Here is a 72,089-nt window from a genome sequence, read left to right as displayed (position 1 = left end):
CACTTCACGTTGGTGATGAAGCGAATTGCCAGACCGCTTCAGAACACAAGAGGACATGAACAGTTTCTGCTTGTGGGTCTTGAATTACCACAAAGTATCGATCCATGATAGCTAAACGTGTTTGTTAAACCTTAATGTAGGACAGGGTGATGGACATGAAGGTGACATGAAGGTGTGCATGGTTTATTTTTGTCTAGGATTTGTCTTGGGGTTTCGTTTTCCTGAGGTTTTTCTGGATTGTTTGTTTGTCCGTTTGGTTGTTTGTTTTGATCATCTTCCCGTCAAGGGAACTGGGCAAACCCACACAAGGGGTTTTAAAACACCAAGCTAGCAACAGGTAATAAACTACAAACATTGGTTAACGTCTATGGATACGAATTGCAAACAAAAAATGATTCAAATACTAGACGACAATACTGCGCATGGCTTTGTAGGATACGAACCCACAACCTTGGGTTCGGATGTATCTATACGTAAAACTGTTCCGGGTTGAATGCAGAGCTGTCTCAGACCTTGCTGTTTGCCCAACGGGAGTTACACAAGTTCAATCCATTAAGTTTCGTTAATGCATAACTTTCTGTTCCCTTTTCGTTGGGTACGGCAACAAACCTCAGGTGTACAAAGTGGGAAAGTGAGTGAGACCACTACAGAAACACACTCGTTCTGACTTTTACGTGACATTGGACAGAAGTTAAAAGCATGTGATGAACTTGTTGAAATATCATAGTATCAACCTAAAGTTTTGTAAGCACATTGTTAATTATTCTCTTGAAGGAAAGTGTTAAGAAAATCGGGTTTCACTGAGAAAATCTTGTTTTATGTGGCGGCGCTTTGTGAAAGCTTACATAATTTTACAGAGATTGGTTTGACTGCTTGTAGACTATAGAGTTTTGGAATGAAACTCTTCCTTAAAGGCACTGACACTTTTGGCAATTACTCAAAAACAAGTTGTTAACATAAAAACTTACTTGGTAAAGAGCAATGGAGAGCCGTTTGATAGTATAAAACACTGTGAGAGACGTAGTAACGTAACGTAGTTTTGAGATAATTTCTCACTTAAAGACTTCAGCTGAACCCTTTTATTAGACATCTGAAAGCACACAAAGTTGTGTAGCAAGGGCGCTTTTTCTTTCATTATTCTCTTGCAACTTCGATGACCAAATGGGCGAGAAAATTTTCACAGATTTGTTACTTTATGCATATGTTGAGATACACCAAGTGAAAATACTGGTCTTTGACAATACCAAAGGTTTCCAGTGCCTTTAAAACTCAAACTGAACACCATCGACAACAAGTGAAATCTAAATGTAACACCCCCATCGAATCACTCAATGTAGAGCCACGCGGCCCTCAAAACCCGTCGACTTGTGCAGTTTCAAGAGATTTTAAAAATGAGCAGGGAAAAAGTTTGACGGCGATGGGGGATGATACCTGTTAATGTGTCACAGACGTGTTGTGAATCATACCCTCCTCGTTGACCATAACCATCATGGGTTGTCGGTGAATTGTTGGACATGATGAACCGGGCCCGTTGGTAATCAAGTGATCAATACGCTGGTTCCAAGCCAGTATCAGATTCTGACGCACAATGTGCAAGAACGTGCATGGTGTGCGATTTTGTAGATCCCGCCTCCACTTGTGGTGGAGCGTAGGCCCTATATTGCGTACATGGTTTGAGTTAACTAAAAACCCAGTAAAAAAGGTCAAATGGTCCGATTGCGTATCATGTCGTCCACCTTTGGGCAATTAGGAGAGATGTAATTGCTCTTTCTTTTTAGAATAGACGTTCTCCTCTTTACTGGCGCAGCTGTTTACGCCAATATTTTGGATTCATTCGTACACGGAAATTAGATTTTACCGCAAGAGGAGGCACTAATTGAAGGAAGGGTGTTTGTCCGTCCAAACAACGGGTCCATGTGGGTACAGGTCTTGACAAAGAGTTATACTTGAGTGTGTTTGGCTTCACACTCTAAACATGTATACCGACCTGGAATAGGCCCGGGTCCCATGGCGCTTGACCCATTTTTTAATCAATACGACCCGGAATCTGTGTCAAAATGACCTAAAAAGAAGGCAAAACTGACATAAGACCCCAGTAAAATTAAAATAATTTTAACAATTTCGGGTCATTCTGACCCAGAACTGGGTAAGGTCCCCTCGGAGCTTGAACCCTGACTCTGATGTTTTAGAGTGCATAGAAAAGAAACCCGAGTCACATGCCTGCTTTGGTCATGACGAGACAGTTGCGTTTAGTTCTTTCTCCCTCCCTCCCCTTAGTGAACTTCCACGCTATCACTGCCTCTGTTAATTAATACTGAACACTGAGTATCTCACGATTTTGGAAAGGCATTGCGAAGAGAGGGTAGCACTTTCACCTATTCCTCTTTTCATCGCCTTTGCAGCGTGCAACACATCACAGGCTTTGGTATTTTTTTGTAAATACTAGACTGATTAGCATTTTAGAATGTCAGACATTGTGCATGCAACCCTCCCCCCCACCACCACCACCATCCCCCCTCTATGCCCTTCCCTGCCCCTTACCTACACATCTGCTGCATCTCCCCTGCCTCTTCCCTGCTCCTCCCATGCCCTTCCCTGACCCTTACCTACACATCTGCTGCATCTCCCCTGCCTCTTCCCTGCTCCTCCCATGCCCTTCCCTGCCCCTTACCTACTCATCCGCTGCATCTCCCCTGCCTCTTCCTAGCTCCTCCCATGCCATTCCATGTCACTTGCACTTAATATATGCCATTAGCCCCTCCCCTGCCTCTCTCCTGTAACTCACCTGCCCACCCTTTCCATTTCCCCTACGCTATCAATCCATGCCCCTCTCCAGCCCGTTCAGCCCCTTAGCCCCTTCTATGCCCGCCCCTGCTTCTTCCAGGCCACCCCCTGAATCGTCCATGCCCCTCCCCTGCCTCTCTCCGGCACGCCCCTTTCCCTGCCCATGTCATGCCCCTATATGCCCCTCCCCTGCCTCTTCCATGCCCCTCCCCTGCCTCTCTCCGGCACGCCCCTTTCCCTGCCCATGTCATGCCCCTATATGCCCCTCCCCTGCCTATTCCATGCCCCTCCCCTGCCTCTCTCCGGCACGCCCCTTTCCCTGCCCATGTCATGACCCTATATGCCCCTCCCCTGCCTCTCCCATGCCCCTCCCCTGCCTCTCTCCGGCACGCCCCTTTCCCTGCCCATGTCATGCCCCTATATGCCCCTCCCCTGCCTATTCCATGCCCCACTCCTGCCTGCCTCTCTCCGGCACGCCCCTTTCCCTGCCCATGTCATGACCCTATATGCCCCTCCCCTGCCTCTCCCATGCCCCTCCCCTGCCTCTTCCATGCCCCGCCCCAAGTGAAGTCGACGACATTCACTCGCCTTCTATTACCCCCCCCCCCCCGATGTGTGATACTAGCTTTTGAGCTATAACAACCTTTGGGTAGCGAGTCTCAAGCATAGCGCCATAAGTAATAAGAAATTGTGTCTCATTTTAAACCAAAAGTAATCGATTTTCGTCATATTATATTAGAGGACTGAAAGATTTGAGATATACAACTTTGTAAGGCAGTCAGTGCCCTTAACTATTATTAGGAATTGTTAGATGGAATCGTAAAACCCGTGCTGTGGGAAATACAACCCTTCAGAGGACAATCAAAGAGTTATATGCATCCACAATAATTTTGTGATATTATTATTTCACTTGATCAATCTGGTAACATTAACATGTCTAACCACTTACGAACCATCAAATAAATTGCACGAAAGGGACAAATATTTAGACACAAGGTTAGTTTTTGTCTAATGAAGCAAAGACCATTTATTTTCGGTGCGAAATTGACCCAAAATTAATGCACAGTATCGTAGTTCGCAGTCAGAAGCTCGTTGCTAAACGAGCAGCGAATTACACTTAGTTGTATACAACTTGTAATTTTATTTTAGAGCACTTTATACAGGAGTTAAATAAATAAAAATTCATCATGGTCCTTTTATACTATTCGTCTCAAATCTTCAGAAATTACAGCTTTAACAGAAACATTTTGAACATTCAACAGTAGAGATCTATTGCTGTTAATAATCGTCTATAATTATTCAACAATAAATGTGTGTTTTGTTGTTTCCATCAAAAATTGTAGTATTTTATCCTGAGGATTATAAGTCAAAAGTCATCCTGATCTTTTTTTTCAAAATGCTGTATAAATCTCAACATCAACTAAAATCAACTAACCCATAACAGGCAGCAACACTCTATCACAGAAGCGAGTGGTGTATACCACCACATCAACAGGCCAGCTTTTAAGTCTAATAATGCATTGTAAACAACTGTTAAAATTGCACGTTTTTTCCTTGTACACTAAAATATCCACTCTTCTATAAGTTACACAATATAAGTTACTTCTATAATAACAGCACAACGTCTGAGAAAACCTTAAGCCTTTTATAATACAGCCGGGATCTTTATATTATTAAGTTATATTCATAAGTTAAAAACGCCCCCAGCGAGGGGGACATCACATCACATCAAAACCCATACACAACGAGAATACCTCTTAAGGCATCAAAGGCACGTGCAAATAAATAGGTTTTTCGTTATAGATTAACATTAAATCGTTCTTTTTTTACGCATAACATACTTTATTTTTCTTTCTTTCTTTTCGCCTGTCAGTCTTCCTCTCTGGTCGGTCATATCTAATAGTACGTGACGATGACCGGTTTTAGACGCTTTGACAATTTGAACTTACTGGTTTGTAACGACAAATGAATAATATATATTCAGTATTAATTGGATGCAATGTATGCGAGGTTATTGGGGGTGTCTCCTGTTTTGAAGGGCTCTCCTAACGTAAAGGTTTGTAACGGCATTAAGACGAAAAATATTAAACTAAACGCGCTTTTGTTAAGAAGTGCGGTGTGAATATTACACTGTTTCATGTTTTCCAACAGAATTGCATGAAACAGCAAAAACCTTACTCTGAGGGTTCGGTCTTTATAACTCTGTTTGTATAATGCAATGAACTGCTTTTAAAAACTTGAGTACCAGCCAATGTATTTGTATTACTGCACGGTCCTTACGAGTACTTCCACTGTACAAAACCCTGGGTCTGAATTGACCCAGGTCTTGGGGACTGACCCATTAGTGGGTCAGTCAGTATATGTCGGAATCTGTGTCAAAGTTACCCATAAAGGGGTCAAATTGAAGAAGATTCTAAGTTAAAATCCAAATTGTTAAACCAGTTTTGTTCAGCCTGACCCAGAAATGGGTTAGGTCCCCCGGGGCTCGTGGATCCGGGTCAATTCTGACCCGGGAGTGTGTTGTTGATTTTCTCGTTAAGAGCATCCATCTTCCAAACAACATAAAAGAGCTTTCCCACATGAACGCAGCATGTTTGTCAAAAACTTTACTTTCAATGAAAATGCACAGTTTAATATAAAAGTCGGCAATAAATTGACAAGCATCTTGTATTTTGTTGATAATATTATTAATTGTTTGTGAAGATATATGGATATTTTTAAGGTCAATCAAATCTGTGAGTTTCAACATACTGTCGCGTTCAATTTCAAGCTGGACATTGGACTTGGTTGGTTGGTCGTTTCATACATTAACAACTGTACAGTATATACACGAACTATCTAATATTGTAATTATTTATTAGGTATGTATTTATATTGACATTTCATATAAATTAAGCCCTTATATGGAGCAAAATGCTCAAGATGGTATGCGCATGTCAGACAAAGAAGAAAATTGCACATTATACTTGATTTAATAGGATATTGTTAACCCAGTTATAATTCTTTGTTTTGTTTTTCTGGATGCGGAGTTTGACTTTAAACAAGTCGGACAGCCTTGCCCTCATTTCGCAGTAAACAAAAATAATAACTGCAAACTAAAGCAACTCAACGTCATTATGATTCAGGATATCGCCTGTGGGTCGGTACTTAAGGTATATAACCTACTAAAAGAACAAGAGTGTCCAATGGTCACAAATGAGTTGGCATAACAGTGGACAACGTGAGCAAAATGAAGGGCCCGGGACATGGGTAGTTTCAGCTCAGGCCCTGCTACATCGAGAGCAACGCTCCTCACATGCGTCATGCTTACGTGTCTTGTTATTCCCCCCTTCCAAAACCGTCAAGAATACTTGTTTACGTAAAGAAATGCAATGCAAGGTCTCTTGTAAGAGCTGTCGACGGAGTTTTGCAAACTGAATACAGAGAAGTAGTCAGACTTGCCGTATCCCTTGCAAAAGTTGATAAGCCTAATGTCTTTTTAGGTTTGAGCGAGCTGAAAGGCAACACCTCCCCGTGGTCAATCCACAATGAACGTTATCGAAGGATCATTTTTCCTCCTGGAGGGACGGGCGCAGATTGTGTAGAGGAAATAAGCTAATGTAATGGGGGAGAGGGGGAAAAAAACTTCATCCCAGACCGACTTTTATTATAAGTATGTCTTGCTGGTCGTCAAAACAGCGTCGTGTGTGCAGTTGGAGTTGAGACAATGCCACCTCGTCTCGTCACGTTTAAACTATTCCCTGTTTGTGTGTAAATTTTGGTTTTCCGATTTTTTAGAATCCCTGACAGAATGTATTCCAAGGTTCACATTTTTTACAAGCACACGACAGGGCATCCTCGTATTGGAAAGTGGGGTCGACTCCTGGGTCACAGTCATCCAGGAGAATCACTCTGCTTTCGGTTTGTCCGTAGGAACACATGGCGTGGTTGGATTCTTTGTAGGGTGGTAACAACTTCGGTATCTGAGGTTGGACAAAATAAAAATGGGAAAAAAGATGTTTATTTTGATTATCAGCAAGTCGATACAGGAAGTTGGTTCAAGCTTCTCACACGATCACATTAACTATATACTTTAAGGGTAAAAAAATGTCAAATGTCAATTTATGGTTCTTTAGACCTAAGTGAAGCATTTAAACATCAATTAATCAAATGTTGTTTTTGTTAGAAATGTGTCGCCTGGGATTGATCGATTTTAAAAGTGGGTGTGCATTAATGTTGTTCGAAGAAAGGGACTTGCGTTTCCATTTTGATCGATTCTGTCTGCTAGGTTTGACGTAACTACAAACTTACAAATTTCCAGGTAAGATTTTCCCCGGATTATGGATCCCGTCGGGCCTGCCCCCTTTTTGGGGTCAGTCTGACCCGGAAACTTGTAAAGAATGGGGATTTTTCACTCAGACTCTGCGTCTGAGTTTGATCGTGTTGGGTCAGTTTGACAGAGGTTCCGGGTCTACTGACCCAGTTCTCAGGGACTCTGAATCCGGGTCTGTTTTAAAGAGAATAATGTTGGTGGCCTTTTTTATATTTTAAAAAGTCGTCTACTGGTTGACTCATGCCTTTTGTCCTTTAGTCTGTGCTATTTTGAGTTTGTGGTGACGAAGAATTTAAAACTTTGCATAGTGGGAGTATAATTAGGTGAGGTTTCGGTAAGCACCATGTGTGAATCTCTTTTGAGTGATACTCAAAAGAGATGCACACATTGTGGTACCGTAGTATTGGTTCGATCATTATGCTCAGATCGTCTTTATGAGAAAAGAGTTTGTGCTCACCAAGGCGTTTTCATATGATAGTGTCACTTGTATGCAAGATCAGAAGTGTGTACAAAATGCAACATGTTATGTATAAATGCCTGCCCAAGAGCGCGAGCTGTCCATATTTTGTAAAAAGCTTCTCTCTCGTCTAAATTTAGTTTTAAAATAGATCATGCTGATGATGTAAGTGTCTGTTGACTGAGGTTCCTTGTAATGCATCATGGTACGCTTTTAACGTAACCTGATATAGGATTATTGCAGGCTGTGGCAGTATAGAGACAAAAGTAGCCATTTATGATATACGACGTTTCCCGGATACATCTGCATTAATATTGATGCTCGAAGTGTTTTACTTGTTTTCTGTTAATAGTAAAATTGTCTTCTTTATGTAATTTGATCATGGTTTTTTTTTCATAACCCGTTGGCCCTAAGTTTTTTTTTATTGAACCTCAAAGACCCACACTAAGATAAATTGAAATTTCGTCGTATTGGGACCAGGCCTATACCCTGCAGCAGTCAATTGTGATTTGATCTTTTAAAAACAAGATCAGGAGAAATTGTTAACAAAAAATGGTGCAATACCGTGAAGCTTGGGTTTTCCAAATAGTAAGTCAAATCATGACTAAGGATGAGCTACTCATCCTAACTTAGGACTAGAATTAAGTTTTCAATAACTCCTTAAGTGTCTTAGGACTAGTCCTAAGTAAGGATTATCTTTGTGAAATCGACCCTTGTCAATTATAATCACATTTTCATTTTGCAATAGAAAATGACCCATATTTTTCACAATTTAATCCCGGTTTCGAGATGAATTTTAATGATTCTTCAAAAAGACTACCAAAGGTTTATGTGGATAAGATTGTCATCTCTCAGGAATGCATTACGAATTGCTAATTAACGTATACGATAAATAACTGTAACTTTGAGTCCTTACATCATAATCTTGGACATGCATTTACTTTGTTTGGGGAAAATCTCCAGCGAAATCCACAAATTGGAATGGATGATTTGGTTTTTAAAGGGGTAAACGAAACGTGGATGAAGTAAAGACTCATATCAAATCATGTATAGAGGGATTTTAACCATATATCTAGCCCTGATAGCAAATGTGTTTCACAACAACACAAAAACGCTAAAGATATCAAATCCCATTTTGTTCAGTGACTAATAGGCATGTGATTTGGGGTTTTTGATTTTCCTCTTTTTTTCTTCTTCCTGTGTACACAAGTATAGGAATAATATCTTGTCCTCTTTTGTTCTTGCCCGGTTTTCTCTTCTCTTCTTCTTTCATGATAGTTACTAACATGCCTCAGCGACACAATAAGCAATAATTGATTTAGTTGTTTTCAGTTGTTCTCAAGATGGGTTTGTTTATATTTATTTGTTGACAGTATCATTTTATTAGCGAGTAGGCCTAGTTCTGGTGTTTTATGTTGGAACCCCCCTCCCTCCACACAATTTTCACCAGTAAGGGCACAGTGTACATAATACAGTTTTGGCATCTACCCTCCTAAGTCCACGCCCCTCCAAAAGAATCAGTGAATTTGGCCGTTATCGAAACCACTGTTTTTTTCTTCGGCTCTAGCTTCGGCTCCATCCGCCTTGCTGAACTCTAATACCTTAGGTGTACGATTTTCACATTCCACACGGAGGCAAAGCCGTAGCCTGAAGTCAAAACCTTGGTTTTGAAAATGGACTTTGATTAGAATATTATATATTCACCTCAGACGTATGACAGCGTCCAAAACACCCATAAATAGTGATCCGTTGCGTTCTGCATCCTGGTTTGACCGCATCATACTTGATGTACTGACGAGGTAAACATGACAATCCCTGAGATGTGCACAATGTAGCGCTCAATACCAACACCACAAAGCCAAATATTGCTAGGTTCTGTACCGCTGTTAACCTTCGGGTTGCCATCATGTGTTTAGATTGTTCTGTATCTGGAGTAGGGAGATAAAAGCAATACAAACACAAAGAATTAGTGTCATTGTAACAACAATTTTCGACCACCTTTGTTAATTTCAAGAGCACATTGCCATCAAATCACTCAAAATGTTGCTGCTCAGGAATGACTCCTTATCTTCCTGTAGAGTTGTTTATGCTCAAAACACAACTGTAACAATTGAGTAATTTTATGAGATTGTGAAAAACAACAGTTTGGCATTTTTATTTTTACACAGTGACAGTGAGGGCGTTTTTTGCCTCAATGAGGGCGCTTTTTTTAAAGAGTGACGTCACATGAAGGGGGTCTATAACTTAGTTCGTGAGCAAAAACATGTCCTCGAACAAGAAAAACCTACTGGATCTGTCCCCCATGTGCTTCTCTGGGATGTGACGATTAATAATTGATCAGTCGGGGCAAGTCAGCGGCTCACATCTTCATGAATGAATCAAGTTGTTTATCCTCGTCTTTCTGAAGAGGTTTCTTTCGCAAACGGAGGTCCTTGGAACAGGGGATAGCAAGGCTGGCAAAGCTACCTCTGCACATCAGTCAAGCGAGCCCGGGAGATCACAAAGGCTCGAGCATAAAACAAAAGCTCGAATGTTGCTCGTTCGGGCATCGATAATTTGCTGATGATCTGACCTTGTTTCGTGTTTTTGGCGCGAAGGATGCCCATTAGAGGAATCCAAAGTGAATTCTAGGTTTGAGGCCAATGTTTTGCCCTCCAAGATAATCATCATGATCCATTTTCAAATGTCGAGATTAAGGAAACCCATTCCATAATGTCTATTGAGGTAAATGCCAACATAATATCTTGTGACAAAATCGTCAACCTTTTTGGAACTCCTTGCCTGTTCATATTTCCTTCAATCCTAAACCGTTTTACGAGGAATATCAATTCCTACCTTCAACTCCCCTGGGTTATTTTTCACAAAGAATAAATGTTTTCATTTAATATGACTGAAACATAATGTGTTGCCCATCATAATAGTCGTCATGATCCGTTTCAAATCGCTGTTTGGAGGAAAACATTGATGTCGAGCAAAATGTCGCAAAACAATATCTTGTGACACAATCGTCTTGTGCGACAAAATATTTAGAGATAGGAAACCAACAGTCTCTTTGGAACGCCGTGCCTGGTTCATGTTTCCCCTCTATCCTTCAGTCTGTTAAAGGTTTAGCCTTGTTAGGGTCGAACTTTCTCAAACATTGTTGTTTGGAAACTTTGTAGGTTGTTTTGTTCAGTGGTTCTATGCAGCCTGTGAACTTTCAGGTAATACAAACATAATATTCAGTGCAAAATGAAAGGCTTTCAACATGTCAATATTTTTCCGAGTCCTACTGATTAATGATAATAATATTGACTCGTTTGCTTTTGTATCACTGAAGTGGCCTGAAACGAAAATACAGCGACTATTCACTGCGTCAATACAGTGGGAATTATAAGCACCTATGCTCAAATCTCAATTCATTTCTCCTCGTGTTATTAAGTCCATTTCAAAGACCCTCAGGTGACAGCGTGTGGCAGGATACCCAAACATTGAGTTTCAACTAATATTACATTTTCATATCATAGATCTTGAATACAGATTCTCAGTTGTCTGAAGCAACCGTTCCTGAAGTGGATAAAAAAAATAACTCGACTTCTATTTCTCAACAACAATAATAACAGCCTACAGTGAGTTGAATAACAGGCTTCGCAGACGGGAGTGCATACCTTCCTTGCTCTATGGTTTGAGGTGTTTAAATCAAGAGATATCAAGTTCTGGCTCGAGTAGAAGACCAATATAACCCCTTGTACCATCGCATTTATTTTAACCTTTATACCTTTATACTCAATAGTATACAGGCAACCTGGCGCTATCGAAAGAAAATAACCAGACAATGAAATATAAATAAGACCTGGGCACAGTCCGTTGTCAGTGTTCATTGCCCAAACTGAAATCAATTAAGGGGTTCGTAAAACCGTTGCGGGCGCGTTCAACATAATGTTTTCATCTGTAATTTCTTCCTGTTGATCTTGTTACTGTCAAATCCCGAATTACCTAAGGGTACTATCCCAACGCCCCCTTAATTCACATGATGATCACACAAAGTTACGATTCCCACATTATTATGGAAACGCCTTTGTATATAATGTACACTGTGTACAAACATGAGAGCGAGCGGCTGAATCAACGGATTTATTGATTTGAGTGAGACGGCCACAAGGCTAGGGCGGACTTCGTGGCCGTATAACCACTGAGGCAAAATGTCTCAAAGCGTAAACTCAACGAGGACATTTTAAGAAGACCTCTAAATTTACAGATAAGGAATTTCGTATTTTGTAAAAACTGTATCTGAATACCTATAGAAAATGCAACAGTTTATTTCGTAACCTAAATTAAAGTCAATGTGTAGTTTACAAGCTGAAAGTTGTGTATTTTTTTTTTTTTTTTTTTATTATGGTTTTTCCACTATTTTCCCCTGACTCGGGATTAAGCCCGAGTTTTAACAGGTTTGTTATTTCATGTACATTATATTGGTCGATCAGACCAACCATGAAGATTGTCTTCGACTATTAAATCAGCTCTCCAACACTATCTTCAATGTTCGATATTTGAAGGTGATGAATAACTGTTAAGCCCAAAGGATGCACCATGTATATTTGAAGCCTTATTCATTGGACCAACTTGAGAGAAATAAAAATTATAAAGAAGTGTGTTTTGAATTTTGCATCTAACGATCATGATTAGATTTTGTATTGAATTCTCCTGAGTATGATGATCGAAACGTCAAGTTGAAACACGATTGGCCAAGCTCTCTTTCAAGTGATGGCATACATCTTAAGATCAATACAATGGTGTCAGCGCAAACCACTCTAGATTATTCTGACTTGAAGAACAATCAAGTATGCAGGTTGACAGTTACGGGATACTATCTCTTACACTTAACAGGGAGGTGAACCATAAGTGGGATAAACCTCGACGTTTCGAACAGCTATTCCCGCATGTCTTCAGGTCGAATCCGACTTGTAGCGTATTACAATGTGTTTGCCCCAGATTCCAAATAATTATAGTTACTATTTCACAGAAAAGTTTATTTTATTTTTGTATTTTCTGGCCTAGTATTCGTTGTCAGATGATCTGCTGAGTCCAAATTAACCGACGTTCGACACTCCTTAAGGGGCATCCACACAACAAAAAGCTTTGACCCATTTCTATTGTCAACCATGGATCTTTGTGTATATTATAGCTCCATGGTCCATATAGTCTTCGCATCTGTGCTCTATCCTCGTGAGTGCGCAAAATAAAGATATTGTTATCGCATCAAAATATATTTCGTGAGTATCGCAGAGTCTAGAATCCAATAAGAGAACTGCTCGCAGCTCTTATAGTCCTACTACGAACCATACAGAAACCAGAGTTTTACCAATACTAATTGTACTGTGAACCATGCAATATACTGGTCCTAAGGCTTTCCCACACTGAGTGTCATGATTGTGCGTCAGTAAGACCATAGAGAAATTGTAACACCAAATATTTTGCCTGATCTCAATCACGAGACGCAACTTTTGAAACTCTAGACTCAAAGAAAAGGCGGGAAAAACCGTCTTTGTTGTGGAAGAACATACAATTAAAACTTGAGGGTGATTTCAGACGCTTTGATATTTGGATCAACTAGTTTGTCAACATTTCATTGACATTAATATATAGTCATAACAGAACCGTCAGATTCAAGTAATGGCATTGCTCATTAGCATGGCAATAACAAATTCTCTGTTTGGATTTTATACTACAATAGAGATCTCATCGTTAATGAATGTTTACAACCCGAACTGTAAAGGAGATACCACACGTGCCAACTCATGTATATATTATTGTTTACATTTTTCAAGAAGTATTTGATCTTTGAAGCTGCGTTTTGTGTTTGTATGCGTTTGTTGTACTAATGTTAATGGCAGTAAGGGGGGTATATATGGTTGCAGGTATTGGGATGAACATTTGCTGTGAAATAAACAAACAGCGAGAATACACTAGCATTCTCGAGCTAACCATTCGGAAACCCTTGGTGAGGTCACGTTTTGCAAAGAGTGAGCAAATTGTTCTGCTCTCTGACGATGAAAAAGAAACCACTTTTTAAACAAAATCGTTAACCACTAAGTCATGATTAGTTTCAACACCAACTGTTTAATCAAAGAACATTTTTATATCCCCGTGAATTTTAATCCTCAATTATGTAGACCCAAACTTCCTGAAGTTTATGGGCTAACGCCAATAAAGGCGAAGCAAGTGATTATGACGTCACCATGTTTGGTTTATTAGAACCCTAATGCGTAGGCATACATTTCATTTCGGATTTGCATAATGGTGACAGTTGGTGCACCACTCAAATATTTGAATACCTGTTCCTTTGCATGGGTAACATGTACACAAATCATTGCAGGGTTTTTAAGCCAAGATTGTCTCTACAGAGGTAGGATTTGATCCGACTTCGGGAGTTTATCTTTTTTTGGATGTGGTGGCTGATTTGATTGGAGATATATCTAGACCAAAACGATCAACCTTGGCTATTTTCGGTAAGTCTTTGTTTGTGTGTGTAAACATAGCGTTGCCTAATGAGGTGTGATATTGGTGCTGATCAGTAATCTGCAAAGATACTGATAGCTGATAATCGATAAATACAACATCATAATGAGGGCCTAGCAGTGATGTATCTGAATCTTCATGCAATACCGCCATTAAATTGTGGTGAAGATTTTTGCAGGAACAAAGTGCTACGGGCAGCATGCATGGTAATTGATGTTGTGTGGTGCACGTGGAATATTGGTAGCTTTGAACTTATCATTAGTTGCAGTAGGTCAAAGGTAATTTTTAGATTGCTTCCGGGTAATAACACAAATCATAGATCCTTAATTTCAAAAAAAAAAAATCAAAGCAAATGGCATGGTCGATGGTAAAACAAATAAAAGCTTGTGAAACAACAGTGACTTGAACATCGTAATTTTCTTCTTCCAGATCCTAACAGTTTTGTATTATATATACTTTACGGCAACAGAGTCATATTGAAGTTTTTAATATGATATTTATTTTATGTAAAAGTGGCGAAATGGTGATGAAAACCACACAAAGGGTTAACTAGAGTTACGGCTAAGTCAAACGAGACAATTTGCAGGCAACCAACTCTGGGCAATCTCCAAACAGAAAATGAATTCACATTTTAGTGTACGGTGCATGCAATGCAGTTGTGTGCAAATGCCTGAAAAACTACCTTGATGTTGCATGACCTTAGGGTGCAGAGAGGAAACCCATCGTTGCAAATAGTTTTGAAATCTTCGCTAAAAGATCTTTGCGATCAGTTTTAAAGGCAGTGAACTATTGGTAATTACTAAAAATATTTATTAGCATAAAACCTTACTTGGTAACGAGTAATGGGGAGAGGTTTATGGTATAAAACATTGTGAGAAACGGCTCCCTCTGAAGTGACGTAGTTTTCGAGAAAGAAGTAATTTTCCACGAATTTGATTTCAAAACCTCAGATTTAGAACTTGAGGTCTCGAAATCAACCATCTAAACGCACACAACTTCAAGGGTATTTTTTCTTTCATTATTATCTCGCAACTTCGACGACCAATTGAGCTCAAATTTTCACAGGTTTGTTATTTCATGCATATGTTGAGATTCACCAAGTGAGAAGACTGGTTTTTGACAATTACCAATAGTGTCCACTGTCTTTAAAATCATTGTTTGCGTTCGAAACTGAAATAAAAGGATGCTCGGGCTACCCAGTTCAAACAACGTTGTAATAAAAGTGCATAATACAACAGAGGAACCTCGTATCGTCGTAACGTCAACTTCTGTATTCTATACACAAGTCGGTAAAATTGAACAAGAATCTTTAAACACTGTCCCATAGTGCTGTTGTACGTGATGTGTTTAATTACTGCCTCTTTATCTCCACTACGTCAGTAATCATCAACTGTAATGTGTGAAGAAAATCTAAGGCAGTGCTCAGGATAAAACAAAACCAAAACCTCAAGCCTGTACAGAGAGTTTCCTACATATTATTTGCATTGAGGCCTACACTTAGGGGTAACATTTGCGAATTAAGTTTTCCATGAAGATTGGTATGAATTGATCTTCTAACTCCAAGCTCATGTTTAATGTTACTTTTTTTTGATAGCCATGAGAAACACAGGAAATGTACTATAAAATGTCAAATTCACAGCATTTCGAGAAGTTATCAGGCTTAATTTATACCAAAAAGTCGCGTCATTAATATTCATAATGACCTGAATAATTCACGCATGTGACTTGTCCAATGACAAGCTTCACCTCTGATGAATTCCACAAGGATCAAAGAGTGACAGCTTTCAGATTCTGTTCCACACCGCCATTTTGACGATGAGATTTTCCTCTTCCATCTCAGTGCTAAATATTTTAACAATTGTCATGCCATCTGAGTTACTGTTAAATATCAGACAACTGCTTTAACAATATTTTAATGATAACAATGCAAAACTACTGGCGAATGTAAGAATATGATTCTGAACAATACACTTACCTTAAGACTTAACGATGCCTCATATGACAATGGAGTACGGTGCTACCTTCTGTCGCTTGTCTTTCTATAACGTTTGAGCCCGATGCACTTCTCACAAATAAAAAATAACCGCCACACGGGTAAAGTTCATTAAACAGTTGCGCAATGCGGGTGTTGTATCATGCACGAAGTTTTACTGTGGTTATCGTCTTGTAATACAGGAATTAAAAAAGAAGTGCACCTCCTTAGGGCCTACTCAGTACGCAGGCTGCGTGCGCGTGGGTTGAACACATGACATACTGGCGCGGAGAAGGTGTGTCTTTTGAGTTCGACCTGCCCACAATGTGTTTTAGCTTTGGACGAGATGTCGACAAGTCTAATCTCACGCGCAGTCAATAATGTGTTATCACACGAGTTTGGTACTACCAGAAGAGCGCACTTGTACGTGTGTGTTCATAGCAACTATACAACTGACCGCCCCTTTTTGTACTACTTATCAAATGTATGAAAAACGCAGGTTATTTATTAAGGCTTGAATCTGCCTTTCATAATCCCTGTCCCTGTGTGTGCTTATTATCATCAGTATCCCCCGGAAGTGCTTTTGCCCGGTTGAGTCGATCGTCAGTCAGGACTCAGCAAACACCAAAAAAATGATAAATTCGCCTAAGCCGATAATGAAAATATCGTGTCTCATCTGTTTGACTGCCGTTGAAATCACGTACCTGCCCCCACTACGTGATGCCTCAACAATCAAGTGTCACTATCACGTGACGCTCAATGACTTCTCGTGTATACCGCCAAATGTAAATGTTGACCGAGCGGTTTGTGCATACGCACACAACTCGCTGCCCCCCCCCCCCCGCAACCGGTACCGAACTTTTGATAACGGATTTAGTAACGTTATCAATTATATTGGTTTAAAGCGTTTGGAATTACTCAAAGCTATCACTCTAATTTGTTTTGTTTTGTACGCAGATATGGCAGTAACTATAGTCACTATCAGATGTGGTTTTATTTCAAAATTACCAAAATGCGTATTGCTTGTTATCTTGACACTCATTTACACACAGATCGTCACCTTGGGGGGAAAAACTAATAAATTAGACCAAGTTATTGATGTTATCTTCTGCTCATTGGATGGTGAAAAATATGAGTATTGCTTAAGATTATGAATTAAAAAAAATTGGAAATTCTAATATCAGTGGCGCACCGCGGGGATGCTGTGCTCTGTCTGTGTGTTGTGTTTTGTGCTTAACTTTTACTAATGAGAAGAAACGTGTGTTGAAAAGATCTCCTGATAACACTAGTCAATGTGTAGGATTGTATTTTTGAAAGTTCCTACTGCCCCTTTAAGTATCGACACTTTCCGAACGCTGTATTATGCGGCTGGTTTCTTTACCTCTATAAGTCTATATCTTCTGTACAATTAAAACTGCCGACTCATTATAATTACTGATTTGCTTCACTGCCAGTCACATGTCACCATAGTGCTTCATTTGCTCGGTTCCCGAGGCAATCAAGTAATCTGTGAACTTAACTTGATTATTGATAAGATTTCCAGCTGACACTATACGATGTTTATGCTTTTAATATCTTGAAAGTACCTAGTGCCCCTTTAAGCATTGACACTTGCTTAACGCTGTATTATTCGTCTGGTATCCTTACCTCTGTACAATTAAAAGTGCTGCCTCATTATAATTACTGATTTGCGTCAGTGTCAGTCAAATGTCACCATATAGTGCTTCATTTGGAGATGATTCGAGGCAATCAAAGTAATTTGCCTGCTTGGTTTTTAACCTGAAGCAAGTACGGCATGCTATCTTGTCATTATCGACGGCGCGCCATGCTTTGCCTCGAGTAACAAAGACTTTTATTGGAATATTGCAATCAAATATAGACGGGAACTTTACATCTCGCAGTATTGTTTTACCATAAGAATCTTTGCATGGGGGATTTTTTGTGTGTGAATTTGAGCTCTATCTGCATCGTTGTGAGAACAGAGATAGAAAAACAGACTAATTTTAAAAAGTGAATGTAGCGTCCATTGTTGGACTTAACATTACTTTAGGAAACTCAGTCCTTTCTCTAATCCTATGCACTATAGGTTGGAATTTTCGAATACAATGTTTATCCATCAGGCCTACGTCACGACATGGTTGTAAAACATTTTTACTGTCTTTATAAAGACATGTCTTTTATTTGATGTAATCATATCTTCAAAAGCTTGCTGAAATTTCAGTGTTACTAATAATACTTTGCTAACAGCATCTCATCCAACTTGTTGACCGAAGATGACATCAAAGTGGTATCCCCATATGTGCAGCCTGTTGGCCCCCGGTCTTAAGGGATACATTATCACCTATGGGTGGGTTGAGAAACATCTTTGATTATGTCGCCACGGTGTTCAAAGGCAGCTAGCACGCCCAGAGGCCTTGACGATCTAGCGTATGACATTCAGTACTTATTTATCAGTCCGATGATGAACAAAGTAGCCGAGAAGTATGTAATTAGGGATAGCGTGTACACTGTATGTTCATGAATGATTCATGAATACCACCTGCTTCCGCATGAGTTATCGCAACCACATAGCAAGGAACAGACCAACCAAGCCGTCTTCTAGTTGGACGTTGAAGCGCTACAAATTGTGTCGTTAAATATTTAAAAGTGAAGGAGCAAAGAACCTCGGCTCTGGTCAATATATATGACTTTAATAGTATTTATGAAATATTGATTTGAATACACACTCACAATATGTGGCATAACCGGAATACAGGGATGGCGTATTGGGGCCTACATTGTCTCAATACTGTATGTTTCTCCTGAAGACGAGCAGAGTAAACTGTTCAAAAAGTCAAGACCACACTGGCTCTTTTTAGGGCCAACACTCCTTCAAAAGAGATTTACATATGGTTGTACACACACATGGTTGTAAAATGCAAAGCTTCATACAGTATTACTTAATGTATATTTCTTGTGTTAACGCAGAAGCACAGGAGATCATAGTTCAGATTGTATTTTTGTATTGGTTTTCGCACTACACGCCAGTTATGATACCCTTTCAAGTTTGCCGCGTCTTGCTTGACCCGGATTCGCGGTCCCATGGACTTGAGACCCATTTTAAGTCAGAACCAACCGGATTAGGTGTAAAAGTGACCCGAAACTGTGTCACCCTGACGCAAAATGCGAGGATAAATTCCATTCTTAACCTGTTTCTGGGTCAGTCTGACCCATAAATGGGTCAGGCCCCATTGACCAGAAATCCGATTTCAGGTGCAGCATGACTCTCATTTTGGATCGGGATTACTCGTGGGCGTCCGAGTTGAGTTGAGATGAAGTGATTAATATTACTAATTATGGAGAACAGTCATTTTAGTGGAAATACTTTTTTATTTCAAGTGAACGTTTGTTATTAATCGTATGTACATTGTACACAATATTATAAGACTCCGTACAAATTGCAAACGCGGAGAAGAATCCTAGACTAGTGGGTGTATTTGCCCAAAATTAATACCCAATTTGATGACTCTTTTTTTTTTTTAAGGTATGAGGTTTATAATTGAACCGGTGCGGTGTGTTTACTGAAAAATAGAGGGTATAAGGGGAGTTACTATTCCCAAAGCAAATTATAAGCGATGACAAGAACTTTCTATTTACATAAAATACTAAACCTGGGGACCGAAAGTGTCATATTATGTGACCCACTATCGCGTAAGACAATCTCCATCTTCCTTTGCACCATCTTATAAGATGTTATTGAAGACACGAGCAGGGTCTCACACTGCCTGATAAATCAAAATATGTCTTGAAAGAGAAAGGCTCAGGGACACGATGTTACATGATAGTCATGGTATGGAAAATGTTCCCTTTTGGTGCATCATGTTATTTGTTTGTTTATTTTTTATTGTCATTCAGTGGAACCTCAATTCTGTTGATAATAGATTTCACATAGGGTTTATAAATTGACTATCAGTTGATTGAAAATGATATCTAGATAAAGAGACAAGTGTAGCATGGAGTTTATCAGAGACTGTATAATGTGCGCATTCTTACATTAAAACATTGACTGATCACTATACGCCCACTATGAACAAGACACAATGTATGAACCAACGGATGACCCTCTATTGACCCCCCAAAAAACATTCTGCCCGTTGAAACCTTAGACTTAAACAAAACAACAAAGAAGATATAGCGAATACGTCCTCGCTTTGCGCTTGTGTACAAAACTGAATGGAGAACTTCTCGATTTACGGTGTGGACAAACTTGTTGGCAAGCATTACATGCGAAGTTTGGACCTGAGAACAAAACAGATCCACACGAGGCATGGTTATCGTTTTAAAACATTTTAACTGAAAGTCTACGTCAGTTTGACAAATTAAGGGTCATTTTGCCTTCAGCCCGGTTCCTACTTCTTGGGAATGGAAAGTGAATATTGACGTCACCACAGCTCCGCCCTTTTTTTCTGCGAATATGTGACGTCAATATTCGCTACTCATTCGTATGATTCTGGCTTTTAGATTCCGGGTCTTACTGACCCAAAAGCTCATTCAGACCCTCGAGGGGCTCAGAATCCTGGTAAATTATTACCCTGGAGCTGTTAGAGTGGTACACTTTTCACATATAGATTGAACATCAACAAGAATGGAATACTTGTTACTCAACACAAATAGTACAACTCAGAAGTCTTTAAAGCAATCGCAAAGGGCAATTTTCCATAGGCAACTCGGAGACAACGTCATGCAGGAGGGCAACATGGAATTTTCTGACCTTTACTTTACCGTCTTAAAAAAATAATGTTGGAAAAATTTACATGAGAACGTTTGCTCTTACTGGAGATTTCCTTGAACTGGTTGCCTTAAAATTGACTCGTGTGGTATATGGCCTTTCATGTTGAGCCTCTCTTGGGATTAAACTGTTTGCAAGTGCGCTCATCCTTCAATGTGGGTTCCCCCTCGTGACTTAGACACATTTGGCAAGCATCTCGTTCACTAAAAGCTTTTGTGAGAGTGAAACAAAGAACGTAATTTCCTGTAATAATGAGCAGCTATAGCCAGACAACCAACATCACTTTTGAGACGAGTGTTGGCTAAAAAAAACGCCGACTATGGTCTCGTCGTTTGGAACAGTGCTCGTCTTCATGAAAAAGATAGGCTATACTCTACTCATTGGATTTAAATGTTCAACAAATGTATTGTTAAAGTATATCATTGCAAGTGGGCAAGTTAAACAATTAAAAAAATGAAGCACATCTACTCGTAGTTGTGCTTACCTTCAAGAAAAAGCAGAAACAAAAGTGCTTGTAGTTGTGCTCGCCATGCATAATGGCATTGAGCACTTAGTAAAGTCTACAATAAAAAACTGTTTCATAAAGCATTATCTGTGATGAGAGGTACTTCCGCCCTTTGCACTCTTTATGTCCTCCTGCCGTGCCGTCAATGCCACTGATACCCCCCCCCCCCCTCCTCCTCCTCCTCCTCTCTGGTTGACGACCATCTCATTTCCGTCTTCAGTTTGTGCCCCCATCTCTCTAAGGCTTGGTCACGAGGATGGCAACTGAGCCCGGTTCATCGTTGCTACGTTACCCTTAACCATCCCCTGATTCATAGATCACTAATTACTCGACGATGAATTTAGTCTGAGAAGGAGGGCTCGTTGAGGCACTATATTGCTACTTGATGATTGGAGGGGATGCAATGGGCCGATGGGCGACTAATAACATAAGCGGTCTCTTTGATTAAGGCACTTCTTCTTCGTGTCTAATGCTTTTTCCTGAAAGTAAAAAGAACGTCAGGAATGACGTGCATGTTTGGGCTGTTTGTTTCGGTGTTCAAGTTATTGAACAGCAAACACAGCATATTCATTCACGACTGTGTATTACATAATAAACTGAGCCAATAAAGTATCTAAACACTTACAAATGGTCAGATTTATCGGAACTTGAAATAGTATACAAAAATTGAATTGTTCGTTTCTATTCACCGTTAATTTCTGCACGTTTTGACACATCTTGTGTTGCGCTACGATGTTGTTTGGTGGATTTATGGACACTTGAGTGGCTTAAGGTCGAATTTCAAAAGTTGCAAAAGCCCCTATTCACCCAAATTCCAAAAGGGAACTCACATAAGCATCACACTCAGACAAAATCAAGACAAAAGACACAAACTCGTTTCGTTTACATGACCATGAAATTAATTGCCGTATCTTTAACTGCTGTTATCCTGTCCTCCATTCTTGGTGTGTCCTCCATCAGTGGTCCTGAACGGCAAGGAGTCGTCTTCTCATACTCTCAATGAGACCTCTGATCTGTCCCTGGTCAATCCCCTGCCATTTCCTGATCAGGATGCGTCGCAAACCCCTCGAGAGTGGTGTCAGGCTTTATGGACTTGTTCACTTTCTTCTTCTGCTGCAGAAGTCACCCTCGGACGGCCACTCCTTGGCAGGTCGTCCACATTTCCCTGAGATTGGTAGCGATTCCACCATTTACTGACCGTCGCTGGTGACGTTTTTACCTGACGTTTTTACCTCGCATCGACGTACCGGCTTCTATCAAACCAACGGTCCGTCCTCTTTCCTGTTTGGTCGTTTGAGCCATCTTTCCTGTTATCTTGAAACACCTTTCCTTGCTTACCATTGTTGTATGCCTCCCATCTTTGACCCCTTTGCTTGGTTTACTGACAATTATTGCTGATGTTCATCGCAACCGATTTATCCAAAACGCGACCAAAAAAAATCATTTATAAAAGGCGGGCAAAAGAAACGCCGATCTTACTCGTCACAATATAACGATTTAGCTTGAATAGGGGCTTTTGCAACTTTTGAAATTCGACCTTAAGCCACTCAAGTGCCCGTAAATCCACCAAACAACATCGTAGCGCAACACAAGATGTGTCAAAATGTGCAGAAATTAACGGTGACTCGAAATGAATAATTATTTTTTTGCATACTGTTTCAGGTTCCGATATATCTGACCATTTGTAAGTGTTTAGATACTTTATTGGCGCAGTTTACTTTGGGGACTTGAATTTGTGTTGAATTACACACGTCCACACACACAACCTTGCGGGGTTTGTGGGGTGGTTCTTTCATTCCCTTTTCTAAGTGGGGTCCAGGTTGTCAAAGATTTCCCTTGAGAGGTCCATTTCTACAGTTTGTGTTAAGACCTCTCGTAAGCTTACTCAGCGCTGTGAGTCACGCTGTGGACTTTGTTCTGTACAGTTCAACACTACTGTAAAAACACTATGTGGACATGTGTAAGTCTAAAATCTTCACATAGACTTTGTACACAGAATTTCCACAACTCTCTGTGTTTCGTACTGTCTGTGGAAAACAATTTTCTCTGTGGGCGTTTGGTGTGGTCCATTATAGAGCAAGTTCTGAGTGATTCAGATAGATGCATAATGATACGCAGTAATATCAACATATGGAAATATCAACAAAATCAAACAATTTTGCCATTCATGTATGAGCTTGTATTCTTTCTTATCAATAATCCATATCTTGTGGTACTAAGTACCATCTTGTGGTACTAAATTCTGAATACCACTTTGCAGAGAGGTCAGAAACCTTGGTCTGAGGGTCTTTTTTTTTTTTTGATATCAACAGTTTTGTTTGCATGATATGATGAGTTGATTGACGATCCATGGAAAAAACTCGGTGGTGTAGCTCAATAGGATTATTCATAAGCATTAGCATAACTTGCAGATAATAAAAAGTACATTCAAAAATCACCCTTGAAATTGCTCAGTGATGAAACTAAATAGTTGTACACTCATAATTTGTTTGTATTTTTACACATATAAAGGGTATGCGATGTTTCCGCGTATTTCAAACAACCTTTTCTGTATTGATTACCTCATTTTGTCAGCATCGCACACAAAATGTACCTTGTCTTAAGATAAGATAAGATAAGATAAGAACTTTATTATCCCACACTGGGGAAATTAAAACTGGCCATGTTTCATACAGTACAGACAAAAACGCTTAAAATTATTTAACAACAAACAGATAGATACAAATATTAATTGATTAAGAATAACAGGTAGAAAAATATGTATCTAGCATGGATTAAAAATTATGCACAGCAATATTTATAGACAAGGATATTCTTGATGCAACTAGTGACACCGTTGTCACAATTCTTTGCCTCCGTGGGTCTATCGCACGGAGAAAGTAATCAAGCTGAAGCTATGGTCTTACACATAATTGTACTTTTTGTTCGCTGTATATTTTCACAATAGTATAATAGTAATAACAATAGTAACGATTTATACAGCGAACAATTGAAACAATCCTACATGGCGCTTACAGAAGAAGAAACAAAAATAACAAAAAAATCCAATAGATAAACGAAATAAGTACATACAACTTGTTTCAAGTACGGTTGGCATAGTGGCAGCTTGCATCATCTTGCATCTCTATGACCCCAGATCGGATCACGATGTGCCGTGGGTATTCAGTCCCTACATAACTATGTTGGTTCTCTCTGGATAAATTCTCTTGGGGTTTCCTCATACATCTACACCTGGAAATTCTTTCCTTCTTGTCTCTCTCGATTGGGTTCTTGACTACTTACAGTAATTAAATTCGCTTTTCTGAGAATCTTTGGCTTGGAAGCCAGAATAAGTTAAATTAAATGAGTGAATTGTATGTTGCTGACATTATCACTGATGTACCTTATCTTGATGCAGGGGTTGTAAACATGCCGGTTGTGAGCGTTGGTGTCAACCAATGTTGTACTTAAAGCATCATTTCTAAAGAAAGTTCAACTGCAACAATACTTTATTTTCTTAGAGAATATAGCAACATCGAAAACAACATTTCAGTTTTGCCTTTTGAAGTCTCATAAAACAGTAACCAGTACCGAAACCATTTGCCAATAAACGCTACCTATACTACACCTCATCTTCTTGCAAATACCGATACCTCATTTGTTTCGTAATGTAACGTGTACTTGCTCTATTACCCTTTTCTTGTACTTTTTTATTAGATTCTTTGTTTGTCTCATAATTTATGAGCCCATATCTCTTGCCCGCTCAGAACGTGCTTCCACGGGATCAATTAACCGTAAAAGCGAAGTTAGAACATTTACCCGGACTTCTCGGTGCCCTTTAAGACGAATATGATTAAGGAATGCCATTTAGAATTTATTTGGCTTTTACGGATACTTCCTTTTCTGGATTTTTCAGTAACCCAACATAAATGGCCACACATGCTTCATATTCACATCGTGGTTTTTTGGTTAGTATCCTTGCTTACGTTGTGTCCAGCCCCCCCCCCCTACCTATGCGCGATAAAGGCTACACATCCGACTAGTGTCACTGAGCGCAGGTAAACCGGACTTGCATTTCTGATTTTGCGCGGTAAATCGATGTTTGATATACTATCAGGGTTTACAAGAACTGCTGGCCCACACGCATCGGGTGTACAGGGCGCACATAGCAAGGTAAGATGTTTTATATTAATGGTCTTCGTTTCGTTGTTGATTTACTGCTCGAATCGTGTCCGTATAATGTTTCATGTTGTAGAGATTTGAATGCTAGTTGAATACTAGGGGAAGTTCACCACTTCACGCGAGAAAGTGGTGAGTTCTCGTCAGCAGAGCTAGACAAAATTTTCTCAGTCTGCTTGGGTGTTAAAAACTAGAAATCTCATTGACAATTTCACCTTTATGCATTAAACCCAATGCACACTGATGTTCGATGGTAGTGTATATAATGTTCAGTTTCAGAGACTTCGTGTGTTGATGTCACCATGAAGTGTGTCCCATTTAATGTATTCGGGCCAGTCTGGTAACTTGTTGATCGAGGATGTTAACGGGTAGTTTTTTATCTAGGTTTCGTGCAGTAGGGAAACTGGCAACATTATACCAAAACATCAATCCGCTCAGCGACATTTTCACTCATACGAACGGGGGAAAAAAACATTTTAGCAACGAGCACTGACCTCTCGAATACATATAAGAAGCTTTTCACTTTTTCTCTTGAAGATTTTTGTCAAAACATGTTCATGGACCATCAGAGAGAGTGGATAGAGAGGCCCTCTTAAAATCTCAAGTTACGCCACTATACTTCAACTTTTCTTGCGTTTTTAACGTCAAAAACCTTTCCTGGCTACACCGCCTCCCCCTTGCGGTGATTTCAGGTTATGCAAAGAGCGATCAACAAGATTAGCCCGGACGTACTTTCGTCATAATTCGAGTCCTTCTGGGGATGTTGACCTTTGAATGTAAAAGGCATTTCCTGGAGTAGTTTGATTGAGTGTAATTAATTTGCTATACTTTTTTTTTATCGCAATTATATTATGCAATCCTTACGAGGCTTTAGAACATTTCTCAGTGGATCAACTGCACCAAATGACAGTAACCAAAAGCCCTATGATATCCTCAATAGAAATTTGTTCTCTTTTCTTTCCCCATTTGTTTTGTGGACTTTTTTGTGTGTGCAAATTACAGAAACACATAAAACAAATCCATTTTTCGCGCGAGAGAAGTATTCTGAAGAAATGAAACAACAAATTAAGTAAAGACATTTAATTTAGAGCTTTTCAAATGTAAATTTTTAGTTTTTTTACGTTGTCCTTTTAGTTGCCACTAAATTTAGGTACGGCGATATATTGTGTACACTATAATGTGATGATTTGACACTGGCAATGACGGTGACGATCAGCGCATATATATGACGGTCCCTGTGTGGTGACGATGACGGTTTTGATGACGGTGACGAACCCGGCAATGGTGACGACGACATTGGCGGTCACGGTGACATGACGGTGACCCTAATCATGACGCTGACCCTAATTATGACGATGGAGATGACTGTGACGATTACACCAACGATGACTGCTGAATAAACTTGAATATTGGTGACCGTTATTACCACGACTTCGACTCACGATCGCTACGACGCCGACAGTTAAGCAATTACGGGGCCCGGGTGCTTTTGTTGACGACGACATTAGTGTTTTGATGTTGTTGTTTGTTTATCTGGTTTTTGGTTTTTTTTTTTTTTTAAATCAAGAATGAACATCATATGCAAGCAATCTGTAGACAAATTTGTAGGTCATGGTCATAACATTTGTTTGCGACTATCTAAACAATCAGGGCATCGAGGAAAACAAATCTAGATAATATTGATACCGGTAATAGTGCCCTTTCGATTCTCAGAAACAAAATCGGCAGGACAGAAACTAATTATGGAGTAGTCTTCCACACAGGTCGTCTAGTTGCCCGTTCACTAACCTAACCTATGTAAAAAGCAAAAATGACGATCGGATTTCTCAGACAATGGTCATACTAAATTTCATCTTTTCAAGGCTATTCCAAGATGAAAGGAACAACACGTTGCACGACGGTGTAACATGACCATATCAGTTTGCAACGCCACTGTATAACATTCAGTGTGTGGATTGCAGTAGAAAGCCATTCTGTACACAGTGCGGGTTAGCTTGCGTCAATACGAGTAGAATCATCTAAACAAAAGACTATAGCCTGATGAACCACAGATTCAACCTTAAAAAATGAAATGAACGCCGTACTTCTCTTTTATTGAGATGTTTCAAAGATAAAGTAAGTCAATTTCTTTATCTCAATACCCAATTGTTAACTTGGAGAACGAAGCTGGGTTATTCAATGCAGCGTTATAAAGAATTGCATATTTTTATGCAGTTGCTTAGGGCAATTTAAAAGTTTCACCTCATTTATTTGCGCGTTTACTGTTTTCCTTCTTTTTTACGCCACATGCTGATTGTCGTATTTCCTGTTTTGAATGTAACTGTAATCCTAAGCCCTATTTCGTATTTTTCTAAAAACCCATGAAACTTCGTCTAGGCAAGTGTACGAAATAGTTAGCCCCATATTTTGCTTTACGCAACCACTATACCTTTCTCTTTAAGTTTATTTACGGACGATAAGACATCCTTGTATGTGTAATTTTACACGCACTGAAGTGAAATTTCAAGATTTGTGGGGTTTGGGGTTTTTTGTGGGGGGGGGGCAATACAGTTATTTGGGGAGTGTTTCTCAGACACTAAGCCTAAGCCTAAGCCTATCATGTGACAAGTCAAGGCCGTTGTGATAAGGTTTCAACAAATTTTTGACAAGAAAATATGTCTCGTGGAAGAGGAGGATCAATTTCTACTTCATCTCTTAAAGGCACTGGTCACCTTCGGCAATAGTCAAAGACAAGTCTTATCAATTGGTGTATCCGAACATAATATGCATAAAATAACAAATCTGTGAATTTGACTCAATTTGTTAACAAAGTTGTGAGAGAATAGTGAAAGAAAAACACCCTTGTTACACAATTTATGTGCTTTCAGATGCCGAAAATTGGCTTCATGCCTGAAGTATTTTAATATATAACTTAGAAATTAACTCTTTCTCACAAACTACCTTACTTCATAGGGAGCTGCGTCTCAAACTATCAACAGCTTTACATTGCTCGTTATCAAGTAAGTTCTGTATGCTAATAATTAGTTTGAGTAATTACCAATAGTGTCCAGTACCGTCAAGGCAGAATGTATGCAACAGTGTTTTGCCTCCCCTAAAAATTACTTAAAATTTTGTTTTGTTTTGTGTTGCTTTGACTGTCAACTTATGAGCCCTGTTTTAAGTGTTGATGAATAAAATACTCAATAATGCAGTTGTACTATACACTTCCGCAGAACAGAGCCGGCTTCGTGTTATGCAAGTGCATTGGTTTGGTAATAGTGTCTGCTAATTGCAGCCTGTGGCACTGCCAGGAGAGTGGATGCGATATTAAATTTGATTGCAGGCATTATTATATACCGGTACACATTAATCATTACTGTACATGACAAGAGAAGAAAAACACTTGAGGGGTAGGCACTATTAAAGGAACGTTACAGAATTGGTAAGAAAAAAAAATCGGGAAGATCACAGATTTACATAAATCTTACACGATCTGATGATGATGATAGCAGAAAACATCCCTTGAAATATTTCTGTCTGAAATGTCATATTTGATGAGAAATAAATAATCTAATTTCGCGTTTGGAGTTATCGCTCAGTGAGCGTTTTATTCATTTTTGTTTGGGCGTCGGTGCAATGCAAAATTTGAAATCGGTTTTTCACTATTCTCTCGTGACCCAGATGATCGATCGATCTCAAACTTCTACAGGTTTGTCAGTTTATGTATATGGTGGATTACATAAAGTGCTTACACTGCCAGCAACTGTTTTGCTAGCAAAACCAATTCTGTAATGTTCCTTTAACTGTCCACAAAGTTTGAGCAAAAGATCAGGAAACCAAATTACTTAAAGGGAAGGTATTCGTTTGGTAATCACTTATAAAATTAATGGCAATAAAAACCTACTTCGAAGTACAGCAGCCTTTGATAGTAGGAAGCATTTTGAGAATCACTTCATTTTGAAAAAGGGTATCAGGTTTTTAAACCCGCAAGTTTGCATCTGAGAAGCATTACTGGCAGTAACTGTTCTCACAGTTTGTGTATTCCCGTTATCGGTTAGTCTACCTACGTGGACATAATCGCTCCAGATTCTCGGTGATGTCTCAAAAGCGCTGCCTTTTGAAATGAAATTTGTCAAAGTTAAGTCTTATTTTACTTATCTATAATTGCAGGATTAAAACACTCAAACTATAACGTAAAATAAAAAAAGGTATAGTTTCCTTTAAGAAAGGATTTATGCTTAATTTATGTGAAGTGTACCTGGGTCTTACTTGCTGTTGTCCAGTTAATACTTGAGGAAAATCTGTTTAAATACTGTTGCTTAACTTGTCAAATGTGTACGTTAAAAAAGAAATAATTTTTAAAGTTTTTATTTTTTTTTAAATCTTTCTTCTTCTATTCCTTAATCTTTTTCTCTGTAACGTGGACCTGGCGTTGTGTAAAACTGACTTAGATTAATTGCCCAGCAATTATCAATCGATGTACATTATGTATTTGCACTTGTCGGTTGAAGTCACTGGTGCACAAACCTATGAAAAAAGACCCAATCAATGTTGGCTATGTGTCTTGTCAAGTGGATTGACTGCCTGTGCTGTGTGGGTTTTGGTGACCCCCCCCCCCTCCTTGAAGGCAATGCGGCTGCAACCCTTTGCCCGAATGCATCCTGGGCCCAATTTCATAGAGCTGCTAAGCACAAAAATTTGCTTAGCATGACATTTCTTACTTGATAAAAACAGGATTACCAACCAATTTTCCATTTGTTGCATATTGCTTGTTACTCTTTTTAAGCTGTTGTTTGCTCATCCTTAAAATCGCGTGGAAACTTTGTTGGTAATCCTGTTTTTATCAAGGAAGAAATTTCATGCTAAGTAAATTTGTTTGCTTAGCAGCTCTATGAAATTGGGCCCTGAAGATCTATGGTCGCTATCTATTCCTACCTCCATGCTATTCCGTACAACCATCCATTATTTAGGGACTGGAGGTTACTTATAGGCGATGGACAATATTGGTATCTATTCAAAGTATTACTGTTAGCATAAACACTTACGAGCAACGATGAGCTGTTGATGGTATAAAGCATTGTGAGAAACGGATCCTTCTGTAGAAACGTAATTTTTTGAGAAAGCGGTAATTTGTCACTCAAAATTATTAAAATGTTTCAGGCGTGAAGCCTTTCATTAGGCAGATGAATCACACACATTCGCGAAACAAGGGTGTTTTCTTTCATTATTAATGCAACAATTGAGAATACTGGTATTTGACTATCACCAAAGGTGTCCGACTGTTCGGTGCCTTTAAAGGAGTCACCTAGCCACGTTTTTCATCGAAGAGTGTCGCGATGCATTCTTAGTATGAACCTCTATAGCTGCTTGTTTCTCAAAGTGTTTATATATGTCCAAGTCCAAGATTTGGGTGCAAGTGGTTCGTTTTGTGGCATCAGTATTCATCAATTTCTGGGGCACGAGGGTAAACATTCTGTTGTACCGTATTATTCAGGAGAAGTAGAGGGAGGTAGCACCTCGATTGCAAGGGGACGTGTCAGGCCAAGTGGGGAAATACTGGTTAACTCCCGATGGGTTTGTAAGCTATACGACTAGATTGGTATAGTTAGCTTATGAAGCTGTTGAAATGTTGGCTTATGGTGGTGAAACCAATGGACAATTTAAGATCGGTTTCCCGTATGGTGAAAGAAACTCGTAAAGACAGAGGAAAGAGAAAGCAAATAAAGGGAGGGGAAAGGAGTGAGAGAAGATAGGCCCGCCGATATCAGTTTTGAAATCTGGACAAACCCTATTGCCTGAATCACACAATTAATGGACAAACCCAAAATGCTTGAATCACACAATTAATGGACAAACCCAACTGCTTGAATCCCATGGTTGGAGGTTTTTAAGTACATGGAATTGTTTGCCCGAAATTAAGAAGATTTCGATCAAGTTTGCTAAAGATTGAAAAACACAATGTTGGCCTTCAACAAGTTTCCTATCCCATGTCTACTTACTTGAGTCTGCCGCCATGTACCTGCCCCCAGCCTATAGCTACGCCAATAGGTGTTATACGTATGGTTGAAGATGGTGAATTGGAGGTTCTTATATAGCTTCGTGTTGAGTGGGTCATGTGTCCTGCCGAAGAGCATTTCAATCAGATTAAATGTCACCACACTAAGATTTGGTCTATAGTCTGGGCCCGGACCATTCTCCCATTTCGGCATACAGGGATAGACTTGAGTCTGGTGATACTGCAGCCGTATACTGTAATGTTGATAGACTCGGAACCATGATGATTTAACTGCAAAAGAGAGGGGGAACGTCACTCCCCTCCATGCCGCACCGTTAATTAATTGAGGTGAAACATTTCACTTTGCAGGTTTCCTGGGCACATTAAGCCCCTGCTGAAGTTTTAGCTTTACACAAAATTTGTGACAACGTTACGGGCCTCACTTAATTTTAACATAAGTGTTTCTTCACCTACAGCCCCCCCCCCCCCCCCCAACAAACCAAATAATTATTGCAGTGCGTAAAAAAAAAATGCAGTGCGTAAAAATGGCACCAGTCACAACCTCCTTGATGCTACAATATTGCTCGTCTCCGTTTCCTTGGTAACACTGATTTGTAAGATTTCCATCTCCAGACAGGAGAGAGGACACAGACCAACTCGAACGTTCATCGCAGCCACAAAGTTAGTATTTCGCAAGAGGGAAGTTTTTTTTTTTTTTTTTTTTTACATCTTCTGTGAGATACGATCTCAGTACGGACAAGGCCGACATAAACGTCACTGATACCCTTTTGCGAAATTATAAGTCTGGCAGATATGATTGATACAATAATGTGGGTATCTTTAACTTCCTTAAAGTCAAGTTAGTATCCCCGTGTTTCTAATTATGTGAGAATAATCCCCACATTTCCAAGGTATTTCTATTGGCACATTAGGACCGTTAAGCTTCGCAACTACGCAATGGCGTATGTGAGATTGGAGGCACGGTGGGGTATCAACCGCAGTCTCCTGAGTTACGAAATAAAACCACTCTGCGGCAACGGAATGAACAGCAAGACAACTTCTCAAAAGAACATAATCTACCTAGCAAAAATAGATACACGTGATGTTACCACACACCAAATATATATTGATACCTCAAAATGCAATGCCTCAAATCCCATTCCCAAGACAAGTTCTCAAAAGAGCATATATAGTCTACCAAAAAAAATAGATATAGGCCTACATAATCGTGTTACCGCAAACTTAGTATACATACGTCATGGCGGTGAAAACTTAACATTGAGCGACGGCAAAACTGCTTGTATAGTTTAAAATGTTATGGCCGATTTGTTATTTAATTCACTTTATCAAGGTATAGAAGCCAATATCAACAAGCCAGTGCTCCACAGGCTTGACATTATTCGTCCACCCTTTAAAGCCACAAGTACGTAGGCTATATCGATCGCCTTGTTGCCTTAATTCGCCCTTCAGCTTTTATAAGAACGAGAAACGTTCTTCAAGTGCGGTGCGTACTTGTCTGCCTAATAAGTTGGTGCAATATTAAGGCAGTGTCACACGCACGTTCGTGTTGAAAATGCATTTCTTAATCTTATTAACCATAAGCTTTCATGTCAAGACCGTCCACAAATTGTCACTTTTTGTCTGGATCAAAAATACTCTCCATAATCCGTGTGTATTTTGATATTAATTTTGTCATTTCCTGCCGTTCTCTGATTTGCGTACTTGTCTGCCTAATAAGTTGGTGCGATATTAAGGCAGTGTCACACGCACGTTCGTGTTGAAAATGCATTTCTTAATCTTATTAACCATAAGCTTTCATGTCAAGACCGTCCACAAATTGTCATTTTTTGTCTGGATCAAAAATACTCTCCATAATCCGTGTGTCTTTTGATATTAATTTTGTCTTTTCCTGCCGTTCTCTGATTTGTAAGATTCCTCCTCTTAAGACGTCATTTGGCAGTCATTTAGGATACGACCGATTACACATAAATCCGACCTTCAACCAAGTCAGACACCCTCAGTTTCTCAAACCCGTCACTTGTAAAATTGTATGTGAACTTTAGACAGTGGTTTTTGGCTGCCATTTTATATTTGTCACAATTTCTCTCTTGAACAATGTTTGTAATGAGGTTGATGAAAAACTACTCCCCAATGGGTTAAACCCATTATTTAAATGCAATATTTCTTATTCTTCTTCAGACACAAGTTTTATTTATGTTAAAGGCACTGGACACCTTTGGTTATTGTCAAAGAAATGTCCTCTCACTTGGTGTATCTCAACGTATGCATAAAATAACAAATCTGTGATATTTTGGTCGTCGAAGTTGCGGGAGAATAATGAAAGGAAAAAACACCCTTATCGCACAAGCTGTGTGCTTTCAGATGCCTTGACTTTGAGACCTCAGCTGAGGTCTCGAATTAAATTCAAATAATATAGTGAAAACTGCTCGAAAACTACGTTACTTCAGAGGGAGCCATTTCTCACAATGTTTTATACTATCAACAGCTCTTCATTGCTCGTACCAAGTAAGTTTGTATGCTGACAATTATTTTCAGTAATTACCAATAGTGTCCAGTGCCTTTACACGGACAATAATATAATAGTAACCCCTGATTGGATTACTACGCAAACTGAATCACAACTCGATCATTTACCTTACTAATATAATTTAAAGCCACATTTTTTTTCTCGACTTTTGTTAGAAAACAAATTATAGTCATGAGGGGTGTCTATACTTCAAAAGACCATGTTCTAGAGCAAAGGCTGGCCTGACAGTAACACTGAATGATTTGTCAATACATCTTATCAAAGTCCAGTAAGCCAGTCAGTGAATTCTACTCGACCCAATTACATTAGTTACTTAATACCAATTGACCGATCAATAGACCTGGATAAGTTTGTGTCAATGTATGTTACATTATTTTGATTTAGGTTTGATTGGGTTTTGAAAGCTAGGCCTACTTTTACATGTCACATTTATAACCCAGGATATTACCGCTACTTAAAACACAATTGTGGGAATAATGCGAGAACCTATTAACCTGAAACCGCTTTAAGAAATCCCGTCAGCAGGTACTTTTCGGAAGCGGTTTAGTGACATTAGGGCAGATCGCCTCATCTGCGTGAATAATGATCACGCAGATCATGTCAACTTTTCAACTCGTTTAGAGATTTACAAACTTGACCGAAATACCACGAGCTTAAAAGTGCACGTGCTAAAAAGTTGCTTGCAATGTTCTGTAGAGAAAATAATTCTCTATAAGAATAGAGAAAATAGGGTAGGCACCTAGTATGACCACCCACCCATCCCTTCTTTCACCATTTCCACCCATCAGAAACAGAAGCTGAAATATTGTGAACAGAGAACGTTTTTTTCTCCCCCAAGTACCCAGAACAGTTAAAAGGAAGATTAGTCTGGTATTTTAGGCCTGTTGAAATCTTCGCTTATGTATGTTCACGTAAACAATACACGTAAACATATAAGGACCACTCCCATTCATGTTACGCATTAGCAAAGTTTTACCTCAGTTTGAATAAACAAATATTGTACTCTTTGTAACTTTTACGGATATTCTTTCACTGTCTTGGGACTATCCATTGTAAGCCTGTTCCGATGTGGACAAAAATAGACCGTTGGTGTAAGCGTTTCTTTATGCGGTGAAGATTTATTTTAAGAACAAAGGGATGATTTGGGTTTTGAACAATGAAAAGATGTATTCAAATAAACACTGGCTATATCCTACATGCCAAGAATAAGCCCCCATGCATGCCTTAGTACACTCTGTTTGACAACTTAATATATTTCGGGATGTCCCACGGGTCGACATCATCAGACTATATATATGCTTGATGTACAATGTACATGTATAGTGTTACGCCGAAAGCGTACTCAATCATTGTCATATTATTACTTTCCAATGGATGACAGATGTAAACTTGTTTTAAAGTTTAAAAGTTCGACTTCAGGAAAACAATTCAATATGAATTATTAACAAAACAGATTTCGGCCATCTGACAAGTTGTCTTGGTTCCAAACCCTCTACCCAAATTTTGTCCCCCAAAAAACTTGGCGTCCAATCTTTTACCCAACGTTGGTGCCAAACCCTTTACCCAAATTTTGCCCCCAACCCCAACTGAACATGGTTTAGTTTAAGCCAGGCCTATACTTATAGGTTCATGAATGAGACTGCATTTAGGCCAGGGCTAGATTCAGGTTAATGAACGCGGCAATTCAAGTTACGGGCTGTACATTTAAGTCTCGGGCAAAACTGCGGTGTCACATAGCTGTACAGTGCGTTCATTGGCTAATTGACAAAAAAGGAGGAGGGAAATGCGGGGTAAAAATATCGTATTTTACACCTTTTTCCATTTTCCATTAACCATGGCTTCTCCGTTATCATTTTGTTCTTCCCTATAAAGAAGACGTTATCGCTTGGTAAAGTGTTTTGAGACTGGGCCCCATTTTTGTTTCCGAAATTCGGCTTGCTGTTAAGCACCAATCGTTGGGTAACAATATACCTCCCAGTTGTATAGCAAGTATACATGGCTCCCGCAATACGATACCTACTAATGAGTGCACCCCCAAGTTTCACTTGAAATTAGCATTATTCCCCTATTATTAATGAGGACAGACGTGATTGTGAACACGAGTATTCTAATTCCCCTTCTTGTATCAGTGTCAGCAGTGCAACAGACTTGACCACACTGTAAATTGGCCATGTACATTCATTAGAGGTTCTAAAAGATTGTTGAGGTTACCACACTGCCCGTGTGAGTTGGGCCGAATCGGTTCTCTTTGGTTGGTTTGTGTCTATGTTTTGAAACAATATTTATATGCAGTTTGGTTTAACTCTTGATCACAACACTGGAACTGTGTTGTGATCAAGAGTTCAACCAAATTGTATCTAATTACCAACACAGTTGAACTTTCACGCGAGTATTTATATGGTTTTTTTAAGGCATACTCCCGTTTTGGGTTCGCTTTGGATGTTTCTGTGTTTTGAAACAGTATGTGTGGTTTGTTGAGGGCATCCCACTCCCGTTTTAGTTAGGCAAAGGGTTCGCTTTGGGTGTTTTTGTGTTTCGGAACAGTATGGTTTGTTTAGGGCATCCCACTCCCGTTTTAGTTGGGGCCATCGGCTCTCTTCGGTTGGTTTGTGTAAGTTTTAATTATTCAGTATTATTTTGTGGTTTGCAGCGAGCTCTCCTGTTTGAAGGGATTTCCTGCCCGGAAATGTCGCTCTCGTTAGGGAGAACAATATTGTTGTTGCTTTTGTTTTCTTGATGTGAAAGACAATGGACATTTGGAACATTTAACTGTAACACTCGTTGTTTTAGTTTGCTTGGTTCTCTACATCAAGATGGTAGTGTATGTTCATGATTGGTCCGTCCAAAGAATCTGCTTATTTTTGGTATTTCTCAAGGAAAAATGTAAAGAACGTATATATTGATACATCAAATAAATCTCATGTTTGAATTATTTAAATTTAAAGTTTATTTTCCCCCACCAAATGAAACATTTATAGTACTTCTTCAAGTTCAAGTAGGTATGTATGGTTGGCCGTTAAGTCTAGCGGTAATTGCGAAGAAGGGGCCATTTACAGGTTTTTAGGTTTGTTTCAGTATGAAAGCTCCGTTGCAACTTAAACTAGTTTTCACTGATATTGCCGAATGATGGCTACCGTTTGGTGACATGTTCACAGTTGTGTTGTGTGCTCTTCTCGTATACAGTGATATACAGAGCCGGTATTCATTACATCAGTGAACGCTAAGGTTGCCGAGCTTCTCTCTCCGCATAAAAGCTTCAGCTCCCGCGTCATGTTTAATACTAGCACAACACGAACCGTCTTAAGAAAATAAAGATCACCCGAAGAAGAATATTAGAGGTGACTGCGACCATCTCGGTCCCTCGGCCAAATAGCTGAGTACGTGACTTACCTTTCGTTCCTTAAACAACGTTCACAAGTGATTCTAGAAAGGGGTTACAAAGTTCATGGATGTAGTATTATTTGAAAAGGTTGTACTGTTTCCACCGCCTGTAAATTTTGATTAAAAAGACCTGCTTGAACGAAAATGTCAAGTCGTGAACTTTTCGATGAATAAGGAAATCGAGTCATATGATTATAAAAAGTTTCAATTGTGTAAAAAAAAACAATAATTTTGTATGCCCTTATCCACAGCTTTTCTGCGAGATTTGCGAAAAGCCCTGTTACGTAATCACTCTCAAAACGTCATAAGTAGATAAAGCCGCTTTGTTGCAGCGTGGATGTATAACAAAACAAACTCCCACAAATGACGTCAGCGGCATTGTCCTTTGACGCCCGCTCTCAACGGCAGAAGTGTTTTTAGTTTTTCAAAAAACCTTTAGGTAGGGGCCTGATTTTTTAACCGATAATTACAAAAAGTTCAGAAGTGTACACATATCAAAATTACATTAAAATGGTGAACAAGTGCATTATAAACATTCCAAGTAAAAATACCATTTCTGTTGAAAACATTTCGCTCAGGTAGCTGTTTAAAATGACAGAGTTTCATGAGGAAATGGTTTGAAAGGGACTCCTGCCTTGAAGTGACTGTCGTGAGGTCTCAGCCAGTAGGCATCACATTGTGAAGTTTTCTAAATTGAGAGTTAGATAATCAAAGTTGCTTATTATAAGAACAGTACAATGACTGAATGGTTTTCTAGCGTCATAAATTACTTCGGTCTGTGTCGAAAATGAAAGTCATTACAAGAAATTGAAGTAACATGAAGCTGCCAATGGCATAAAGAGAAAACAAATCAAGTACTGTGAATTTAACTCTAGATTTAGTTCGAATGGCATCTTAAAGGCAGTGGACACTTTTGGTAATTACTCAAAATAACTATCAACTAACACCTTACTTGGTAAAGAGTATATGGGGAGAGGTTGGTAGTATAAAACATTGTGAGAAAAGGCTCCCTCTGAAGTGGAGTAGTTTTTGAGAAAGAAGTAATTTTCCACGAATTTGATTTCGAGACCTCAAGTTTAGAATTTGAGGTCCCGAAATCAAGCATCTGAAAGCACACAACTCCGTGTGACAAGGGTGTTTTTTCTTTCATTATTATCTCGCAACTTCGGTGACCAATCGAGCTCAAATTTTCACAGGTTTGTTATTTTATGCATATGTTGAGATACAGCAAGTGAAAAGACTGGTCTTTGACAATTACCAATAGTGGCTTTTAGTAATGTTTTGTCCGCAAACAGAGTCACCTTGATTAAACTCGAGTTGCACAGGTCTCTCTGTGAGTCTCCTTCATCAACGCGTCGCATAACGTCCCCATAATGAGGTAATATGATCCCCTCGTGTGGACCATAAGATGTGGAAATAAGTAGCTATGCAATAATTAGACAAGAGCATGATACAGTGGTTGAGGAGCGAATGGGAAGGCTTGTGGATGACTATCTTGAGCGATCGGTTAGTGACCTCACATGTCATCCTGACATATTTTCTTCAACTTTCATAATAATATTACAATCGTTTAAGCCCGTCAAAGTTTCCTTTATTACAATGATACAATAATGATAGATTGTTGTCTAACTCAGTTGTCACTCAAGTTAACCAATTGTGAGTTGTACTTTTTAAATTATTTTAATTCTTCCAAGTTCCAAAGTATTACCGAAACAATTATAACATGAATTTTAAATATTAAGTACTAAGTACTGGTAGCAATTACTTGGAATACGTTTAACTGTTCCAGTCTAAATGATGACGAGTTACATCTTCGTTTTATATCCTACCGTTAAAACACAACCAAATTGTAATTGTTGACCACAAATTCGCTAATCAAACTGACAAATTGTATGGTGTCTTTCATGGCATTATTACAATAAATGATTTTAGGTCTGCTGCCTGACAAACACTAAAAAAAAACTCCTGTCAGAATTGACTTGGATTCCGGGTCAGAGGGGACTTGACCCGTGCTTGGGTCTGGTTGACCCGGAAATTTTTCACCAAAACAAAATGTTGACCTGTATTCTGCATCAGTTTGACCAATACATTTGTGGGTAACTTTGAAACAGATTCCTGGTCATACTGACCATATGGTATCAGGCCCAACGGGACCCAGATCGGGTCAAGTCCGGGTCAAGTCTGACTTGGTGTATAACCTACTGAGTCAGAGAGTATTTGCATGATAATTTGGGCTTGAGTTAAATGGGCAGCATAGCCTTAGTGGGGTAACGAAACAATGTTGCCAAACCATTTCTCAATGTTAATTGGTGTACCATTGGGTGTTTCCTTTAGAACTAGAACTTCTGAAATTGTCTTATCCAGAGGTAAAATGTAAATTGACACAAGCGTGAGAACATATCTTGAATAGCCAACATGTATCACCGTTGCTTAAGAGAAGGTTGAATGTGGTATCCAGCAAACATTGATGATTAATGATGTTGATATGACGGTCTTTTAAACATTAGTGTTTGTTCAGTTGATTGTTTTACATTGGCCAAGGTTTGTCACGCCAACTTTATAATAGGGTAGGGTTCTTAAATCGACTTCATGAATAATAAAGTGGAATTTTGCGAGATACACTTAAATTGCAATGACGCATCTTGAATGAGTAACCCCAACCTCACACTTTCTTTATTATTTACTATTTATTTCTAATTTTGTTTAAACAATATGATCATCAACTAGTTTTCCAAAATTCGTGTTCTTCGTTATTTATTGTTTTTGTTCGACATGTATTGACAGTGTGATGTATGAGAGTCACGTTCGTTTTATAATGTAAGAAAGGGGACAAGAAACCATAAAGAACCATTAGATTCAGGTGTCATGGATTGTTAAACAATAACAGAATTAGACTGGTTCTAAAACAATCGTAAGTGTTTCGAACAAAGGATTTTAGAACAAATTAACAATGGGGTTGGCCCTTTGACTTCTAATTGTTTGTCCGCACAAAGTGGTGCTACTCATTGTCTGCCCTTTACTGAGGGTTAATGACTTTCAGGTAACTTATTGTAACCCAATTCTATAGACCTTCATCTATGATGTTTAAACTATCTACTTCTCTGACACAAAATAGTCCGGCCTGTAGCTATACTTAGTACTCGAATCGTCAATGTTGGCGCAGCCGCAGGATAAGGCGCTTTGGTACGTGTAGGTCGGGTCAACCTCGGGGTCGCAGTCTGGTAACTTGACTTTTACATCCTCGTAGTTGGTGAGAGTACACACTGGATGGTAGGCCTCTACGAATGGGGGATCTAACGAAGGAACCTGTGGAGATCAAAATAAAGTTTGGTTCAACAAATATGGTCCAAACTTGTTATATCTCGTCCAATAGGTTTGGAAAACTTGTTGTGTTTCGTTCAAAAGGTTTGGTCAGGAGTAGAGAGGTTTAACATAATATTTAGACTCGCGTATTCCAAAACGAGAAAACAGCTATTTTTCTCAATTAAATCAAATCTTCTTTTAAAATTATGTTGAGATAAAAGTTTTGAAAATAACAAAAAGTACCAATAGCGATTTGTGCAACAATGTCATTTGCTTATTAGGTAATATCTTGTACAATTCAAATCCTTTGTTAAAGTTGCCATTGAAACAAAATTAGAACTTAGGGCGAGGATGCTTGGTTTTTTTTCAAAAACCAAAACTGCGTAGTTGTACAAAAAATAAAAAATGCAAATAAAAAAATTTGTTGCACGTGTGAAAAGGCTTCAGGCCTGAAGTCTTTTTCATATTCAATTTAGTCAATCAAATTACCTCTTTCTCAAAAACTAAATTAAATCAAATCTTCTTTTAAAATTATGTTGAGATAAAAGTTTTGAAAATAACAAAAAGTACCAATAGCGATTTGTGCAACAATGTCATTTGCTTATTAGGTAATATCTTGTACAATTCAAATCCTTTGTTAAAGTTGCCATTGAAACAAAATTAGAACTTAGGGCAAGGATGCTTGGTTTTTATTTCAAAAACCAAAACTGCGTAGTTGTACAATCATTTGTTGCACGTGTGAAAAGGCTTCAGGCCTGAAGTCTTTTTCATATTCAATTTAGTCAATCAAATTACCTCTTTCTCAAAAACTACGTTACTCCAGAGGGAGTCGTTTCTCACAATGATTTACATCAACAACTCTCCCTTGCTCGGTACCAAGTAAGTTTTTATGCTAGTATATATTTTCAGTATATTTGTTGGGTATATAGGCCTACTATGGGCATTCGTATAAACCTTATGAATGAATTAACCATGTTCGTTTGACGGATTGTTACACGGTTTTGTGCTTCCTTTCTATAGTGCCAAAGTAAATTATATTTTATTGATGATATTCTTTGTAACATCACTTTGACCTTGGTAAACCCCTCAGCTGCGTTCAAACTATAAATCATTTGATAACTTTAAAAGGATTGTTAATGAAAGCAACACTGCATCTTGTAAAGAAGTTGTTATTTATTGAATGCCAGAGTCTAGTGTCTAATTGGCGTGATGTGTTAGTGGTTCGTGTTTATGGTTGTGCGTGTAGTCGTTACAAGTCCCATTGGAGTAACTGAATGGAACTGTTGAACCTTGGTAGAATTTCACAAAGATAGAAGACGCAACACTCTCAAATCTTCCCGGTCATAACTGGCCTGTATTAAGTATCAAATGAGGCCTGACCTACGGTTCAGGCTGACCCGTTAAGTGGTTAAAAAATATCTAAACCGGATTCTGCGTCGTCAGTTTGGCCCTTTCTATGGTAATTTTGACACAGATTACGGATCAGCCTGACCCAGGAATGGGTCAGAGTCAATTCTGACTTCTTAGTGTGAATGCTGACAAACCTGTTGATTCATTCATTGCATCCCACAACAAGCAGTGTCCGATATGAACACCCCGATCATACAGTCACGACTCTGATTTAAAGGCAGTAGACACTATTGGTAATTTACTCAAAATAATTATTAGCATAAAACCTTTCTTGGTGACGAGTAATGGGGACAGGTTGATGGTATAAAACATTGTGAGAAACGGCTCCTTCTGAAGTGCCATAGTTTTCGAGAAAACGTTGACAGATTATAGTGGACACAAAATCATTTCGAAGGATACCGTTTCCAGAAGCGCTGGGGGGTTGAAAATTCGATAGTCAAGAGTATGTCGTACCATTGAAGGATCAAAGATGACATCGCGATACTAAGGAATGTATAGTTGTTTTGTATACATGCTTCAGATGCTAACGCTGTAACTTATCAACTTAAAGGGGGAAGCATAGCATGTAGCCATACGTATTCATCCTATAACCATCATGCGCATGACGTCATCGGAGTAGGGCGCCCTCGGCTCCGAGGCAAAAAAAGGTTGTTCATTGGCCCATCCTTTAGCGCCGCGTGTATACGTACATGTTCGTTTTCCATTGTACGTTGGTTTTACAAGATGGCGGCTTGATGACGTCAATGCATAATACGGTCTCTTATACCCTAACTTTAAAGCGGCACTGACTTTGTAACCCTCTCATTTGACAATAATAAAGTGCGGTGTGCATAACACAAATACTGTTTATAAAATGTGTAATTTGAGCATCTGTTTTGATCGATTGTCTCTTTAACTCTTCGTATTATCAGTCTCATATGATTTGTACACACATAAACCAAAAGTGACTCCTTTTTTGTGACTTTTATGCTCAAAGTACATTATTTGAAGCAGTAATTCAACCCCGATTGTTTTGTATAGATCACAGTCCCTTCACTTCCCTTGATACTTCTACAAAGGCGGTTGAAAATTAATCTCGTAGTTATGCTCTTAAAATTGTTCATAGTATTTTGTAATAAAAATTGACACAAAATCTTCAACGTAGACATTTTATACCTGTCCAGTTGACAACAAATCTATGGACAAATTAAACTGGTTATGTAGACTATAAACCTTCCCATTTCGAGTTAAATATGTTATCTATATTCGGGACACGGTATATCAATGGATTTATTTGACATGACTAAATGGCTTGGAATTCGAACAGGGGAAACTTGTACCGTTTCGGATGTGATATAAAACATATTGATGTGACATTTAACACGGTTTATCGTGGTATCGCTATACTCTGGTATGTTTCAATCTACAGGCACGGTGTTGGAATCAACGTATCAATGACTCAATGGGTAGTAAAATACAGTAATTGCTAGTAGAACAAAATTTATGACACATTTGTGATTTGTTTTCCTTCCGATCTTGAGTGGAAACTGTTATTTCGCTCATCGGTTGTTTAGTTTTCTACAATGTACTATTTTTTTTTCAATCCTAGGTAGTGCGCTGCACAAACTGCGGTGTTAATATTGACACCGTTGGTGTTGTCACATATATATAGATAGCATTCCAAAGAGAGAGTACAAAATGCTAGGTAGGGTGTTAAAATAACACCAATATAGTTGTTTCGTTTAGGTTAACAAAACAAATATATAGATATCTGTTTAACATCATTCGATGTTTATTTGAATTCTTTCTTCGGTATTTATGTGACGACACCCATGATGGTGTCCTTTTCTAAACTCCCCGGTTTTTGCAGTGTACCTGCCGTAGTTTATGAAAAGAAGTGGAAAACAAAACATGATCAGGAAACACCTCCTCACCTCCCCTTTTTGCAATGTCTGCAAAGTGATATCAACGCATTATTGGTGGGAATTCAATATGGCAATGCATATAAGTGGACAGTCCGAGTGGCTATTCAGCAGCCGCCTTAAATAAAAATAACTTTGCATGTGACTCTGTAATGTTTGAATTGTGTGTTTGAATGCCGCCAAAACTGCTTTAAAATATTATAACAGTGTGGGAAGCTGCCGTGTAAAGTAGGGCAGATTGTCAGATTAGGTGTCCCGTTTCCCGCCCAATTGTTCATACAGTTCCTACAGTTTGAATAGAGTACATGATGTGTTTTCAAAATCCGTGTTCTAATTTTAGTCACTTCCATAAACTCCAGACCACACCATAGTGCTGGCCAACAACGCAGCTGTAATGGAGTGGAGAGTACACAATGTAGCAACAGAAACGTTTGTGCACTGCTATTCGTCTGCCGACAATACTTGCTTTCCCGCGTAAAACAAAAAGAACACGTGGGCTGTTAAAAAGACAAGAAGGGTTCAATTTCTTGATTAAGTAGGCGTCTGACAGCTTTGACTGTACGATGATAAATCAAAGAGGTGTGATATTAAACTGAAGCTACATCGTGGGATCTTTCGAAGTTAATAACCACAATAAAGTGACATAAAATCTACTAATGTGATGTATTTACTGAAAGGGGTGGGTGTGGTTTAATGAATGGGCCTTTGGGATGTATACATCACCACCATGCAACAAAAGATTAGGGAGAATATGATGAATAGAATAAGAATAAAAAACGCGTTCGGTTACACTGGCGGAGGATTCAAAAACAATCACAAAACTTTCTTACGGTAAAGGCTTACTGTAGTTTTTAGGAAAAAATCTCAATTCAAGTTAGCTGACTGGTTTAAAATAAAAGATTATATTGGACCTATTTCAGTGAGGTTTTTGTTTATCCATTATGCGCCAACTGTGAGTGACATTTTTAGAGTATTCATTTGTTTATTTTCAAACCAAATTGTGGGAACACGTGCGCATTTTCAAAACCTAAGTTCCACCCCTGTGTTCATAAGTAGGACAGTTCTTTTGAGAACTAAGTGATCTCCCAAATTCCGAAATCTACTCCGCGGGAGTGGAATAAATATCAAGACGGATTCTCGTGGGATAAATCTACACAGCAAAGTAGATGTATACACATGGTGTCATGCAAACCGACTTCACCATGAAGTGCCTCAACAACCCATATAGAAATACTATTGTGGTATCAAAACCGACAATCGATGGTATGCAATAAAAACCTTCCCCACTAAAAAACAGTTTCAATCACGGTACCTCCAAACACCGTCACAAATAGAGGAAATTCAATGCAGACCTCGTATACGGAAAACATTAGTACACTCACCCCCTTTTTGACAAGAGGCTGGTTTATTGATCTGAAAAAGGGGGGCTGCTCAATTGGTTTTTAATCTGTTTCGTGATTTGTGCGAGGTATGAACGAGGCCGGGGCATGGGTCTCTAATACCTAGCGCTAGGGTTTTAGGAGGATTGCAGTAAGAACTAAACGAACTTGTCAGGTCAATTTATCAAGACGAACTGGAAATATTACACGTAGGCCCCCCTATTCAGAATACAAGCTTGATGCAGTAATATCGAATGGCAAGATGGCTTTCCGAATTCTCTCGCAATTACTAGCGTTAATGACCACAATTCGTTTATTCCAAGAAATTAACTTAAGTGCATGAAATTGGTCTGAATATACGTGACACGAGCCAAATTAATTGAATCTAAAATAAAAGTAGTGCATAATTATATGGATTTTGTTTTAAACTCACATCTAGATCGAATAATCAAATTAAGATTCATAATGATAAACGTCTTAAGGGACGTTTTTATCCTGTGGAAGTAACTTGAAAGTCGTGTACATGTCTTAGATGCAGGCGAGACAGCTAAATATTTTAACAGTGGCGCCACATTGTCTCAATTCCTACGTGTTCCAGTAAAATGCGTGTTTAAAACACGCAGTGCGCACGTTGGGTTATGTCTTTGCAAATTGCCATAATATTTATCCGTACACTCTTTTCTTTTTCTCGGAAAAACATGTGTAAATATCAAACCAACCCACGTATGGCAACTACAGTCACATAGCACTTTCAGTACTTCTATAAATACAAGGGGCGCGTGTTTTGTCCACAGCGGTTCCCATTTGGTTTATTTGTGTAACCAAAAACCTCAGACGTACAAAAGTACAAAGGTGTAACCTTTTCCCATGATTTTGTCTTGAATAATCGTGGACGTATTTCAAGCGATATATCCATAAATTTCCATGAAGTCTGTTTATATGCTTCTTGTTAATATAACCTTTGGTAGTAATTAAGATAAAAACCAATGTTTGCAGGAAGACGGAGGGCCCCAAGTTGACAACCAGTGCGTTGGTTTGACGACTCTGATGCTGTTGTCTAATTATTATTTCATTTAGTTTCTTCTTTTGTGTGTTCGTTTGTGTGTGTTGGTCTCTTGTGTGGTTTGTTTTGGTTGACACTGTTGTTAATACATGTCTCGTGGCAGTTGGGACAATTTAATTGAACACGAAATGTGATTAATAAGGTGAGCTGGATTAACGTTGCAAAAACACGTTCATGACTGAAAACGTCTTGTTGTTGTTTCATGCCTAAGGCAAAACTTAAATATTGGTTTACGACTCGTTGTCATGTCGGTTTTTGCACATTGAGCCATTAAATAACATGGACTCAACTATTATAACATTAAGTGCCTGGAAAACTGCGATCGCGTAAAATAAGGTGCCGTTTTTGGACGCTGGGATTCTTCGTCAACTTGGCTTGTTCTGGAAGCCATGACTAGATTTAGACTATTACATTAGACAGTGTTCTGATCAAGCGAGTTTGGATACGGCTAAGGCTTATAAGCAACCCGGCCGTAGCCGCTGTCGAAGCGATCAACGACCTTTGTTTATAGAAACAAAGTGGCCACTCATAATAAAGATAATGTGGTAGGCTCACTTTGTGTGTTTGCCTGTGGTATAAACGATCTGCTATTTGGTCATGAATTACATCATACATGTAACAAAGCGGTTGTATGTTTTTAATTAAATAGGGGAGACCACCAATATGGGTCTATACGCCTCTCATAATATTCATGCATGACGTCATAATTCTTACCCAAAATGACCTCGATTTGGGTTAGAATTGTGACGTACTCATGCATAAGTATTAAGAGAGACGTCTAGCTAGCTCATTGGTAGGGCGCCGTCACGTTACCCCAGAGGTCGTTGGTTCAAATCCACTCTATCAACTTGTCTCTGTTCAACCCCAAATTATTCCAAATTTACCCAGTCATTTTCCCTTCAGTCATTTCCCCGTTGTGGTTTAATTATTGTGCTAAATGGAGTAAGTAAACAAAAGCAAATAAAAATGTTCTTTGGAATCAATCACCTCGTTGGTATCACATCGTCCCCAACATCCAAACACCACCAGTTCGTGCGGCCGGCAACCAGGCTTTTCCACTAGATGCTTCATAGCGGTGTGCACGTAACAATTCGTTGTGGTGACGGGGTTGATGGCCAGTGCGCATGCCCACATCATCACCAACGTGACCATGACTATGGATGTGTATGCTGCTCCTTGGTCCATGTGGATCTTTCCTGGCTTAGATCCTTGAACCGAAGAAAAAAAAACATAAGAATATTTTCATAAAATTTCGTGATGAGTTTTGGTCTGGTTGACTTTATGTCTATCATTTCATTTCAAATTATTTCATTTATTCATTATGGTTGTGAAGTCAAGGACCCTAAAAATGAACTTAATCAATGTACAATACAAGAAACCAAATGCTTTTTATAACAAACGGTTTCAAACGCTTTTTAAAGACCAACTAGACCGAACCAAGGCAACGTGTTCCTTTAATAAGGCCTGCACAGTCTATTACAATCTTTACCAATTTATGCATGGAGGTCAGCCTGTATTACGTTTAATTCAAAACACGGAGATACCATTTTCCAATGGTATCAATCAACGCCGGAACCAAGGATTCAAAATGCAAATGTTCACATAAAATAGTGACCAAAAAATACTTCACCCGTTACTTTATTCAAAAATACATGAAATGGCTGGCCCCCCTTCATTTGCATCTGATGAAGTAGTTGGTGCTACGAAAACAACATCATTTTTTTTTAAACTGGTTGGTTAGTCTTTTTAAGTGCTACCACCTCCATTGGTTCATTTTTTTTTTGTATTTTCTAGTATTGAATTAAGGAATATCAATCAAAGGGATTTTGCTACAAAATCTGACGAAGAAGTGTTGAAGCGCGTCTTCTTATTGCACGACCTCATGAGTGGACGGAGATGCCATTTAAGTGGCAATAGAGTTTGTTAGTCATCTCTTAATATTGCTTGGCTGATGACTGGTGACAACGTGGCAGTTGTTGGCTGGTGTCAGCTAATGTGTTTTCCACTTTGAGAAATATTGTTGGGGTGGATAATTCCTGGAAACGGCATAAGACTAATTGTTTTGTTTTTATTTTGTGTTTGTTGGTATTTTTTTATTTTTCAAAAGGGCAATCGGTGTTAATAGCAGTGCTGAGTCTTGTGGACATTTGTTTTTATTTTTTGGACGTAAACTCCGAGAAAAGTACTCGTAAAACTACTTGTAAAAAAGGTGTGTTTCTGGTTTAAGAAGGTTTTTTTTCAGTTTGATTTGTTATGTCCAATTAAAACTGATACATTTTTAACTAAATGGTAATATATATATACAAATGTTATGATTCTCTGTTATTTTGATTTTTATTGAAAAATAATGACATTTTGTAACAAACCTTCACTTTAACGATCATCTTAACACTTAAAGAAATAGAATCTACTGTACAGGGACACTCATACCTCGTCATCTGACAAATTGGTTGTCGCAATCAGGTGGATTTTTTTTTTTTTTTGCCGGCAAAACCTGCGGGCATGTAGTACTTCCGACGGAGAAAATAAAGTGGTTGTGACAGATTGGTTTCCGTGGATGGAGGCACTTAAAGATGTGTGTGACATTAGGCAAAACAAAAATGGTCGTCCACTCCCTCATCCTTTTTTGAGGCCGCCATCTTTTTTCTTTTTTTCCTGTTTTGTCTTTTCATAACGACAAGTTTTCTGTGTGGTTTTTTTTCATTAAACTTAACCATTTGTAAGTAGGCCTACTCATAACATAAGTAGTGACTTTAAAATAAAGAATTGGTGGCCAGTTTGAGTTAAAATGCTTGAAAGAAATAAAAAGGCACTCATCCTCCTCTTTTGGAAAAACCCGGACGATCAACTGGTATTTGTTTTTACTTGGGCCTTATTCCACATCACCGTGCTCTCATCTATCCACCATTCTCTGTATATGATTTAATTTAGAATGCTGTAGCAGGCTTCCTATAAGCCACTTCCAAGCTTGACGATGATGTCTCGATACAGAAATTGAGAAGTACGTATCCGGTAACTGATCCGGGTATAAGTATAGAAAGCATCAAAGGTTCACAGGCTTGTACAGCGTCTTCACTCCCCCCCCCCTCCCCGACCTTCTATATGAGTCAAGTGTACCAACCATCCCCTGAATTAACAACATAGTAAAGGGAATGTCGTTTATAACGGCGTGAGTCGTTATCCACTATATAGCAACTTGCAGGAATGGTGAAGGAAAGCAAAGTCTAACAATACACTGTACAAGTATTAAACGAACATTATAGAGTTGGTTTTTGCTAACAATACAGTTGCAGTTTAATCCCCCACTAAACTGACAAAACCTGTAGAAGTTTGAGATTGGAAAATTTGTTTATAACGATGTGAGTCGTTACACTTAAATATTTAAGTTTGTATGTTAAGGTTACACTAAACATACACATACATGGAGTTCCAGACACAAACAAGATCTCACGTGTGTCATGAATTCCTGAAAACAAAAGGTGTTTGTATTTACCGCGTTCCTTTATAATTCGGTTTTGAAGTTATATCGCCCGGGATGCAGTTTTGATTTAAGCAAAAAAGGCGTGTTGTAATCTACCAATTTTTGGTGAGTAAGTAAATTGTTTTACGTAATATTGATCAGTACCAAGGACAGTGAACGTTAACATAACGAAAATAAAATAGCATGTGTAGTTTCAAAATATTGTCTTCGTAAATTTAAATCAGGAGAGTTCGTAGGTAAGAAAGCGTCCATTAAATTTATACGTTTGTCTAGGAAAGTTACATGAATTAAACATCATATATTGTCCCTGTAGTTTCATAGCGTAATTACAGCATGGAGGTATACAACACATTACTCTATGCATAGTTAACAATGAATAATTGATTAGTTATTATATGCATTGAATGTGCAACCCTAGCTGTACTAAAGTAGGCCTATGCCATTGTGGACGACAGATTAAATTCATCTAAAATAACAATTATATACAATAAATTACTCGATATCTAACCTTTAGAGTCCCAGGCCGAGCCTCTACGTTGAAGCAGCTGCCGTTGATACTGGAGGAACATCGGTACCATCTGGTCTGGCTGTACTGGTCGAAATGATGATTTCTCGGAGTCGAATTTTCGACAGTCAAAAATTAAACTTAAAAAATATATACCGGCATATATAAGACACCGTAAAGGCTTCTCGGTGATCAAGACGTTGAGACAGTTTTCTTTATCTTGCTTTTTATTGACTCGCCCTCAATGGTTGCTGTTAGGGCCCCATGCCATAGCTCAGTCTCGGAAATTGGGCATTGAAGATTTCACTTGGACTTACTGTTCAACAGAGCACCCATGGGGGACTTGTAAGAAAAAACTGAACTATTAACAAATCCAGGTTTTTTTGTCTCTTGTCGGTCAGCAAGTTGGGTATGTCACTCAATCTTCTAGACCCCAGGCCCGGCCATGGTCTGAGCTGAGCTTCCTTGATCTCTTTAATACCGTACCGCGAGCGCATTTCCCATCGCATTAAAAGGGATTTAAGTGGCTTGTTCATCCACAGGTTACCCTCGATTTTTGAGTAAAAATAACCTTTACTCTAGAGCCTACCCATAACAACAAACATAGTTAGTTGATTGGTTTTTGTCAGATAATGATGACATTTTCCCCAAGCTAGCCCATAGGGGATGACATTTTCGCACTGAGCCCATAGGGGATTGCGTTTAAGGTATGGCAACTTGGAAGAATGGTAAATGATAGAAAAGTGTAACAATAAAGTGCTAACTTGTACCAGCCCGAGTCCGCATAATCTGGGACCAATACATTGTAAGATTGTCCTCAATGCAGAGGGTCGACTTGACCACCAAATCGTTAGATTGCCTCCATCGGAGGGTCGACTTGACCACAAAATCGTCGTTTAAACTGGTCTATCAGAGGGTTCGCTTAGCCACCAAATCGTTAAATTGTCCTCCATCATGAGGGTCGACTTGACCACCAGGATTTTCATGTCCTCCATCAACCATGAAACGGGCCAAAAACAACAAAACACAATGTCATGTCCGCTAAAATGAATAAAGATTCACACGTGCTACTAGATTCACATGGTACCTTTGAACATTTGAGTCCTTTTTGAAATAGCTCAGAGAAAAGTATCAACAAACTTTCATAAGAAAAGATATCGTAAGGTTTGGAATTGGACATAATATTCAAATTTCCCCAGACGCTTGTTTTGTGATGTATTGCCTGTAGTGCTATAACTGCTACTTTATTTATCGCCACCACGCTGTCACCTTGAGGCGTTGAAAACACATCACAGTGAAAAAGGGAATTGAAATTGAGGGATGGGGGGACGGTGAAATGAGCCGCTGTCCGAGTTGAATGCTACACCAAATTGCGCTTTAAACCTCGGGTGCGTTTTCCCCAAACACAAAAGTATTGAACACAATTCAGTCAACACTTCTTCATTATTGTTTATTTTCAACGTTCATAATCTTCTAAACTCGTGTTCTGTTTTGCACCATGTTGCTTTCCGAAGTGACCAATAATATTCGTTGATACGTGCATGTTTGTTGATGAACTGCCCGGTCTATACGCGACCTCTTTAATGTCGGCCAGCCTTAGTGAGAGTAGAGACGTAAATAGCACACGGGCTTGAGGTAAACTGCACTTGTTGGTGTGTATGCGTCAGTTTGTTTTGAAATCAAAAACTGCATCCATTTGGGACAAACATGTAAACCCCCACATCTGAAATAAACAGATTAATACCGGTAGCTAAAAAGGATCATCTCTATATACCCGTCAGATATTTTTTATCGTTGTTTAAAACAGTATTATTTTCCCTATAATAATAAGTCCACTTAACACGGTCTATAAGTGGTCTACACCGCCGGGGAACCAAAATGCTTGAAATGTTAAATTTAATGGTCAAGCTTGAAATGTTGTCAGCCTGGAGGCGACTGTCGCACCGGGGAACGGGGAAGTGAACATGCTTTTTTAAAGAATGTATTGCCTACACTAGAGCAAGTGTTCCTTAAAGGCAGTGGACACTATTGGTTATTACTCAAACAAAATATTATCATAAAACCTTTCTTGATTACGAGTAATGGGGAGAGGTTGGTGGTATAAAACAATTAGAGAAACGGAAAATCCTCAAGAACCAATATTTATTGCATAGGGAAAAATACCTTTGAAGAATTGTGCTGAAAGGTTAATTGCTATAACATAAAATAATTACTAGGGACATCTCAAAACGCTACAACCTATTTAAATTAAATCGACATTTACAAAGGATCAAACAATCGAATGATTTAAAAAACTAATGCATACTTTGCTTTGAAACGTAAATCATGTTCAAACAATCAATCAATCAGTCAAAGGTCATTTGTAGAGCGCCAAAATCAAATGCAGATAACGAATTTTAAACACTGTGTGCTCCGTTGTGCGTACTCCTGTGAAGATGAGCAGCGTATACTGTTCGAAACGTCCATACCATTATCGGCTCTTTTCAGAGCCAACACTCCCACAAAAGAGAATTACTGGTTGTACCAGCAAGTTTACTATTTATTTATAGTTTCTTGGTGCAGTGCTCCTATGTTTTCATTATTATCTTGAACCATGCAGTCTCTACCATCTGATTTGCAAATAGGCCGCAGAGTGATAAAACCTGTGTTACCTGTACGTACTATTTGAATGAAATTACAAACACGGAACACGAGGGAACATAATCGTCACTTCCGATTGGGGGCGATGAGCCATCGATTACATGTTGTTACACAAACATCAAAGGATAACTCTAACCACTGCACCTCGGCGCTAGGCGCGGTGCCTGTTGCTAATATCACCGTGTATTTTATTGAAAGATTCAAGCGCTGTGGAAATATTGACCAACAGAGGGGGGGGGGAATAAAAAAACACAAACCAAGACTAATCTCCCCAGCCATGATGGATTGCATCCCTGAGTCTAGAACTGAGCAAACAGTACAGGAGGATGCTCGATGGTTGTTGTAGTGGCGCGCCTTTCTCCGTCCGTTTGCTCTGTAGTGTTTTGTCGTCGGCGCTTGGGTGCACTTTGACAAATGAAAATGGAGAAGTTATCCTTCTCGGTTTTTATTCTTTACTCTGAACGCTCAATTGACGGGGTAGAAAAGAAGAAAAAAGGCATAAGCGATGGGGAAAAGGCTAATCCAATCCGGGAGGTTTTGTTACAAGAACTCTGGGGAGATTTGAGATTTTGCTACTCCAGATCCAATCTGGAGAGCCGTGTAAATAGCACTTACCATCGGAGTGATGAAACCCTCAAGACGATTCGACCAAACAGGGACATTCATACTGAGGATGGGCAAACATAAGATATCACACACAAACTAAGAAGAGTTTTGCCAACAGAAAAAAGGGACTTTATGTATTAATTTCATCAAAAACGGTACACACTAAAAACAGTGTTTAGATATTCAATACATTTCTAAGCATAAGTTTTGTACCCACTTTTTTTTCATAAAGTTTAGCCTTAAAGGCAAGGTACATGTTTGGTAATTACTCAAAACAAATATTAACTTAAAAACTAACTTGGTAACGAGCAATGGAGAGCTGTTGATAATATAAAACATTGTAAGAAACGGCTCCCTCTGAAGAAACGTAGTTTTCGAGAAAGAGGTAATTTATCACAAAAATCACAAGAGACTTAGCAAGAAGTCTTTTATTCCTGTAAGAAAGCACACACATTTGTCCAACAAGGTTTTTTCGTTCATCATTTTCTCGCAACTTCGATGTCCAATTGAGCCCAAATGAGAACACTGGTCTTTGACAATTACCAAACGTGGACAGTGCCTTTAACCATGTTTAGATTCTTGTGTGTGAGCAGATGTAAGCAGATGTCAAAATAATAAACATGCTTATCATTTAAACATGTTTTAAAAATGGGTACCATTTGTGTTTAAACTTTAAAACATTTTTACAGTGTACGTGGTGAGTTAACGAAGCTTGGCACACTTGCTGGCTTTAGCCGGCACGAATACCCGATCAGTTCAAAATAATCAAATTAATGACATTTACCGTATTTTGGTTTGGTTGTCTTTGTGTCTGGTTTTCACAAAGTTTCCGGAACAGTTGAATAAAAATTGTGTTCAAGGGCTGTGGCATAAATTCACACAAGCACGAATGTGTATTCTGTGTTTTCATGATGGAGTCGGAGTATAGAGCATTTAATTAGTAATTATTGGGGGAAAATGGAAATGTGTGTGGTAACACCATGTTATGACCATCTCTAATGAGTTGGGATTGGTTTCAACTCGACGTTTCGATCAGTATGCTCTGATCGTTATCAAGAGAAAGCTTTTCAAACCTTTCCATATCGTATTTCCACCGTGCAAAGTTTCAAATCCTACTTATTGTAAAATCATCCTTAACTGACCATGATTTTTAGATCTTTGCATCGAAAATGTTGCGTTGTGCCGCCGCTGCCCTTCAAATTAATGACATTTACCGTATTTTGGTTTGGTTGTCTTTGTGTCTGGTTTTCACAAAGTTTCCGGAACAGTTGAATAAAAATTGTGTTCAAGGGCTGTGGCATAAATTCACACAAGCACGAATGTGTATTCTGTGTTTTCATGATGGAGTCGGAGTATAGAGCATTTAATTAGTAATTATTGGGGAAAAATGGAAATGTGTGCGGTAACACCATGTTATGACCATCTCTAATGAGTTGGGATTGGTTTCAACTCGACGTTTCGATCAGTATGCTCTGATCGTTATCAAGAGAAAGCTTTTCAAACCTTTCCATATCGTATTTCCACCGTGCAAAGTTTCAAATCCTACTTATTGTAAAATCATCCTTAACTGACCATGATTTTTAGATCTGTGCATCGAAAATGTTGCGTTGTGCCGCCGCTGCCCTTCCCTTTATCTGTATGAAGTTGACACTATGATATGATTAATTGCAGCAGACATTGACTTTTGTCATTTTAAGTGGAAGTTGAAGATATTTATTATCCGCATTATCCCAATACAGGGTCACAAATATTGAATTTCCAAGAAGGTAATTACCAGCATAAAAAGTTGATCATTAATGGGCTTCAATTCTATGGTTGGAGAGTTTCCCTCTCGCCGTTCTCTGAGGCCATCCGGTTAACTACGACCAAAATACTTAAACATTTATGCCCGTAGTAGATTGGTGCACCTTTTTTTAAAGCTTCATTATAAAACCACGGTGTTGACATTGGGTTTTCTCTCTTACGTGACGAAATTGTAATGGCTCCGTACTTTGCCGGATCCCAATGTTTGCGATCGCCAACTGACGGTGGATGACGGTTATACAGACCTCTCAGTCAGAGAGACTTCCGGGTTTACCAGTCCGTGAATCGATTGACGTACCGCGGGCGTAGTCTGCACACAGGCCCCCTCAAACATCGACTTAGATCGCCTCCATACCATCTCTATTAATACTGTGTGTATAACAAAAACCGGGGAACTAAAAATTGATAAATGAGTCGTCAATCTTGAGTTTTCGTGACAAACTCAAATCGCCTTCATTTGATTCTTCTTTGACTGCTGTTGTGTTCTTTATACAGAGACCCGTCTTGCTGTTGGGTTACACGATGCAGTGGTGCAAGGTTGTCTTGACGTTGATGTCGCTCTCTGTTTGTCTATGTTCTCTTTTTGCCACGGCCCAGCAAAGACCCTATTGGGAGAGGAGTGGATGCCATCTAGTCGGTAGGTTCTATTTCTCTCCTTTATAATAATATAACTTTTAAAACATTTTAGGCCTTTATTTTTAAACGAGATTTGCATTTTCTTACATTTTCCAGCTCACTCTGAAATATCACTGATTGCAGAGTTCAATCATTCTAAAAACCAGAGAGAATATAGCGTTTGAAGACTCCCTCAAATAACCGCCCCTTGCATCCCCCTTGACCACCCCCTCCTGCTTCCCCGTGCTCGGACTCTATCGACCATACTGGTCCTGCCAGTTCGTGGGGGTGGGGCTGGAGATCAACCGAGCACCACGAGGGAGTTGGGGGGTCGATATAAACTTGACGTGATTATTCACAAAATCACCTAATTAAACTGTTTTTCGGTGTGTTTTTTCACGAAGACGTGACTATCGAACTTGAAGTGTACAAGGTAGTTGTATGATGTACTGAATGAAAACTAGAGGATCTGAATTAAATCACCTCTCAGGAACCAAATAATGAAAGGACATCACCTTTAAACAATGAGCAATGACTGGTCATTCTATCCGAACAAATAAGTCTTTATAGGGTGATACCAACTCCAACCAAATTAATTGAGTTTTTTGTTAAACATTTCTTTAGTTTCTTCTCCACTTGATCATCCTAACATGATTTTATCAGTATATTATGTCCATTCAAACCAAGCGACTTCGGCTACTTATGGCCGTAGGCTACAGCTGAAACACCAGCCAAATCCACTTCCGAAGCCACTCGGACGCATCTAACGGATTCCGTATAGGTCATGTCAAAGTGTTCGCACATACATAACTTGAGTGAATGTTTAAAGTGATCGCAACCTTGAGTGGTGCTTTTTACTGCTTACTTGTAAATGAACAAACAGAAGACCCTACCTTCATAATCGTGATCTCGATCTCCACTGGTAAACAACATAAAGTATTCTGACCCAATATTTCAATATTTACAATTACTGCCTCCCCCTTCTTGCCCCACCCCTCATTCTCTGTCAAGTCGGTCACTCGGTTATTCGGTTATTCAATCAGGGTGAGATTGATCGACTATTAAACCAACTTCCGTTGGCGCAACCCGAACGCGGTAAAATCGTGATTGATTTCGGTCAATGTGACATGTTGTTGGAAAAGCCCAGAGCTGCGTGTGTGTAAACCCACAGCCTGCCTGCACACACCTCGTCAAACCTACAGGCTTTCAATCACACCGCGCGACTTTCTCTCTGTCCGTGATATTGCGTTTGTTGTTTCGCAAAAAAAAAGTGCGGTGGAAATTAAGCACGAAGCACGTCTACAAGAAGTCAGCGTCACTTTCAGTTTCATTTACTGGTTCCCGATTCATCTCATTAAGGTCCCTGTTTACTTCGTATACCCACAAGGCTGATGTCCGAATGAAGAAAGAAAGTGAGATTCGCACAGTTACCTCAAATTTTCAACACAAAACGTGAGCACAGAAACACATTCAGATGAGGGCAACTTTACAGAGTGTATACTTTTTAAGGTAGCCTATTTTCATCTTGCTTGGTGTTTATACTGCTTGTATTATGTAAATAAACAAGGAGTCATAATTTAATAGCAGACTGCAACCTTTAAAAACCTTAAAACAACGCCTTCAAGTATCTGACTCAGTATTTAATGAGAGGAACTTTCAAAAGCATGCACTTTTTAGCGAGCTTTTGAAAAATCAACCTTTATCATCTAATTAAACTTTAATAACACCAAGGCTGTATCTCCTTATAGTGACCTCTCCCCTCTCTCTGACTCACAAATATAAATATTTTTGCCGAGATTGAATCTGCCATTCTCATTTCTACCCAACCGTCGTCGACTCTTATAGAATTACCTGTAACGATCTAATGAACAATAACCCGATCCGTGCACATTTCCCCGTTCATCCTCGCCGAACTCAAGCCTCGCTAATGTTTCAGTACCATTATATGCCTTTTTAGATTGTCACACAGTATTAAGCCGAGTGACAGTCAAAGTCAGACAAACTTTACTACACTGTGTAAAGTGGACATCAATATATTTTTCATCGCTACTTATGTCAGAACAAAGTGCGAGACTGTGATGACAAAAACCTACAGCAGCTCTTTGTTTCTTCCTTTAGGATGCTGCCAATATTGTAGTCTAGAAAGAAATGAAAACATGCATAAGAATTTAGTTCAACCAGTTGTGAACTTTTGGCAGTGGCAAAAAGACAAAAGACCTTTATAATGGTGCAGCCACCTTGATTCCATCTCATTCAAATCAATGTAACCAAAACCGAGGCCGGAAGGCCAAATAGTCTGGTTCATTTTTGTATTAGCATCCGTTACTGCTTTTGGATACAGGGAATATGACCAAGATGGTGACAGAATGGTTTAACACTGGACAATAGGGACGACGACCATTTCATGAGTAGCTTTAATACCAACAGTTATTAATCAGTACCTAGTCCTCCTCCTACACACCACCACTGAAACTTTACTTCAGCCCTTACCGACATCAAATTGAATGGCAATATTAAACATCATTTAACTCACAGTGGGTGGGGAACGGGCAGTTTCATAGATTTCTCATAAGTAGCTTTCACAATTTAAACACAGGCGGTTATTTCTACGATGACAAATTAACTACATTTTGGGCTCGATACGTGGCATGGCTTGGTGGCTTGGTGCACCCTCCGTAAATGTGTTCTTTGAATCTCATAAGAGGATTTTAGGGAGGTAGGGCCTACTTCTGTACAAGAGGAAAACAGTGTCAATATGGGAACCTTTTTTTTGGGGGGGGGGGCGACACCACCGTCTGCCACAATATATACAACTCATGCTGATGCAGATTTGTTTTCCTTCTTCAACTCATTGCAGGTTACTCTACCTTGGTTCAGATACCAGGCTGCCATAAGACTAGGGTGGATATGAATGCATGCCGAGGCTACTGCGTGACCTACACACTGCTGTCAACATTCAACCAGATCGTTAGTAACAACATACGCTATTCATCGCGTGGTACCTGCTGCGCTATAGGAGATACACACGATGTAAGAGTTTGGGTCAGGGTAGACTGGACCCCTGTCTAAAGACAGGCACCATACTAGCTTTCCATTTGTGTTTTGATTGGTCCGATGTGAATGTTTGTCAGCTGCACTTTCGGTCGTCTGCATCCAGCATGCATAATGTGCTTGTACGTACGTGTATTAGTCACACATGTAATGTTGTTTTATAATGTAAAACATGTACGTAGGATTAAACTGCGAAATAAACCGAGGTCAAACATCCTTAAGAACCCTGACAGGTTTCATGTGCCTTGAAGTGTGACGTCAGATGTGGAGGCTTAAAGTTTAGGGTATTGTTTTTTCGGTTTGTTAGTTTGTTTTCTTTCGGATGATTTGTTTGTTGTCTTTCTTTGGTTAAAGGAAGTATTAAAACTAACTTTTCCTATTTTTGTTTTACCAATGGTTAAAACTGTTTTCATTGTACTTCTGTTTAGGGGTTTGGGTTATTTTACCTGTTGTGTTTTGTTTGCTTGTTTTAAGATGCTTATGTCTTCTCTTCCCTTTTTCGGGAAGTGTACAAATTTAAAAAAAATCTTATTGTCAAGTTAAATGTTTCGTTTTGGTCCTGAATGAGAAGTTTGTGTGTTTCCCAACACATTCCTATAGTTTACAATCTCTTCAAGTGTCTTTCTTCGGTGTGCTTTTTTTTTTGTATCCTAATAAATCGAGATAAACACAAACTTTCTTCATTGTTGTTGATCTTTTTGTAGGTAATCGTGATCCTCGCATGTGAAAACAACGAACAGAAGAGTGTAACGTATAAGTCCGCTGCCTCCTGCTCATGCACACTGTGCACCCAGGAAGATGCCTCGCAATTGAATAATGTATAGCACCAACGAAACGCCCTCTATTGGGATCAACAATATAGTTTGAATCATCCTTGAGGGCGCTGTTCTCTCACTATGAGTCGTGTATAAAGTAAAATAGAAGCTTAAGGACTCCTTCTGAGTTGAAGTGACGTGTATAGGCTCAGAAATGCGAACATTGACGTCGTGTAAAGCCCCTTTCATACGAGAGAAATTTATTTAGCAAGGGTCCCTCGCTAAAGTGAAGCATGGTTGTACAATTTTACAAAATTTACCTCGTGTGAAAGGACAACAATGTTTTCTAAAATATTATTGTCAACATTGCTACATTTTACAACCATGCTAAAATAAAGCGAGGGACCCCAGTTAAATGGTTGTCGTGCGAATACCACTAGTCTACTACAGGGTTGGCCGGTTGACATTTTTTCCATGTTCATTCAAAATCCTTATGAGGTTGACAGAGCCCTAAATTTGTGTTACCATCATAATGAGCTCGTGTAAAACCTGCTACAGGGGCTTGTTCTTTGAATAATTTCCAAGTCTCCATAATCTTTCGAATTTCTAAAAATGTTCCCTAAATGTCATGCGCTACAAACCTCAGACACAAATACACGCTGTTTCTGTAACCTACTGAATTATTATACGATATGGACCCCTTGGGTAATGGTGTTGGTATCAACAGTAAGAACCACAGCTTAGGTTCAAAGCTCATAGGCTTAAAGGAGTTAGCATTCTTGAGAACTGTCACGTGATAAACAGAACATACCATCGGCCACAATAATGAACACAGTGTGTTGTTAGTGTGTTATTCTCGTGCATTAGCAAAAAAAACGGTTGGATTTTATTTTAGGCTAACAACAAAACTAACTTCAACTGGGACCATGAGATTTAAAATCTTACATGCATTTCCGTACCATTGTTGTCCGTTAATAGGCGTGTGATAACAATACTGCTTAAAACCATGCAATTCAAAATAGTATAATTCTGATTATCTCAACACACACTCACTGCACGTGTTCACATTTTGTTTTACACCCAGCTTTAGGAAGCCTTTCCCCCGTTATTATCAAACCTGTATGAAATCCAATGAGGATAGCCCACCAACCAAAAGAATTTGTCATGATATTTTCAAAGTAAACCAGCAACCTTAGAGCATTAAACTTTTGCCTTTTGTTTCTTCAAGGCACGGTAGTTGATTACCCGATGATGATTTAGCAATGCGTACTACAAACGTCAACTATTACGAGGCTTTCCTTCACAGCTGAAAGTTTTAAAAGTCAATAGACGAAAAATATGTCAGCGGTTAACATTATAAAGTTTCCCACTTTTTGTCCAAACAAGTATACATTCTTGTCTATTTTATTTTTTAGTAAAGATATTACTGCAATAACAGGCACGCCTATAAAATTCACATCGTTAGTACAGTGTCTGTTAGGTGGTAACTGATAATTTTGGAACGCAGAAGGGGCAGTATAATTATACAAAAACAAGTTCATGATAGAGAGTATAATTGTAGCTTTAGTACAGGAAATCTGAATAGGACGGAGATCTTGATTGGGGATTTTCCGGATTGACGAATAATATTACAGGCTTGTTTGGTATGGTACTATACATAATAACGAGGTTGTTCTGTGCCAAACAATACTATGTTCCTTTAAACTGCGCAGGATTTGCGTGTATTCGAACTTTGTTCGGGGAACTAATAATTATTTGGTTCATTTGATAGTGTTGTACTTCAAGAAGGAAACAAAATTGTGCGTTTGAGGGCCAAACTCTGAATACGCGGTGAGGCTGGCGCAGTCTGTTACCTAATACCGTGTTAGTATTTATGAATGTAATTATTATAAAACTATATTGTTTTAGATTAGACTTTTGTCTTTCCCTTGGGTCTTAAATTCAATTGCTTCATATTTTGTGCTCTTAAAAAAAATTAGTTTACCCATTATTGTAAAACAGATCATGTGCAGAAGGAGATTTTGAAATGTCTGGTGTAACTACATATAAATGAAGCGTAGATTTTTAATATCAGATTCTGATTTATTAAAAATAGTGTACATGTCTAGCATTTTTTTCCAGACATTCGGCTTCGGATTCCTCATTAGAAATAGTCAAAAATTGAGTTGTTTTCTATAGGTGTCGTGGACTCGGAGATTTTGAAGGTTGGAAACAATAACTAACGCCTTGAAAAATATTTTCATCTATAGTGATCACAAATTGTACAAAAAGATTAAATCTGAAAGCTTTACATGCATACAATCTTTTGACCAATCTCTTTTGGTTTCAATAAACAAGTCTCATTATGAAAACCCATCTGTACACTGACTTGATATTGTGCAAATAAACGCAGTATGTTTTACCTTTATACCATGTTGTCAACTTTGTTAAAACGTGTGTTGAGATTAGTTTAAAATGTTATAAAGAGCAGAGGGAACAGACTGACTCAAAAGGGAACTAAGGTTTTTTTTTAAAGTTGTTTGGTTTGATGCAAGGTAGGAACTATAGGTAGAACACTTTAAAAACAAAACGGGTCAGACTTGACCCGATTCCTGGTTCCAAAGGGTCTGACCCATTTCTGGGTCAGTGTGACCCGGAATCCTTGTCAAACTGACACAGAAATGAATCGAAGTGACGCAAGGTCATATTTGTTAACAATTTCCCGGGTTTTCTTAACCCAGATGTGGGTCAGGGCCCGGGAATCGGGGTAAATTTTTACCAGGGAGTTTTTAGCGGGGGTGAAATTATTAGACTGAAAAATTTGCGAATATTAACTAATAGGTGATGTATCAATGTAAACATGAAAGAGTAGTTTTCTTTATTATAAATTGTTTAACCTTCAGACATTGCCCGTTTCTCTCTCATTACTCGTCATTATCGGTTTTTGATGTATTTTACTAATCAACGAGGCACACACGCGTGCGTGAAAGTACAACTAACGCAAAATATTCTACCAGTCCAAATTAGTTGATTTGGGCGTTGAAGAGAGTACCGTATAGTGGGTGGAAGTGGGTGGAAGGAGTGGGTTGAAATAGTGCCACCAGTGCCTCGCATGTCTCGTATTCATTAACACCTTGTGGAAACCACCGAAGTGTCCACCCCCAACAAACCAAACTCTGCTCTGCATACACCATGTATATACAAATAATAATTACGTTTGACCAGTAAAAGTAAATTTTTAAGAGGACACGTTATTTTATTTTTGATGTATTGCCACGTTTTATTGAACAAGTGAACGAAACCAACGTAATTCTTGGCATAAAGTACCCATATTGTTTAAAAGTAAATACACTGAAAAACACAAATGGCAGTTTTAAACACTTGAAAACTACTTAATTTACTATATAATTATTATAAACAACTATTGTCAACAAAACAGAGTTGTTTGGTACTATCGGTTTTGTAACAGAAGACACTACCGCATGTTTTTACCGGATAAACAAATTAAACATGCTTTTTGAAAATAAAGAAGTGTTTTTAAGTTGTCTTCTTCTACTTTCATCTGTTTCATATTTAAGTGCAAATCGGGCTCATCAATGCTAGGTAAAAAAAAATAGTATCCAACTAATGTGGGTGCACTTTGTATAAAATAAAACTTTTAGCTTTTGTTAACATCGTGGAATTCATATTAATAACATAGTCAAACTAAAGTCTGAGAGACAACTTGACATTCCAGATTGTATGTTTTTGGAGTCACAATTTCAACCAGTTAGAGGGCGACATTTCAATAACATAAAAGGGTTTTGTGAATTTCACCTTCATGTACTTTTGTTTCATACGATTGCAATTTCATTTGTTTTATGATACAGTGGTGTGTCTATATCTTGTTTCGAAGGAGGGATAGTAAATAAAAAAGAGTACATACATATTTGAGTTGTGACATTTTAAGGTCAAAAGTGTAATGGTAGCAGAGGTGCGTTTTAATTGGACTGTAAACCAAACTACATTCAGTCTTAGTACAAACTTAGTAACATTTTGCACACGACTGCAAAATGCAGAACAGAAAACTGATAAGACTAGAAGCTAACAAAGAAGGGCACCCCAGCTGTATAATAACTAGTACCGTCGTAGAGCATTGCTAGTCAGGCTCGTTGTCAAGCTTTGATCAGTACCGTGTCAGATTCCGTTGACTAAAATAAGCTGTGACTCTTAACTGGGCCAAGCATTGAGCCTTGCGGGACATACCCAGTGTGTCTTTCCGCTCCAGTTGCTGTTTAATGTGGTTCGAGTCCAGGGGTGGATTTCATAAAGGTAGTCCTAACTTAGGACTAATCATAGGCAATGCTAAGAGATAGGACCAGTCCTAAGTTAGGATGAGTTACTGGTCCTAACTTAGGACCAGTCCTATCTCTTAGCAATGCCTAGGACTAGTCCTAAGTTAGGACTACCTTTGTGAAATCCACCTCAGGGGTAACTTTGGCGGTTTTTTATTGCGTACTACAGAGGGCGCAACTACAGGTCTTTGCAGACTTGAAGGTGTCTTTGTATACTTGGTTGTTTTCGCATTGTAGTGTGATGTGAACCTGTGACGGGGAAAACAAACGAATAAGCAGCAATTCAGTTAGAAAACTCAAACAGTTTGGATACTTAGACATTATAAATTATTGTGATGTTTCGCATCCTACACAACCTCGTCGATTAAACTGGGAAACGCACCTAACTTAACCAACACGCCCTACTAGAAGAACCCATCCCCTCTCACTCATGCAACTTCAAGCCAGGACAACAACTTACGCCAACACTTTTTTCCCATGGACTATACCACATTGGAATGGACTCACCCACAATATCCTAGACTTAAAAGACTACAAAGCCTTCAAGACAGCGATCAAAGCACACTTTAGACATTTCCACTAGGTCATTGGTCAGGTCATAAAACTCTGATGCGATGCGGGTATCCGTTTTTATCGGAGTATAATATCCAGATCCAAATATTCTTGCCCCCAAATCAAGCGAACTATTCTTATCGTACGATTTTAACCAAACAAACTGAGGGTGAATCCAATACGAACTGTCCCATTAAGATTCACTAATTTAACCGTCCATAGAATTACATTTTCATTATTCGGTAAAGTGAACGGCGCAAGTATACAGTTATGGCACTGTTGGTACAAATGGGTATACCAACAGTTCAACTAAATTTGGCTGAATTCTCCCCTATATTTCTCCCACACAAAACGTAAAAACACAGACAGAAAACTATCGTAACCTCTGAACAACGATATAAGGAAGAGGGCGCCCTAAACAAAACCTTGCCACTGCTCTACTCAGAGATAATAGGGGCTTTCATTGGAAACTGACTTCTAATGGCAAATAAGTGCAAACTTACGTCATGTGTCGATGTTATGGAGCAGCATGATCCGTGTGACGTAAATAGTTGGGTGCCTCCACTTCTCTCAAGTGTTGCTGTATCGGATAGGAAGGAATACGTCATACAGTAACCTCTGCAGGCGTTCATCTTCACATATTCTATGTGGCACCCTGGTACCCTGACTTCTTTTCTGTAACCTGTAAGATTATACAAAACAGTGTTATAGTTAGTCTGCAGGCTATAGGAGAAAAACTGCGGCAGAAATTTGTGAAATCGAGACGCCACTAATGGGAAATGGGCGCTGCATGCGTATAGCCTTCAGAAATTGGAAGATGTTATGGTGTTATGAAAACAGTTAAATGTATTTTGTCAAACAGCACACATCTTCTACACTCATTGAATGTAACCAATATAGATCAGTTATGATTTGAAAAACAGGCCTTATAGCAAAAGGATTAATGTCTTCCTATTTTTTGCCGCTTATAGTTTTAACAGCAATAGTTTTATCAGATAACTTTTTTTACCTATTTTTTATTGACCCGTCCTGTTTTTATGACTCTCTTTTTCATTGAGACTTGTTTGTCTAATTGTGATTAACTATTGGTTTAGGTTTCATTTTAATTTGCTAAATGCTTTACGTACAATATATAACAAATTCACAATGACAATGACAATGACTGATGTAATCCAGTTGAACAAATTGTGAGTTAATTTTCAATTGTTTGTCCTGTGGGGCCAGACTCTTTTCCGGGTCAGTTGACCCGGGATATGTGTCAAAATGACCCAGAAATGAATCAAGATAACGCCATCTGAGTTTTAAAGAAAGTTTTAGTCACTTCCCAGTTCAGCCTGACCCAGGAGTCATGCCGAATGGAACCCGAATTCTGGGTCAATTCTGACCCGGATTAAAGCCCTAGAAACAAGCTGTATGTATACTACAAAGGATGACAACAAAATTGTGACATAATATGCCTGCAACTTATGTTGTGCTTAACATGTGCTTTAATCGGTTTCTTACACTAGGAAATAAATTATTATTATTCCAAGACTTCTTTTAATAATTAATTTCGAGAAACTACATTTTAAACGCACGTTGTAAAAGTACGTCACGTGTCGTTATCTGTACTCCCTCCTGGCCACAAACACAAGACGACATTCCCCTCTAAATACAGGATAAAACAGTCTGATCTGTCCGTAGGCTCAGCATTATGGAAATAATATTCCCAGTGGTAAGGAAGTTCAGCTATAACTGCAAATCAAGATCCAATCCATCTGCTACCCTGTGTCGATATTGTCGATTGAATTAATAGTAGATTGCTGATCTGCCCACAGGTTGGGTAAAATGCAATATACTGTACAAGCATAGGTCATTGATTGATTTGCATTGTGGTGCCTCTTTTAACGCATCGTCGTAATTTATGTTACTGCTTAAGTTCGCTGAAATCAGAAATCGAGCTGGAGGGCTTGTCAATTATGGCGCAATAAAAAAAGGTATGCATTGATGTCTAAAAATCAAAATAAAACATACCAAGAATGAAACGCTTGCCTATACGCGATACCAATGTGTGACGTCAGTCACATGTAAAAGTGACGTCACCAAAGTGAAGAGTGAAGGTTGAAGACTGCCATAGTGGAGAATTTGCTCTACTTACTGAATGCATACAAAATGGCAGATACATTGCGGGTACATCTTCAACAATACATAAACCTTTTTGAAATGTGAAGGTTCTGCTTATGATATGTCAAAACAATTTAGCCCAAATCACCAACGAGTACAAACTGAAACACAAGTACGGCCAAACTGAAACACAAGTACGAACAAACTGAAACACAAGTACGAACATCGTTTGGGCGGAAATTGTTAAATCTGCCCACACAAATTTGAATATACGAACAAACATGACGGCCTAGTAAATATAAATTTTAAAATTTTGAACACAGAAGCAAAAGCTGCCCACGTGCTGGCGTACAAACCAATGCAATCGCGATCAATGAGTGACGTAATTTTGAAACGTAGGCCTTGATGATGCATCATGTGAAAGATCATCCCTGGCATGAATCCTTGTTTAAAGACACTGGACACGTTTTGTCAAATACCAGTATTTCAACTTGGTGTGTCACAACACATGCATAAAATAACAAATCTATGAACATTTTTACTCAGTTGGTCATCGAAGTTTGTTACTATGAACAGCTCCCAATTTCTCATTGCCGAGAAAGTTTGTATGCTAGTAGATAGTTTTAGTAAATACCAAAATGTCCTTTGAGATAAAATACACGCAATTTGTGTAGAGACGGCTGCGCTGCAACATTCCTATGCATCAAAATTCATTTCTCAATATTTTACAAATGGAAGCAGTCAATGTGAATTGAGGCGATACTACATTACAACGTGATTGATGTCAATAGGCAGATGTCTTGTTCGTATTATCAATAATGGATGCGTTCTGCGTTTGCTTCAGGATAGCTTCCTTTAAATTAGCATAAACAACGATTTTTTTTCACCATCTGGTGTGAGCTGGAAGACCTCAGCATGTAAGTTTGAAATTTGGCAAATAGTAAGAAAATAGTAGGACCGGAACGCACTCCAATTTCCAAAAAGGTTGGGACTGTTTCATTTATGAAGCTCCTCCCGATGTCAATGTAATAAAGCTTTACAACATGTTTGAGGCACCATGTGCAGTTCTTTATAATAAAATATATATATATATAAAATATATTTAAAAAGTTTACAAAATAATGGTTCAGGGCAAACCCCCCTATAGAAAACAGGAGGGGGTAGAACCACCGGGAGGAAGAGTGGGAGAATAAAAATGAGGCTGAAACTTTCTTTGATGCATAGGCTATAAATCGAATACCTGTACGAAATGTGTTTGTGGTCACATCTGTTATTATAATATGACGTATTTTGATAGTTTTACACTTCCCTCTATAAAATAAAAATTCATGAGATTCGGGCTATGAGTGCTAACATGTTTGTCACATGTAACATTATTCTATAGAGTAGCTGTGAGCAAATTGACAGCAGACAAAGACCTTGCCCAAATGTCGAAGAAAGGGGGGTCACCCATTTATCATTCATTAACCATAGATGCACTCTTCACAGTCCAAATGCATGGATAAATAGATACTTAACAGGGAACGAATCCCACAATGATTGTAGTTGCTTTCCCACGAGATGTGACAATTATTCCAAGTGAATTTTGATATCTTTATCATGGGAAATCATGGAAGATCTTGTCCCGATTGTATTATAAATTTACACAAATACTGGGAGGTTTAATTCCTCTCATTTGCTTATCTATGGATTTAATTATTACATTTTATATTTTAGAACTGCCCTTTTAAAGCCTCCCTAAAGGCACTGGACACTATTGGTAATTACTCAAAATAATTGTTAGAGTAAAAACTTACTTGGTAATGAGCAATGGAGAGCTGTTGATAGTATAATACATTGTGGGAAACGGCTCCCTCTGAAGTAAAGTAGTTTGGGAGGAAGAAGTAATTTCTCACTGACGCATTTGAACTCAATTCGAGACCTCAAATGAGGTCTCAAAATCAAGCATCTGAAAGCACACAGCTTGTGCGACAAGGGTGTTTTTTCTTATCTTCAATTATTATATCTCGTAACTTCGAAGACCAATCAGGTTCAATTAATTGTCACAGGTTTGTTATTTTGTGCATATGTTGAGATACACCAAATGAGAAGACTGTCCTTTGAAAATTACAAAAGGTGTCCAGTGTCTTTAAGATCTGTTTTATATGAGATACTAAATGAAACATTTTCACCTGATATTTCATTCAATGTATTTTACGAGATAAAAAAAAGCTCATCTTTGTTTAACACAAATGTCAAATAATTGGAGTCTTCAATGACCACAGTAGAAGCAGGAAACTTTGTCAATAACGACCGCGTTTATTGTTCTGTAAATAATCTTATACGTTTTCAGAGGATGCAAATATGCTACATCTTATAAATAATGAATAATTTGGCCGGTACATATGAGGAATATTTGTCATCTTCTTAATTATTAAGAATTTGTGCAGTTTCTTCAAATATTTACAGTATTCTGGAACGCCCACAAACCGAATTATTTATCAATGATGTCTTCGCTGATTGCGTAATACATCCATTCTAGTCCAGATGAATATAATGTTCGAAGAGCGAAACTGTTTAGTACACAACAACATTTTAAGTATAGGCATATATAATGAGTATTTTTAATCAACAAATTTGCTATTAAACAAATTTGCTATTAAACATGTGATGTCTGATGTGGAATAGGGGTGAATATATTTTTATAAATCTTTACATATTTTTTCAAGTTGTGACTCGTGTTGTTAAACATAGGCTAAGCCTCTTTTCAATTTACACAAAACATCGGTTGATCATCCTTAAAATATTCTTTGACAAAGCTTAACATTTTTTGGCAATTTGCCACATTAGTTTATGTGGGACTGGTGGCAAACGTTTTCCATAAGTATATCTTGAAACTTAACCCTCAAACCATGTTCATGACAAACATGTTTAGCTTAAATGTTCGGGACGACTTACGCACATGAGTTTATGTGGGACTGATGGCAAACATTTTCCATAAGTATACCTTGAAACTTAACCCTCAAAACATGTTCATGACAAACATGTTTGATTTAAGTCAATTTTCTTGGCGCGGTATTCAGTGCTCAATTTACACAAACAAGTTGGTTGATCGTCCTTAATTTCTTTGAAATATCATTTAGCTTAAATGTTCGGGACGAATTACGCACATGACTGATGGCAATTTTTTCCTTAGTATCTCTTGAAACTTGACCCTCAAAACATGTTATTGGCAAACGTATTTTTTTATATCAATACTCTTCACTCAGTTATTCAGTATTCATTATGCAGTTTCAGATACAGTTTGACACAATCTGTGTTTAGTCCCCTTCGGCCCGCAGAGAGTACAGCCCTAAGCTTTTATTTTGATCACATTTGTAAATGCAGTCATTCACGCTATTGTCAAACTAGCCAAATTAAATCAAAAGATCCCGGAGGATAAATTGAACGGCTGACATGACAGCCTCCTGACACTTAACATGTAAAGATCATCTTATAGGAATTGTTTGCCAATTTATCATCAGACTGTATGTATACAGTGTATATCAGTCGTCTGTAATGTTAGAATAAGGTTCTCTTTCTGAGTTATAGCAAAATAAGGAGGAATAAGAATGTTGCCTTTCTTACGAGAAAAGAATGAAGCACACATTGAATTATTTTCAGTGTTTCCATGTGCCCGGAAAAAGGGCACGAGGCCATGTGTCTTTTTTACAAGCAAAGTAAATATTTAAAAGACCAGAAAAGTCAATAATAAAAAAAATTGCTCTTGAACAAAACGGGCGCATTTGTGTGACATTTTTGTTTTGCAAAAAAATATCCCAAAGACTACCTTTTCCATACCCATAATGCATAATGATTACTTACGAATGCCAAAAATCCTTTACACTTTTTTGTCAGGTAGGCCGTACGCCCAGAACCAAGATGAGCAAAAAACAAAGAAAAGTACACTGTAGTCTTTGTAGACTTTGGAACAGTACTGACATTTATAATGTGTTGAATTCGATCCTCGGTTGACATCGATTTTAAGATGGATGGAAGTTAACATGCAAATTAGCCTATCGTCTTAAACGTGTTGACTTGCCAAGTACTGAGTCATGATTGTGTCGAGGGAGGGAGTGGCGTTCCCAGACCCATGTTTTTGACCCGACTAAAGTAGATGGTAAGAACGTTCAGGCATCAGATCTGAAAGTTTTTGCATAGAGTTTTGTAAATGTCTTTGTGCATCTATTGTTTAACGGGTTTCTGGGTAGAGGTTAAGGTTTCGCTATTCGATGGGTTCAGTCATTTGGTGATCCAATCTTTATAAGAACGGGTTTCAATGAGTTTTCCTGACTTCACTTACCCACTAAGTGGCACCCAGCCGTCGGTTCCCAGGCTCCCTTCACCGGGGAGCTCACAAGGATCAGCAGTGCAGCCGTGCAGGCGACATATATAAAAGTTACGCTCACTTTCATTGTCATAACCACACCAAAAGTTAAAACGGCAAAAGGGTGGATTAAATCGGTTTTTTTTTTTTTAACCCTCACACTCTTTGACTGACTGTTTTTTTGTAAACGATCGAGTCCAATGTTCCGGGGTCGAGTCTCTTCCGTGTGTGATAGATTAACGCCTCGTCAAGTCCCCTGAGAGTGAGTGTGATGAGTCGCACTGTGTGCCAGGTGGGTGGAATTGAACCGACTGAGACGGTGAATGCCCGGAGCACCTGTAGGGTGGGAATTATACAAATCAAAATGTCAAATATCACGAGAGGCATTGGGATGTATAACGGGTATAGCTGGGGGCATCTTCAGTTCAAAGGGGGACAGGATGCAGAATTGTTTTAGTTTCAAATTGGGAAAAAGTCATGTTAATGAACCCTAGTGAAAAACAACAGATGTGGTACGACCGTTTATACCACATCATCAGTGTACATCGAATTGATACAATTATGTCGTTTCAGGGGCTTTACTGTCAAAGAAAAAAATGTACTCTTCGATCGATACTTTTATTATCTAACGTATTGAGACAATAAAATGTATACTTTAATCAAAAACCCCAAATTCCAATTTACTATAAACCTCCAGCTAGAAATATAAATAAATATAAAAGGGTTGTCTTTGAATAAAAGACAAAGCAAACACGCGTCAAGCGAAACAATTGTGGAAAACATCGTAATGGAAAGGCGTATGCAAATTCGATTATACAATTATTCTGAGGGACATATTGATTCTTTACGGTGTGATGACGTCACATACTGACCTATTAACATCATTTTGTGTTTTCACGAACATACT

General features: G+C 38.7%; 3 protein-coding genes across 3 annotated transcripts in view; 1 reads left to right on the top strand and 2 right to left on the bottom strand.

Moving 5' to 3' along the window:
* Window positions 1-39,014: 39,014 nt before the first annotated feature.
* On the bottom strand, window positions 39,015-50,665 carry LOC117306966 (gonadotropin subunit beta-2-like). Its single transcript, XM_033791571.1, has 3 exons — window positions 50,403-50,665; window positions 47,401-47,621; window positions 39,015-40,663 (listed from the first exon to the last, which is right to left on the bottom strand). The coding sequence occupies exons 1-3, from the start codon at window positions 50,470-50,472 to the stop codon at window positions 40,451-40,453; spliced, it is 504 nt and encodes a 167-aa protein (XP_033647462.1). The 5' UTR covers window positions 50,473-50,665; the 3' UTR covers window positions 39,015-40,450.
* Window positions 50,666-55,738: 5,073 nt separating this feature from the next.
* On the top strand, window positions 55,739-60,026 carry LOC117291914 (thyrostimulin alpha-2 subunit-like). The gene is made up of 3 exons (XM_033773922.1): window positions 55,739-56,085; window positions 58,921-59,093; window positions 59,819-60,026. The coding sequence occupies exons 1-3, from the start codon at window positions 55,971-55,973 to the stop codon at window positions 59,936-59,938; spliced, it is 408 nt and encodes a 135-aa protein (XP_033629813.1). The 5' UTR covers window positions 55,739-55,970; the 3' UTR covers window positions 59,939-60,026.
* Window positions 60,027-64,239: 4,213 nt separating this feature from the next.
* Window positions 64,240-72,089, bottom strand: part of LOC117291905 (thyrostimulin alpha-2 subunit-like) — a 13,291-nt gene continuing 5,441 nt past the window's right edge. The window contains exons 2-4 of the mRNA XM_033773912.1: window positions 71,159-71,518; window positions 65,238-65,416; window positions 64,240-64,431 (exon numbers count right to left, since the gene is read on the bottom strand). Of these exons, the coding sequence (XP_033629803.1) occupies window positions 64,336-64,431; window positions 65,238-65,416; window positions 71,159-71,276 (393 nt within the window). The 5' untranslated portion in view covers window positions 71,277-71,518 and the 3' untranslated portion in view covers window positions 64,240-64,335. The remainder of the gene's footprint in view (window positions 64,432-65,237; window positions 65,417-71,158; window positions 71,519-72,089) is intronic.

This window comes from Asterias rubens, chromosome 1 (genome assembly GCF_902459465.1).
Source record: "Asterias rubens chromosome 1, eAstRub1.3, whole genome shotgun sequence".
In the NCBI taxonomy this organism is placed as follows: Eukaryota; Metazoa; Echinodermata; class Asteroidea; order Forcipulatida; family Asteriidae; genus Asterias; species Asterias rubens.
Note: the sequence above shows the minus strand (reverse complement) of the source record. Positions and strands in the feature narration are given on the sequence as shown.

Excerpts from the sequence above, each read along its gene's own strand:
- LOC117306966 (XM_033791571.1), bottom strand. The coding sequence starts at position 50,472 with ATGGTACCGATGTTCCTCCAGTATCAACGGCAGCTGCTTCAACGTAGA. Across the intron at positions 47,622-50,402 it reads CTCGGCCTGGGACTCTAAAG|GATCTAAGCCAGGAAAGATC; the intron begins GTTAGATATCGA and ends CTTCGGTTCAAG. Across the intron at positions 40,664-47,400 it reads GACGATGTGATACCAACGAG|GTTCCTTCGTTAGATCCCCC; the intron begins GTGATTGATTCC and ends TGATCTCCACAG.
- LOC117291914 (XM_033773922.1), top strand. The coding sequence starts at position 55,971 with ATGCAGTGGTGCAAGGTTGTCTTGACGTTGATGTCGCTCTCTGTTTGT. Across the intron at positions 56,086-58,920 it reads GAGTGGATGCCATCTAGTCG|GTTACTCTACCTTGGTTCAG; the intron begins GTAGGTTCTATT and ends AACTCATTGCAG. Across the intron at positions 59,094-59,818 it reads CTATAGGAGATACACACGAT|GTAATCGTGATCCTCGCATG; the intron begins GTAAGAGTTTGG and ends ATCTTTTTGTAG.